This window comes from Dioscorea cayenensis, chromosome 19, assembly GCF_009730915.1.
Source record: "Dioscorea cayenensis subsp. rotundata cultivar TDr96_F1 chromosome 19, TDr96_F1_v2_PseudoChromosome.rev07_lg8_w22 25.fasta, whole genome shotgun sequence".
Classification (NCBI taxonomy): domain Eukaryota; kingdom Viridiplantae; phylum Streptophyta; class Magnoliopsida; order Dioscoreales; family Dioscoreaceae; genus Dioscorea; species Dioscorea cayenensis.
In genome coordinates, this window is record NC_052489.1 from 49,333 (window position 1) to 110,280 (window position 60,948).

General features: G+C 35.3%; 12 protein-coding genes and 1 non-coding gene across 18 annotated transcripts; 5 read left to right on the top strand and 8 right to left on the bottom strand.

The window, feature by feature from the left end:
* Nucleotides 1–4,169: 4,169 nt before the first annotated feature.
* Nucleotides 4,170–6,802, top strand: LOC120283479 (pentatricopeptide repeat-containing protein At3g46790, chloroplastic-like). The gene is made up of 2 exons (XM_039290173.1): nt 4,170–5,298; nt 5,377–6,802. The coding sequence occupies exons 1-2, from the start codon at nt 4,764–4,766 to the stop codon at nt 6,702–6,704; spliced, it is 1,863 nt and encodes a 620-aa protein (XP_039146107.1). The 5' UTR covers nt 4,170–4,763; the 3' UTR covers nt 6,705–6,802.
* A 949-nt stretch (nt 6,803–7,751) lies between these two features.
* LOC120283672 lies at nt 7,752–9,668 on the bottom strand. The gene is made up of 2 exons (XM_039290385.1): nt 9,381–9,668; nt 7,752–8,091 (listed from the first exon to the last, which is right to left on the bottom strand). Exons 1-2 carry the CDS (start codon nt 9,571–9,573, stop codon nt 7,937–7,939), a joined length of 348 nt encoding a protein of 115 aa, XP_039146319.1. The 5' UTR covers nt 9,574–9,668; the 3' UTR covers nt 7,752–7,936.
* A 4,952-nt stretch (nt 9,669–14,620) lies between these two features.
* LOC120283487 (50S ribosomal protein 5 alpha, chloroplastic) lies at nt 14,621–15,855 on the bottom strand. Its single transcript, XM_039290180.1, has 2 exons — nt 15,653–15,855; nt 14,621–15,130 (listed from the first exon to the last, which is right to left on the bottom strand). Exons 1-2 carry the CDS (start codon nt 15,753–15,755, stop codon nt 14,778–14,780), a joined length of 456 nt encoding a protein of 151 aa, XP_039146114.1. The 5' UTR covers nt 15,756–15,855; the 3' UTR covers nt 14,621–14,777.
* A 653-nt stretch (nt 15,856–16,508) lies between these two features.
* LOC120283488 lies at nt 16,509–19,395 on the bottom strand. Its single transcript, XM_039290181.1, has 3 exons — nt 19,118–19,395; nt 17,560–17,781; nt 16,509–16,863 (listed from the first exon to the last, which is right to left on the bottom strand). Exons 2-3 carry the CDS (start codon nt 17,776–17,778, stop codon nt 16,750–16,752), a joined length of 333 nt encoding a protein of 110 aa, XP_039146115.1. The 5' UTR covers nt 17,779–17,781; nt 19,118–19,395; the 3' UTR covers nt 16,509–16,749.
* A 1,004-nt stretch (nt 19,396–20,399) lies between these two features.
* On the bottom strand, nt 20,400–23,139 carry LOC120283485 (calmodulin-7-like). The gene is made up of 2 exons (XM_039290179.1): nt 22,987–23,139; nt 20,400–20,957 (listed from the first exon to the last, which is right to left on the bottom strand). The coding sequence occupies exons 1-2, from the start codon at nt 23,060–23,062 to the stop codon at nt 20,584–20,586; spliced, it is 450 nt and encodes a 149-aa protein (XP_039146113.1). The 5' UTR covers nt 23,063–23,139; the 3' UTR covers nt 20,400–20,583.
* Nucleotides 23,140–23,512: 373 nt separating this feature from the next.
* On the bottom strand, nt 23,513–28,015 carry LOC120250219 (myb family transcription factor PHL7-like). Of its 4 annotated transcripts, none has more exons than XM_039259013.1 (8): nt 27,875–28,015; nt 27,431–27,488; nt 26,251–26,472; nt 24,955–25,031; nt 24,829–24,871; nt 24,693–24,750; nt 24,310–24,379; nt 23,513–24,078 (listed from the first exon to the last, which is right to left on the bottom strand). In XM_039259013.1, the coding sequence occupies exons 2-8, from the start codon at nt 27,480–27,482 to the stop codon at nt 23,650–23,652; spliced, it is 951 nt and encodes a 316-aa protein (XP_039114947.1). In that variant the 5' UTR covers nt 27,483–27,488; nt 27,875–28,015; the 3' UTR covers nt 23,513–23,649. The 4 variants fall into 4 exon arrangements, with proteins under 4 accessions (XP_039114947.1, XP_039114946.1, XP_039114949.1 ...); XM_039259012.1 differs by having other exon boundaries at nt 27,819–28,015; XM_039259015.1 differs by lacking the exon at nt 27,431–27,488.
* A 1,412-nt stretch (nt 28,016–29,427) lies between these two features.
* TRNAA-CGC lies at nt 29,428–29,500 on the bottom strand. Its single transcript has one exon. It is a non-coding gene; the product is annotated as a tRNA-Ala (tRNA).
* A 645-nt stretch (nt 29,501–30,145) lies between these two features.
* LOC120249537 (metacaspase-9) lies at nt 30,146–31,535 on the top strand. The gene is made up of 2 exons (XM_039258087.1): nt 30,146–30,585; nt 30,758–31,535. The coding sequence occupies exons 1-2, from the start codon at nt 30,228–30,230 to the stop codon at nt 31,411–31,413; spliced, it is 1,014 nt and encodes a 337-aa protein (XP_039114021.1). The 5' UTR covers nt 30,146–30,227; the 3' UTR covers nt 31,414–31,535.
* A 6-nt stretch (nt 31,536–31,541) lies between these two features.
* On the bottom strand, nt 31,542–35,701 carry LOC120249539 (L-aminoadipate-semialdehyde dehydrogenase-phosphopantetheinyl transferase-like). The gene is made up of 5 exons (XM_039258091.1): nt 35,569–35,701; nt 34,511–34,643; nt 32,808–33,046; nt 32,264–32,435; nt 31,542–31,994 (listed from the first exon to the last, which is right to left on the bottom strand). The coding sequence occupies exons 1-5, from the start codon at nt 35,682–35,684 to the stop codon at nt 31,806–31,808; spliced, it is 849 nt and encodes a 282-aa protein (XP_039114025.1). The 5' UTR covers nt 35,685–35,701; the 3' UTR covers nt 31,542–31,805.
* Nucleotides 35,702–35,880: 179 nt separating this feature from the next.
* On the top strand, nt 35,881–40,374 carry LOC120249538 (L-2-hydroxyglutarate dehydrogenase, mitochondrial). 3 transcript variants are annotated; one of them, XM_039258088.1, is made up of 5 exons: nt 35,881–36,185; nt 36,622–36,903; nt 38,049–38,482; nt 39,337–39,496; nt 40,073–40,374. In XM_039258088.1, exons 1-5 carry the CDS (start codon nt 35,913–35,915, stop codon nt 40,184–40,186), a joined length of 1,263 nt encoding a protein of 420 aa, XP_039114022.1. In that variant the 5' UTR covers nt 35,881–35,912; the 3' UTR covers nt 40,187–40,374. The 3 variants fall into 3 exon arrangements, with proteins under 3 accessions (XP_039114022.1, XP_039114023.1, XP_039114024.1); XM_039258089.1 differs by having other exon boundaries at nt 38,193–38,482; XM_039258090.1 differs by lacking the exon at nt 39,337–39,496.
* Nucleotides 40,375–42,778: 2,404 nt separating this feature from the next.
* On the top strand, nt 42,779–51,599 carry LOC120283914 (protein ZINC INDUCED FACILITATOR-LIKE 1-like). The gene is made up of 17 exons (XM_039290716.1): nt 42,779–43,376; nt 43,472–43,512; nt 44,741–44,801; nt 44,914–45,016; nt 45,138–45,240; nt 45,345–45,398; nt 45,528–45,590; nt 45,711–45,760; nt 45,848–45,923; nt 46,715–46,927; nt 47,455–47,542; nt 48,053–48,138; nt 48,218–48,325; nt 49,129–49,173; nt 49,314–49,402; nt 50,414–50,457; nt 51,167–51,599. Exons 1-17 carry the CDS (start codon nt 43,229–43,231, stop codon nt 51,274–51,276), a joined length of 1,482 nt encoding a protein of 493 aa, XP_039146650.1. The 5' UTR covers nt 42,779–43,228; the 3' UTR covers nt 51,277–51,599.
* Nucleotides 51,600–52,091: 492 nt separating this feature from the next.
* On the bottom strand, nt 52,092–56,346 carry LOC120249418 (ribonuclease III domain-containing protein RNC1, chloroplastic). The gene is made up of 5 exons (XM_039257915.1): nt 55,454–56,346; nt 54,398–54,602; nt 53,994–54,194; nt 52,773–52,859; nt 52,092–52,672 (listed from the first exon to the last, which is right to left on the bottom strand). Exons 1-5 carry the CDS (start codon nt 56,260–56,262, stop codon nt 52,355–52,357), a joined length of 1,620 nt encoding a protein of 539 aa, XP_039113849.1. The 5' UTR covers nt 56,263–56,346; the 3' UTR covers nt 52,092–52,354.
* A 61-nt stretch (nt 56,347–56,407) lies between these two features.
* Nucleotides 56,408–60,448, top strand: LOC120249419 (SNF1-related protein kinase regulatory subunit beta-1-like). Its single transcript, XM_039257916.1, has 4 exons — nt 56,408–56,948; nt 59,055–59,236; nt 59,330–59,492; nt 59,841–60,448. Exons 1-4 carry the CDS (start codon nt 56,778–56,780, stop codon nt 60,138–60,140), a joined length of 816 nt encoding a protein of 271 aa, XP_039113850.1. The 5' UTR covers nt 56,408–56,777; the 3' UTR covers nt 60,141–60,448.
* The last annotated feature ends 500 nt before the right edge of the window (nt 60,449–60,948 follow it).

Here is a 60,948-nt window from a genome sequence, read left to right on the forward strand (position 1 = left end):
AAAGGTCGTTGGCAAACTAGGCATGTATTGCTCTAATACCAATAGTGAAAGCTTCTGAATTCCCCTAAGGTTTTAGGCCAATCTCCAAATTATTTAAAGATTTTGGCCTAAAGACTCAGAAAGATACTGGACCCCTTAATTGATATTTTCTCAATCAGGATTTATAAAGCGTTGTTGCATCTCAAACAACATAGATACTGGGCTCCTTAATTGATATCTTCTCTGGATTCATAATGGGTTGTTGCATCTCAAATGACATTGTTACTACTAATGAGCTAATTTACAGCTCTCAGAAAACAAAGGATCCTTGTAAACATGATCAAAGTAAACTTCACTAAAACCTTTGATATAGCGAATTGGGACTTCCGATTGGAGTAGTTGTCAGCGCAAGGCTTCGTACCCAGCTAGATAGATTAGATTAAATTGATTCTTTATAGCTTTAAGGCCTCTGTTCTTATAAATGGCTCCTCATGTGGCTACATTAGATATCGGCTCATTCTTAAACAAGGCGATTATCTCTCACCCCTCTTGTTTGTGCTTGTCATGTATATGCTAATTTCATGTCCACACATGACATTTCCTCTAGGATCCTATACGGTGTTCCATTGGTGGCGAAATGATAAAATTTGTCATCATTAGTATGTGGATGACCTATCATTTTGTTTGTCGGAGGTGGAGAATATATTAGAATAATAATGCTCATAATGTATCTATTCAAGGGTATTTTGGGGTTGACAATTAACTGTCACAAACATGTTTGTATTTCTTTAGATGTGAGCGTATGTCGGAACCATCTCTTACTAAGACGTTTAATTGCACCAATCAGTACGTTGGCTCTTACCTACATCAATGCCTTCATCTTTAGGAGACAACCCAATCTGCGAGACTTGGAAAAACTTATTTTAGCATCAAATCTAGGCTCTCTTCTTGGAAATCTAAACTTCTTGAGCTTGCCCTTGTGAATGTAGTGCTCACATCTATTCTGATATATTGGATGTTTATTTTTAAACTCCCTTATGGGTAGCAAAGTTATTCTATTTAAGTTACACCTGATGTTGATAGGACCGGGTGTTAGCTAGCCAGTTACAGAAGCCTTTGCAAACCCAAGAACTAGGGAGAGTTAGGAATTCTAAACATTTACAAATTGAACTTCACCTTCCTAGGAAAGTGATGGTAGAAGACCATAATTGGGGTGAGCTAATGTGGCTGTAATGTCGTCTAGTTTACTAGTTTGGAATTGGCAAATTTGGAATTATTTCAGTCAATTATATATATATATATATATATATATATTTGCTGCAAATGTTTTTTAAACAATCTTCCCCTTTTAAGGACTGCATCATCACTTCTGAAGCGAAAAGAATCAAATTGAAGTTGGTTAGCATAGTAAAGCATGGTTTGGGGTTTTTGAGATCCTAAGATATAGAGGCAGGAGATCTTGAAAAGACCATTGTTTGCAAGTGCCACTAGGGATTTATTTTATTTTATTATTATTATTATTATTATTATTATTATTATTATTATTATTATTATATATAAGGAATGTGGATTAACCATTACACTGGGAAAAGATTGTCATATCTTTGTGGCCATTTTGTGGTGTTTTTTTTTTTGTAGTAGAGTCGTAGCTTTCCTCTCCTGTGTATTTACTTTTTGTGTTGTTTTAAATTTTGCGTGAAAATCTTATACTATTAATCTAGTGAACCATTGAGATTTCAATTGCCATTCGTCTGAAAATATGAACAAGGGGAGAATCAATATTTGAAATGAAACATCTGAAAGGCTGTGTTTCTGTCCAGTGATGTCATCATCTAGCTGTTAGTATCCTATAATTTTTCACATAATTTGATTCTTTAGTAGATGGGTTGTATGTTAATAACAAGTGAAATTGGCATATATCTCTCTATGAAATTATATTATTCGTACACCTCATCAAATATCTATATACGTGTATATATGTCAAATGAAATTATTTTAAGTACGTAGACAAAGTAATATTGTTTGGATGCAGCCCCTACAATGAACATTTGAACTGAGGCAGGGCCCTAGTTTCTGAGTTTTTTATGATATTTTCACTGAATTTTTATAGCCTTTGATTTAAGGGTGTTAGTAAATACTAAATAGACATCCGAAGGAAATATAGGTTTTTAATATGGATAAATTACAGTTTTATTGAAAAACAAAGGACACAAGGAGTTTTCTCACTAGAAATGAGGTACACAAAACAAAAGAAGATAAAAGCAGGAAAATAAACAACAACTAGACTAGTGAAGAATTGGCAACACAGGCCGGCCCAACATATCTGATGGAGTATCCTACTTTTGCACTAAGTTATGGTTTGAATCGCCCGTTTGGTTTGAGATTCTTCCGTTTAAAAAATTGAGGGAGCGCTAAACCGGTTTGGTTTTGTTTGTTAATAATAGAGATTTGTTTAATTGTTTAGTAATAACAAAAAAAATTGAGTAAATACTACTATATGAATTAGCTGTATTATATCCTCATGAATATACAAAGGCTTCGATAAATATCAATGATATGAGACAAAAGGACTGACAGGACTAAAATACATGTTTATTCTCTGCTATAGTGAGTCTCGCTTATGCTTATTTTGAAGGTATCTAGTACGTAAATAATTTGTTCATATATGATATATATTATTGAAATAGTTAGGATATAATTTGATTACCAATCTCTAAGGTATTGTTAATTTTTGTATGGTATTTTTAGTCTTTTTTAAAATAGCATTGATTTTATTGTCAGGTAGTCAGGTTATTAAGGATAATGCAAATATTAATATTTCATGGATGATCGTAACATTTAATTCAATTCGAAACCAAGGAACAAGAAGAGGATCAAGAGGAATGAACCCATGAGCTTCACCCCTAACAACTAAGCTACAATTTATTTTTAATAAATTAATATATATATATATATATTATAATTGTTGGACATCGGTTTCTTAAACACTAACTTTCGATTCAATGAGAATATCAACATAAATAGAAAGCTCAACTTTCTTAAATGGTGGCAGAGTAATAAATTCTCATGCACGTTATTTGTGTGAGTTGCAAAAAATAAGGTTTGATTTCATTCATGGTCACATGTATTTTTCATTAATTTTAGCTGTGGTCACAAAAAAAAAAATTTAACATGAAAATCACTTAATTTTTTTTTATTGCGTATATGTCTAGGCAGACATGTGATACAACAAGTTCCTAATTCTAGCCACAAAGCTGTAACGCAAGTTTGCATAGATGATTGATAATGATTTTTCATGGTTGGATGGATGATATTTACTTATTTATCTTTCATTTTTTTGGAGTGGTTATTTTTATTATATACATATTGATGTTTAGAGTTTTGAATGGCTCAATTATATTGGATGTTCATGTTTTGACATACTAATATGGTTTCTTTGTAGCATGTGTTACAATTTTTTTATATTAAACATGTATTTTTGTGGCGTACTCATTGATATATGGAAAAAAAACTACTGTATAAACAACCACCTTATTAGAAAACGTTCCATTTTATTTGTTATATTTTTATTTGAATTCTTCAACCAAACTATGCATAATATACGTAAATATTACTTATTGTAATTAGATTAAATTAACTATATTAATAATACAATAAGCACAACAACAACCATCCCTGGAAGTAGAGGTGGGCAAAATTGGATCTGGTTTTTTGGATCGAAAAAAACTCGATCTGTATTTGACCCAATTTAAATGAATATTTGGTTTAAACTGAATCGGATATCCAATTTCCATATCCAAATTTAAGTTTATCGACCATATGAATTTTTTAATATATAATATCACATTAAAAATTAATATAACAAATTTATAATTTACAAAAAAAACTAAAATTTTATATTATATTCTCTACACAAAAATAATAAAAAGTTTTATCAACCCTAAGCAATACAAAAGAAAATCAAATATTTCTAGAAATATTAAATATCTTATTAATAATAAGGCTAGAGAAAAGATGGGCGGATGAGGACTAGAAGAGAGAAATTAAGAGAAAAATAAATATATTTTAAAGGGACTGATTAATGTATAGGATGTTTTTTTTAATTTATTCATATATATTCATATATATTATGAATTTGGTTTTAAGTTTTTAACCCATATAAAATTTATATACTGAAAACCAAATCGGATTCCAATACTAGTTTTCATCTAAAAACTTTGGATCGAGTTTCCAATTCTTTTTTAGTTTAGATACCCGCAGATCTAAGAATCGGATAGTGGATCAAATCATGAGATCAAGGTTTTTATTTTTGCTCACCCATATCTGGGAGTTTGAAACTGAAGCCAAGACTATTGCAGACCTCAATGGTGACATGGTAACGAATAGATAAGTGAGTAATTACAACAATCCAAAATAAGAGAATTGTATGAATTTTAATTTCTGTTATACTAAAAAAAGTTACGTGGACAACCTTATGATTCAATAGGTAAATGAATTAATGTAACATTCATTTGTTTAATGTTATCTAAAATTATTTTATGTCATCTCGAAATCTTTTGATTTTGTAGTAATTGTTTTAATTTTTTTTTTAATTAAATTTTTAAAAAGTATTTAGTGATTTTTCTTTTTATTTATTTATTAAAAGAACACATTATTGGAGAGTGGTTGGTACCCATGACACAAAACCATTTTTATTTTAATCAATTCAACCATGAATTAATCCACCAATAATCAGATTATTACAGGTAGCTCAAAGAAACATAACGAAATTCAGGTACGTGAGAATGGTATTCTTGAAACAACCGACAAAAGAACAAGAGCTCTCTTCCCTCCTGCAAACCCTCCATGAGCATCATCCGCTCCATCCTCGCCACTACGCCCCCATCTTTCAGCTCCTCACCCGCTTCCGTGGCTCCCTCTCCCAGGCCAAGCAGCTCCACGCACACCTCACGCTCCGCGGCCTCCGCCCCGATGCCTTCCTCGCTGCAAAGATGGTTGCTTTGTACTCCAGCTCCCGCGACCGACGAACCGCTACTCTTCTATCTCGCCAAGTTCCATGTCCCTCTACCCTTCTCTTCAACGCCCTCATTCGCGGCCACTCCCTCTTTGCCTCCCCCTTAGAGACCCTGGACGTCTTCCGTCAAATGCAATCACACGGGCTTCCGCCCGACCACTTCAGCTTCCCCTTCGCCCTCAAGTGCTGCGCTGAGCTGCAGTTTCTTCCCCTTGGACAGTCCCTCCACTCCCAGTGCCTGCGCTTCGGCCTCGAGAAAGATGTCTACGTCGGGAGCTCTTTGGTTAACATGTACGCTAAATGCGGTGAGCTTCTCTTTGCCCATCATCTGTTTGACGCTATGCTTGTGAGAGATATTTCGTCTTGGAACGCTCTGATCACAGGATACATGAAGTTTGGTGCCGTAGAGATGGCGAAGGAGTTGTTTGATGATATGCCTAAAAGAAATATTGTTACTTGGACCGCTATGATCTCGGGTTACTCTCAAAACGGGATGGCTGACAGTGCATTGAGCTTGTTTGAAGATATGAAAAGGGAAGGCTCTCAGGTGCAGCCCAATTGGGTCACAATTGTCAGTGTGCTGCCTGCATGCGCACATTCAGCTGCTCTGGAGCAAGGACAACGGATACATGATTATGCCACTGCCATGGGAATGGATGCACATCCAACAGTTCGGATTGCACTTGTGACCATGTATGCCAAGTGTGGCAACCTTGTGGCTGCTCGCAGATGTTTCACTAGCATACTTGGGGAGGACGACAACAACAGCAAGAATGATTTGGTTCCCTGGAACGCTATGATTGCCGCATACGCATCCCATGGGCTTGGAGCTGAAGCTGCCACACTATTTGAAGACATGATAAAGACTGGTGTTAGGCCCGATTCAGTCACGTTCACGAGTTTGCTATCAGGATGCAGCCATTCAGGTTTGGTAGAAGATGGATTGAAGTATTTTGATTCCATGAGGACAGTGTACTCTGTGGAGCCTCAAGCTGAGCATTATGCTTGTGTCGTGGACCTCCTGGGCAGGGCGGGTCGCTTGGATGAAGCTGTTGGGATTATTGAAAGGATGAATGTTGTTGAAGTGGGTCCAAGTGTTTGGGGTTCACTCCTCTCAGCTTGCCGGACTTTCCGGAACTTGGAGTATGGGGAGATGGCAGCCAATAGGTTGTTTGTTTTAGAACCCGAGAATAGCGGCAATTATGTTCTGCTTTGTAATATATATGCTGATTTTGGAAAGTGGGAGGAAGTCAAGAAATTAAGATCTCTTCTCAAGGAGAGGGGGATACGAAAGAGCCCTGGTTGCAGCTGGACAGAGATCAATGGAAAAATCCACGCATTCTTTGAGGGGGACAAGTCTCATCCACAATCAAGACAGATACAAATATTATTGGAAGATTTGGACAAGAAAATGAAGGCTGCCGGATACGTGCCGGATACTAGATATGTGTTGCATGATATCAGTGAGGAGGAGAAGGAATGTAGTCTGAAGACCCACAGTGAGAAACTGGCGATTGCCTTCGGCCTTCTCAATGCTTCACCTGGGACAGTTAGAGTCTTGAGAGTGACCAAAAACCTTCGCATATGTGGAGATTGCCATATGTTTGCTAAATTCATCTCTAACATCTATTCGCAAGAAATCATAATTAGAGATGTTAACCGCTTCCATCATTTCAAAACTGGTACGTGCTCATGTGGAGACCATTGGTGACCACAATAAAGGGCAGTTGTCACAGCACTAGTTTTTAATCTGGAAGAATACTTGTGTAATTATTTGTTATTCCAAAACATCAAAGTACATTTTGCATATGAACACAAATTATCGACAACATGACAACTCATCAATGCCCCTCTACTCGATTTTTTTTTTTAGAATTTAGGATTAGAATTTAAGAGAGTTTAGAGTTAGGATTTAAGATTTACATAGTGTTTGGATTTAGAAGTTGAAGGGAAAGTAGGGGGGAGAGAAAGTGAGGGAAAGTAAAAGATGGGTTCAACCCTCGTTTGGATAACAAATTTTATGGAGAGAAAAGAAATGAGATTTCTCTAATAAACCTTGTTTGGTTTGGGAAGAAAAAAAAAATGAAAGGATATATAATAATATGATTTATTAATTATACCCTTATTATTAAATAAAAAATTACACATTTCTCTTTAAACACATAGATTATGAATATCTCAAATAAATTCACATATTTTTAAAAAAATTTTAAAAAATAGAATTATATTAAGATAAATTATTCTAAAGATGAATTGAGAATTAAAAAAACATAACATAAACAAACAAACAAAAAAAAAATAAACAAAAAAAAAAACACATAAAAAACAAAAATTTGTTATGAGAGTCATGTGAATACGGATTAAAATAAAATTAAATTAAAAAAATGAAAAAAAAAAACTTATAAAGTGGTGTTATGTAATTAATTTTAAAAAATAAAAGTAATAAGGTCTTTTACTAAGCTCTCCCCCAGCACCCCAAATCGAGGGGCCAGGAAAAGAGAGATCTCAGAGGGTCAAAATTAACCCTTCCCTTCGTTAAATTAAAAATATCAATCCAAACAAAAGAAAGACCGACTCTAACCCTCCAAAACCCCCTCAATCCAAACATAGCATAAGGACTGATATAACTAAATTAAAAAAATATAAAAAAATAAAAAAATCATAATTTAAAATAAAAAATTATAAAAATAAATTTAGAAAAATAGATGAACATTTAAGGGAATTATGCCTTTATTTTATGTTTCTTGTAGAAAACTGCTAAAGCATAAGTCTGATAATTACTACCATTAGAAAATTTGATGTTTCAACCAACACAAATCAAACCAAAATTCAAAATTTCAAGGTCAAGAGGTAATACAAATATGGCGTGCATGCACCATTGAATGGATAAAAAACCAAAACTACTCAGAACTCCAAATAAAACTCATTCCTAATTTCTTTTGCTCATTTCCTCCTGAGATTGATTTTACTTTTGCCTCGCCGCTTGCCTTTCTTCAGCTTTAATTTCCTTTTTGACTTTTTCCCAATCCCACCTGCAGGCTTCAAGAATGACTTAGTATCGTCACTGTGTGAACCTCCTCCAGCGGCCATTTCCACATCTGTTCAAGGACAAGATAGTCTGGTTTAATCAGCTAAAATGTAACAATTACATTTGAGGATAATATCACATGTCTGATGGGGGAAAAAATCAAACATAGCTCAACAAGGAGAAGGATTTTCTGCAGATTACTTTGTTGCAAAAACCAGTCCAATGAAGTCTTTATATGAAACTGTAGGAAAAGGCCAGCGCAACCTTAATTTAATTTACAGTTAGACTGCAATCAATGAAATCTGATGTTGGCACATAAAAGTTAGTAGCTATAGCTTGAAAAAATTGGTCTTCGATTGTCTGATTTGTTTACAAATAAATAAATAAAGATAATGAGAAAAAAGATTAGTTTCATTCAAGAATATAGCACAAAACACAGCTTTAAAAAGGGAAAGAAGTCTTGGGTCCAATCATGCATGAGCTAGAAACATTGAAACGATGTATAAGAGTGCAGTCAGGTTCAACATTACCGAATAAAATGAAGTGAAAAAAAAGGGATAAATTCTAAGTCTGATCACAGACATATAAAACATAAGGCAGATCATGTTTAATGTTACAAACTTTTGTCATGTAAAATACAATTAAGAGTCAGAGGCATGCTTTTGTGAATGGGAGAACTTCCAAAACCACCAATTGCATTTGCACCAACACCAAACTTTAAGGAACCTTAGGGAAAAATATCAGCATTGATCATCCAAAATCAATCATTCTGGTGTTCTAAAGGCTAAAGTTGTTTCAGCTTTTTTAATCTATAACAAGCAGCCAAGTCCTAGCGCTAGTGATAAAAATTTCATTTATGATCCAAGAATAGTTTTCCAGCATACACATACAAATCATCCAATAATTTTAATCAAGTTATCTATTTGAAAGAAGCAGTTGCTATATCTATGGGATCCACAAGAACAATGACTTTGATAAGAATCTAGAGCTTTTATGAAATCCGAGGTCTAAACATCCCCCAAATAGAGACACCAAAAGAGTGAAATTGTCCTCTGCTAATATAAAAAGCCATAGCAGTCACAATTGAAGCTCAGACAAACGTATGGTTCAAGAGCATAATGAAGAACATCAAATAAACTAAATATAATAATTTCATTGTGTTTAAAATTAGTCATCTTAGTCCAAGTAATGAAATAAGATTTATCACAACAAAGGAATCACTAGCTATGATCCATCCAAATTCCAATATAGAGCAAATAAAACTAAATAACACCGACAAACTAAGATGAAGCATTTATCAATATAAATTTTTGAAAGCTGATAACGAGGGTAAGAAAGGTAGCTAGAAAGAAAGCTCACCCATGGATATGGGAGTAGAGGCCACGGAAGGGGTTTCATCTTTGCGGGTGCGGACTTGAAGCTTGGGAGCGGCGAGGGCGGCCTCCTGCGCAGCAAGCTTGGCAGCATCCTTGTTCTCGTAGAAAGGTTCAGCTATCTCCCTCCTCAGAGTCCTCAGCCTCTTCTTCTTTTTCGATCTTAGAGACTTTGCCATCCCTGATCCCCTCTCGCTCTGTCTGCGGCGCTAGGGTTTTCTACGAGGCCAAGCGAGGTGCGAGTGTGAGAACAAGCTAACCCACAATCCTCATAACTCATAAGTCAATACATACCCTACGAAAATTGTGAAAATTATGAATAAACACCATTATTTTACGGACCCAAAAAAAAAAATTTATATATATATATAATTTTATAAACATAAATAAATCACTCTTTATTGAATTATTTATTATTTATTTATTTTGCATATAACCCACCCATTAATTAATTTTTTTAAGCTAATAAAACTCATGAACAATTAACCTTAGCGGCCAGACTGAGATCTCTGTTGTCTTTTGATGGACCTCTTCACCTCATATGTTGGTCGTCCATTATGTTTTTGTTTTTTGTGTTAAGGGTGCCTCACCCCTGTGATGCCCCACTTAATTTTATGTTTTGCTTATATTTGCTATCATCTTCTGTCTGTTGATCTTTTTTTTGTTTCTATGTTGTTGTGTTTGTTTATTCGTTTTTGTTTTTTCCTCCGTCTTTGTTTGTTCAATTTACTTTTTCTAATAAATCTATGGTTTTTCACTTTTTTTAAAAAAACTAACCTTGGTGGCTTGGCTTGTGGACCCTAAAGGAAGAGCAGATCACCAATTATCTTATATTATTGAAAACATTGATCATCGAGTAAACTTACAAATAAATGTATATATATATAAGAGCATCCAGCTATTGCCCATAGGCTCATAGCATTTCCTTTTTTTTAAGCACATTATATAGGGCTGCAAACAAATCGAGCCCAGCCAAACTAGGCCATGCTTAAGCTTAGCTCATCACTATTTTTTACTGAATCCAAGCCAAACTTGAGCCTACTTTAATCAAGTCCGAGTTGAACTCGAGCTTACTTCAACCAAGTTCAAATCAACGCCGAGCTTCATGAAATTCTGGGACTTTGGCTCATTAACTCAATTATTTTTTCATAAATAATATATTATTATTATTATTAAAAATATATTATTTTGAAAATATATTAAATTTTTTAAAATAACAATTATAAATTAATCTTTTCTTTTACTTAAATGTACACTAAAACGACGTGTAATATTTTTGTCACAGATTATTATTAATGATCCCATAGAAAACTGTTTAATATTACTACAAAGAGTTCTATAAATGCTCTATATAAATGTGATTATTGATGATACTATAAACAATTTTTGTAATAATTCTTACAAATCAGCTTGTTAATAATAATATAAATGACCCTCTTAACTATTCTTATAAATGATCTTTTAATAATATTATAATTATGTTGTTTATGAGCTTTAAAAAATCAAGTTTGGTGGTATTCAAGCTCTCCACATTTACCTTATGAGCTTAGAAATTGCACTCAGGAATCATTCATTTAAAATAAACAAACTGAGGCAAGCCCTTAATGCGTCAAGCCTTCGAGCTTTCAACGAATTAGTTTATAGCCATACTTATATATATATATATATATTTAGTAGGCTCGTTTAGCGGGCTTGCAAGTAGACTCATTATCAAACTTGTTTAGCATACTCATTAAAAGGCTTGCAAGCAAGCTCATTAAGCAAGTTCATTTAACAAGCTTGTTTTTAGACTCACAAACTAATAAATGAGTAGGATCGCTAGCCTTAATAAGCCAAGCAGTATATGGCTCAAGCTCGGCTCGATTAATTATTTGAGCTTCAAAATCAAGCTTGAGCTCGGCTTGTTTACTTAGGTAGTGTTTGTTTGGAGGGTTTTTGAGTTACATGTAACTTGAGTTACTGAGTTTTATGAAATCCTGTGTTTGGTTCACAGGATTTCAAAAACCAATGTAACTCATATTACATCCAATGAGGGATTTGGTTTTACGTTGGGCGTAAAACCAAATCCCTTATCTTTGAATTTCTTCAAATGCATAACTTGTGACCTATATGTGACCAATTAAAGAAAAACAAATATAATTAAACATTTATGGATATTTTTGTGGAGTGAAAAATTATAAAATTTAATAATAAATTTAATAATTACTTTGATAATTAATTTAATAATAAAATTAAGAGTTAAAATGATCAATGCGATAATTAAAATCATTAATAACATGCTAAAAATATATGAAAAGTTCAAAATACTTTTTTTATTGGGTTAAAAATTAAATTTAAAAATTATAAATATAATAAAATAAATAAATAAATATACTAATAAATTTAATAACTAATTTAATAATAAAATTAATAGTTAAATTAATTAATACAATACTTAAAATCATTAAAATATTTATAATGTAAAAAAAAAAATTCTAATTTCAAATTTATAAATATCTCTTATCAAATACAAAATCCTATAATACAGCATTTACAGTACATCTAACCAAACACTAGATTTGACTGTACTGTATTATAAAATCCATGGATTTTCAGTTACATTGTAACTAGAAAGCCACTGTATTTACAGTTACACTGAACCAAACACCCCCTTAATGAATGAACCTTTTTTGAATCAAGCTTTGAGTAGCTCGTGAGCGGCTTGATTTATGTGCAGTCCTATGTGTGAATCTAATTGTTGTGAGATTAGAAAGATTTTCATAAATTCATAGCTGCATGAGATTGGATGGAGAGTTTTTTTTTACTATTATGAAAAAAATAGGGTGCAACTGGAAGAAAATATCACAGTTTAAACATTTTGGTCAAGACGAAATGGAGAGATTTTGTGCTTGTATAAAATAGGTGCTTACGACAACGAGTAGGAATGGAAGTGGGACGGGGCGGGGAATGGGATCCCCGTCCCCATCCCCGCTCTCCACAGTGCAGGGATTCCCCGGTTTAAAATTCCCCGTAGGTGAAAAATCCCCCCACCCCCGTGGGGATCCCCGCCCCGGCCAAAACATTGATATAAAAATTTTCTGTAAATAACTATAATATTTCTAATGCATTTATGTTACACATATGCTAAAGATGCTATATACAATTGAAAATAAAAAATATAATGTATGATGAAATAAAATAAAAATTCGCAACCAAAGTTTTTTTTACAACATACACATCATATATAAAATAAAAATACACACAAAATATTTCTCCTAACAAGTCATAATATAATGTTTGATGAAACAACATTAACGTACAAATTAAGTAATACAAATAACATAAATTTTAAAATTAAATTAAAATTACAAATCCATTAAATAAAATTCATATATTGAGAATCCAATTCCACCACTAAATAAATAATATATAACGTTATTTCAAATTTATTGTTACAATTATATTTAAACTTAATTATTTTAAATTAAGTTTCTATTAAATATGAAAGTATATATATATATAATATTATATTAATGGTGAAATAATCTTTAATAAATATAATAATAATATATAATATATTTTTTCGGGAATCTCCGAGAGGCACGGGAAAACCCCCGTGCCCCGAGGAAATTCCCTACGGGGTTCCCCGCAGGGAGCGGGGTGGGAATTCCCGTGGGCCGGGGAGACCATTCCCCGCCCCCGCCCCCGCCCCGCTAGGCGGGGAGGAATTTTTCCCCGCTCCCCGCCCCACGCGGGGAGTTCGGGGAATCCCCGCTCCGTCGGGGCGGGGCCCCGCAGGGAACGGGGATTCCCCGCCCCACTTACATCCCTAACAACGAGTCACTTATCAATGAAAGCATTTAATGCAAGGTGATGACATGTAATTAATAAAATAAGCATTTAACTGCACGTTTACATGGATACAGCCCAGCAGTCTGCATAGATGGGATTCAATTGGCCTCTGCTAAAGTCCTGGAAAGAAGTCCTTCTCAGTTGGTGTTTGATAATTTGTAATCTAATTTCCCAAGTCTCTAGTGGATAAATGGCTGGGTGATGAGTACACTCACATTCAGATACAGTAGCCGAGAGATGCATATTCAATGTTGATTATAGTGTCTGCATGTGGGACTACACCTTCATTCAGATGTATCAGTCAGCAGCGCATGTGCATTGAAGATAATTTTAAGGTTTTCGGTTTATCCATTCACTGGAATTTTATCATTCAAGTCAGATAGATAATGCAAGAAACTATCTGAAATTTTAAGAATTTGCGTTTCATGCCCATCTGATTAGCTACACACATGCAACACCCAGTGTATTGCATGCTTCTTGTGCAATCTAAATGTACTTCTTCAAAACCCAAACATGCACAGTAACAGCCCCGCGGCAAGAACAGAATAAAGAAATTAAAATTTCTAAAGCCCTGTAAATAATAAAGGAAACAGGTTTTCTGACCTCAAATTTGGCCAAATCATCCATTCCACGTTTTATTCTTAAACACACAACCCAGTTACAGCTGAGAGACCTGTCAACTGTAGAACGACAACAAGAACACAGTTGGCTCTTCTCACAGGCTAAATACATGAAGAATTGGGTATAAGACAAGAAACCATGAACACCAACCCCAAAATATGGAACAATAACCTAAACTTGGGTAACTCATTGTTAATGGTGTTGACATATAAGTTGCAAAATAAATTGGGGAAAAAAAAATCCTCAAGAGAATGATTTTGGACTTGCTACACGTTACCTTGAACCATGAGAACATACCAATACCCTTTTAGAATATACTTATCACTTATGAATAGATGAAATTTCATTAGTCGAATGATATTTAGCTTTGAAAACGCTCCAACTTCTTAAGATGTAATGAAGAAATTTCACTGCTGATCATACTTTGAATAAAATGAAAGCACAAAGCATAAATGACTAACATATAATAGGCAAGAATTATATGCAATACAGAATGTATTTTGGTCAATAATGAAGGAAATATATGAAGTTTGAAGAAACATTGACTTCGTTTGAGAAACTAAACAGATCTAGCACCATAAAAATACCTGTTAGGTGATCAAGTATTTTTCGCAAATACAACTAGGTCTATCTAACCTAACAGGAAAGTGAAAACGATAAATCATAAACACAGGTAAGTGGAGACCATAAACCATAAACCATAAATACAACTAGGTCTATCTAACCTAACAGGAAAGTGAAAACCATAAACCATAAACCATATCAACTGAGACCTTTTTCCAAACTAACTTGATTTCAAAACAAATATGGTTTTCACAAACTCAACTCTTAAGCAGGTAAACAAATTCAATGTCACAAGTGTCAGAGGAAGCAGCTATCAAAATATAGCAATTACAATGAGGAGAAGGCAGAGATAGACCTGCAAAATATATTACACATTCTTGTTCTTCTTCATCTTGGAAGGTGGCCATCTGCCCTTCTTCCTCATCCGACGCTTCCTCAAAAGGCGTTTCCTCCGAAGCCGTATTTTTTTGGCCAGCTTCATCCTCAACCTCTGCTCGAGAATCATCTGCTGCTTGGATTCTAGAGGAAGGTTCTCAACTGCCACAGCTTCTTCTGGCCTTTGAGATGGAATACTATCAGGTCCACCATCATCGGCCCCATCAACTTGGGAAGAAGCCTGGACCATGATAGACCTATTGTGAAATCCAAGGGTCTTGCCTACCCTCACTCCTCTAAGAGTTCCACGCTGTAACACTAGGTCTTGCTGCCACAACCTTGCAACTAAAGGAACATGTGCAAACAAGTAATCCAAGTAAAGATCATTGACAATGAGATCAAATTGAAGGAATATGAACATTATAAGAAACTAAGAGTATGATCAGAATCAAAGCATGGCAAGTATTACATAAAAAAGATGAAGAATATTTAGATCAACAACAAAGTCAATTCACAGATTCCACACGAAATGTGAAGTAAATATGAATGTGGATGTGAACACTATCCAAAGAACTAGATTTAGCACCAAATGAATGGTTCTGGCATAGAAAGCGCAAATATCAAAATTTACTTGAGGGTCTGATCCCGCGGCTTATCCACATTTATCAGGACAGAAAGAAAAAAAAGAAATAAACATGGGCAAAAGAATGCGCATGATGTTTGCAGTAATGCCACAGTAAGCAAACAAAAACCAAAACAACCATCCAAGTTTTCCCGTGTTGGCAAGTAAATCAATCTAAAGAGAAAAGAATTAACACAAAGAAATTTCAATAGCAAAAAACAATAGAAGAAACAGAAAATACTCACAGGGGCGAGAGGCAATTGGGATGGAGGTGGGGTGAAGGGACGAAGAGGAAGGAGGAATGAGGCTAGAGGACAGTAAGGAGAGATGAGGGAGAAGGAGAGCCATATCTCTCGTCCCCTCTCAGGCACTGAAAGCTAAACTTTTGCGGGGGACTTTATCCGGAATCCGGATAAGCATAAACAGGCAAGTCCCTCAAGTGGAAGAGCCGGCTAACCCGGTTTCAACTTTCAAGCATTGGTTGTTTTTTTTCTTTTTTTTTTACCTTCAAGTCCTTATTATTTTCTTCCCTTTTCTTATTTTAAATAAATATAAAAAAATTACGTATCTATTTTATATTTTAAATAAATATAAATAAATCACATACTAAATACATGCACATATGTGAATTTTCTAAATACTCCACTTCCTGATCTTATCACAGCCGAGAAAGTCATATATTCCTAAATATTTCAAAATGACTTTGTTGTTGGTAAAACAACCTTTTATCCTCATAGCTTTGAAATCACTTGCTAAAATATAAAATCTGAATAACATACACCTATATTCTTTTTTATTTTTTTTATTTTTTTATTTTTTTATTTTTTATTTGAGAAAAATAAATACACAACCATAAAAATTTAAATGCTTAATCAACCCAACCCATATCAAAGACTTGCTTTGCTGCGCTTCCTATTTAACCACCTGTGTTAGGGATACAAAAGGCCCAACCCCGCAAAAGGCCCCTCGTTGCTCATCACTGTGAAAAGCGCACAGAAGGCCAGCTGCATTGATCAGCTTCCACGTTGCAATAAAACGGCAATTATAAGACACTGATCGGCAGCAATGTCATTGCAAATTCTTCACTATTTGTCACTAATGACACAAAATTTGCGATTCTTAAATAAAAACTGACAAGATCTGTTAAACAATACATGCCGGATTTCAAACAATACAGCAACGATGCCAACGAAACGTGTTATTATGAGTCTATGACATAGAAAGACCAGTACAAGAGCAGCTGGGCCAATGGAAAAAAGTAAACAAGTTATAGATATATGTCCACCCTTCCGTCCAAACTGCAACTGTATTGATTTAGAAGCAATATGGGCAGAACCAATTGTCAAGGCTGATAAACATCAGGAAGCCGAAGGCCAACACTAGCAGCTGATTTATTCAGAACCTTCTTCATTTCATCTGATCGATCAACAGCAATATTATACGAGAACAGCAGTTCCTGCATACCACCAATTGATTCATAAAGTCAGAATACAAGGTGAAAGCATACAAAAGAGCAGTTCTTTTTGAGTAAAGATTCTGAATAACAGTTTGGCAGAACAATAATAGCATTCCTGAACTTCAGGTCTGCTAAAACGTGAAAAGTTGGAACAGACCATGATGAGCTTTTAAATATATTATTAAGTATATCAACCCAAATTACCAACATTGTTCTTAACTGAATGCCAGAAACAAATATACCCAGCAACTATTATACATAGATCATCTATATAAGACACGTAACAACTGTAAAAGTTTATCCACTCCAGCTGACAGGAGATTAAGAGAGGCCTTGGAACAAACTAGTGAAATATTTCTTCAATTTTCTACTCTTTCTACTGAAATAATTGATACAGGAATAAGTAATTTTGCTAAAGCTTGTGTTTGAGTGTTTCTATGCCTAAACAGAAGTAAACATGGATGCATTTTTCTCAGGGATCAGTCTATGGTTAAAATAAATAAATAAATAAATAAAGAAATAAATAAATAAAGGATAAAACCATAGCCACTGGAAGATAATAGTTTGAAGAAAATTATTAAAAGCAAGACTTGGAACCAACAGCCTCATTCAATGTAAACCATACAATGAGCTATATTCTATAGATAAGAAGAAAGAAATAAACAGATTACTTAATTTTGAGGTATCCATACGAACCTTATGATGATGCACACTATTAAGAAGAAAGGTGTAATCATGAGCAAGCTTCAACTTGGACTGAATAGCAGTTTGATCAGAAAGGTTAATGTTCTTCCGAAATTCTTCAGTTACAAAATCTCTGAAATGTCTTCTGCATCCATCATGACCAATGTGCTTCTTAACAGCCTTGAGAAGTCTGTGATAAATTTTTGCAGCACCCAATGTCCCAGAACTCATTTCCTATTGATATATGATACCGAGATTGGTTAAATATTAAATAAATAAATAAATATACTGCATTCTACTCAGAGAGGCAATCCTATTAATTCTACTCATCAATGAAAGAAAAAAAAAGCCAAGTAAGGTGAGGGGAGTAATTAAGTAGTAAGAGGTAGCATGGTTGCACTTAATAATAATTAACCCAAAACCACAAAAATGGAAAATATAACTAAAATGAGTTATACTTCTACCCCTGAATCAATAGAAATTGTTTAACCAACCCTGCATTCAACATCTACATTACTCTAAACACCTAGCTAAATTTTATTGTTTCATTTTGCTCTCTATTTGCTATTTTATACCTTTCAGGACTTTAATTTCAGGCAATGCCCCAAAATATCTCAATAATAAATTCTTGCACTCACTCATCCAACCTTTTTGGTTCATTGGTGCAATTTTTTTAAGAAAGAAAGCATTGTCACTCGTTCAATGTCCTATAAAACAATTTCAATTTTCAATCAGATATTCATTCTGCTCAATTCAGTTAATCATATCTTGTCATATGACAACTGATATTTGTGCATTCTCGTGTTAATTTTTTTCCCCTTCTCTGCCTCCAAATGAAATACCAAATATACCAATATCTGAGGTTAAAGTTTATTATCATTCTTAATTGATGAACATTGGTTCCCAGAAACATGAATGGACAAAAGTTATCTAAGAAAACAATAACATGATTGAATAGTCAACTAAAGAAGTACAGTCTATTCAGTTAAAACAAAAAAAACAAAATGCTCCACAGGCATTCTGCCTAAAGAAAATGTTAACATGAATGAAATAGTTGTGCATCATATAAAGAAATTTTCAACTTAATATCAGAACTCATCTAGTAATGAACTCAAAGAAAAAAATAGAATAAGCAAGTATCAACTACAAAACTAATGAAGACCGTGCAAATACTATCAAGGAAGATGGTGAAAAACTAATATTTATCAGGCGCAGAAGCAAAAATAATGCGGAAGTGTTTCTTACATATGTAACAGAGAATTATTCCATCAATGACATATTAAAGCTTGACCATGATAATCTTGTGCTTATTTAATGAAGAAAAATAGCACTTATTCGAAGTTTTAAAAGTAGAGGTCTGGTTTGGGAATTTCTTCGAACAGTTTGTGGGAGTCATGGATAGATTTTAATTAAAGGGAAAAAAAGAAAACAAAAAAATAAAATTTGGGTATAGCTTGTCATGATCTACAACTTGGAGGACACATTAGCTAAGTATAATCAATCAACCAAAAAAAGTAAAAAGGAGCAGAAGAAAATAAGGAGAATAAATGAATAGTTTACAAAAATCTACCTGAAATGCAAGATTGAATGAAGATGGATTTTTAAAAAAAGTCAGATCGGGCTAATCTTCTCCTTTTTGCTAGTAATACCGTATTCGTCTCCCAAACCTAAATCGTAATGTCCTGATTGCCTCTGTGTGTGTGTCTGTCTGTCTGTGAGAGAGAGAGAGAGAGAGAGAGAGAGAGAAGAGAGAGAGAGAGAGAGAGAGAGAGAGACACGTCGTAGGGCTTCGAAAGGGAGCCGCGAGAACGGCAGAGGGAGACGAATGATAACGAAGAAAATTGCATAAATATATATATGTATATATATATATATATACCCCTGCAATTAACCAACATAGTTTCCCTTATAAAATAAACAATAATAATGTGGACAAGAAAACCCAGCTATGTTCTTTTCATTTATGATTTATCTATCCTTTTTATTTTTTTATTTTCTTGTTGTTAATCTCTTTTAGCTTTTAATTCTTTTCTTCAGAGGGTTTTTTTTATTCTTATTTTTCTTCTCTTTTAGCTTTTAATTCTCTTCTCCATCTTAATCCAGAACCTCTCAACCCTATCATTACAGACGGACTTGTGATAAGATAGAGTAATACCACACTTATATCAAGATCAAGTGCAAGTACAAGTTCTCAGGCTATGATGTACAAAAAATTAAAAAAATAATAATAATAAAGACTCTCTGATTCACAAGGATAGTGTCTACCAAAACCATGAGAAATTATAAAAACAAGTAGGTTAATATAAACAGTTAGGTCAATCACTATTGCAATAGCCAAACACTTGAAGCATTTAACTCTCAAGCAATTAAGTCTTATGTTAAACAAACAAACAATTAGTTCACAAATAAAACCATAATTTCAGATTTTTTTTTCTCAAGATATTTAAGATTGTATGACCTGAAATGTTTCTTAGATGATGATGTAATTCTGTGTCATGTGGATGCTATTTGTTGAGATGCATACCAATAATTTTGATCCCTTTTTATTACCATATAACATATGTCTACTGTCTATCAATTTGCTGCAATACATATAAATGTACGCAATAATTACTTATTTACTTGGCCATTCACACCAAAGACAATACTGGCATATTTATTATTGTTGATTAATTTACTTTAAAACGTTGGTCTTTAGGTTTACTACTTTTTCCCCAATAATCTGGGGGAAAAAATGAATTTGTTTTAATTTGTTAACAACAACACAAGGTGGGCTTTCAAAACAACAGTATATTATTATACATGAGTAACTGATAGAGAATAGTTTCGTATAGTCAGACAAAAGAAAACCATGACAGAAACAGATCCTAGATAAAATTCCATATCATAAATCTTGAAAATGAAAAGACCCCAAAAAAAGGGAATTAACATGTAGCACAAACAACCAAACCCTTTTTAGTTTTTTCCACAACTAAAATAAACCTTTGGATTGAGGCACCAGCATAAGATGATGAAAAGAGGATTGATATTTTCCCCTTATTTAGCCATCATGACTTTGACAAACTCCTCGTAATTGATCTGGCCATCACCATCAACATCAGCCTCCCGGATCATCTCATTAACCTCCTCATCAGTGAGCTTCTCACCTAGGTTGGTCATGACGTGACGAAGCTCGGCACCTGAGATGAAGCCATTCTGATCCTTGTCAAACACTCTGAAGGCCTCCCTCAACTCCTCTTCAGAGTCTGTATCCTTCATCTTACGCGCCATAAGGTTAAGAAACTCTGGGAAATCTATTGTTCCATTGCCATCTGCATCCACCTCATTTATCATGTCCTGGAGCTCAGCTTCTGTGGGGTTCTGCCCCAGTGATCGCATCACAGTTCCCAGCTCCTTGGTAGTGATACAACCTGTTTTTAACAACCAATGATCACAACTAAGCACATATCTTTGCCTTTGCTATTCCTTTTTACTTTTTTACTTGAGACTGTACCTCTTGTCAATTAAAGGCAAGAACCAAGAATAGCCAAACTGCCATGATTTGACTTGCAGGAAATAAAAAAATAAAAAAAAGGCGCACCATATACCACTGCACAGTATGAACTAACAACTTACATGAAACCTAGTGACCAGTACACAAGCTGCTTGAAAGAAAAAAGGGGTTCGGAATGGGAATCATCAATATGATAGAAGCAAATGTAGTATGTAGCTACTTTCGAACAAAATCAAATTGCATGGAAGCAATAAATACAAAGCAGTAGGTACTTGTGAATTTCTAAACATATGGTTGCTGTTCTTGGAGAGTCAACATTAAGGTTGTTCTAGAAACAGGAAAAAACTAAAACAGACAAAAGACAAAAAACACTATCAGAGGTACAGGACAAGCACATGAGATTCATCTTTTTTTGTTCATCAGTTGTGAGAATCAAAATTAATTGAATCCCAGACAGTGCTCCTTGCTTACCTTCAATACAGAGTGTGAAATTGTATATGTAGCAAAATAGTCAAACGGGTATGAGCACTACAATTCACCAGGCATTTTATTCTCAAACTTAATACACACTTCCCCGCAAATGGATTTCATTCTAAGCAACAACCAAAAGTTGGTAAATATAAGAATCATGCATTGAATTTGTAAATATCTGTTTCTTTGCAAACTACATAGCCCAGTTAATATAACATTGCAGAAGATATCCTTTTACAATTTTTGTTTATGAGCATACGATACATAATTTGTCAAAATGCAATTTAACATGCCTGCAAAGAACAAAAGAACATAGGAATTCATGAAGCGAGTGTAAATTAAACAAAATATTACATATTAAGGTCATGACCTATTCATGTTGGATTTTTTTAGAAAAAAAGGGACCCAGCAAAATGTGGCTGGCATTGACAGATATTGATTAAGGCCACAACCTACTCTCATAGAAAGGAAAGGGTCCGCTAAACTGGGGTTAGAATGCAAGATTTGGTCACCGAAAAAAAAACGGAGGAGAAGAAGAAGAAGAAGCAGAGGAAGAAAGTAAAGCGAAGAAGAAAGTAAAGCAAAGCAATGATATGGCATACAAGTCAGACAATATCCCTTGTCGTTCATTTTGTGTGTTGTTCACTCTCAGTAACCTATTAGCCATTATCAATGATTCTCAAGGACCTGCTTAATTTAGGAGTAAGGCACGGGGATGGAAATTGAACACAGCCACCTTTGATTAACCATATCACAAAAACTATAATTTTGGTTAGCAAACCATTGTAAAATCACAAACAACAAATATTTTATAGTTTTACAAGGTGACAGACTTGCAAATCAGATAGCTTGAACATAACATGAAAGATGTTACCTAAAGCAGTAGCCAGGATACAAAAATATAATTATAATCTCTTGCATGAAAAAAAAAAGCTCAAAATCAAAATTTCATTTCCAAAACTTTGCCTTTAAAATGCGTGATCCATAACTATAATTTTTAACATTGAGTCAATGTCCAATATCATAGAGGATTCATCCACGATTTTTATCTAAAGAAAAAGCAATTAACAAGATATAGGGATCACCAGGACTATCTACCTCAGGCAGCACTAATCAGAGAAGGTTCACCAACATGAAAGAAGAGAACACCTAGATCTACTAAAGGGAAGTCTTACATGCATCTATAAGTGATAATTATACAGAACGCGAACAAAAAATAACGCAAATAAAAGATAGAACAGCAAAGATTGCAGTCCTAAAATCGCAAGAAAAACATGAAAACCTGGCAATTGAAAATCTTATTCGACATGAGATTATATACACAAGCACATCCACACCACACAATCAAAGCAGCCACTAAAACAGCAGATCAATGCAAAACGGTGTAAAAAACAACACACACACATACACAGACACAGAACCCAGAGATATCCGAAAAGAAAGGTGAAAAAAAAAAGAGATGGAAGAGATCAGACCATCGCCGTCCTTGTCAAAAAGGCTGAAGGCCTCCTTGAATTCAGAGATCTGATCGTCGCTGAGCAGGTCCGCCATGGAATACCCTTCGTTAGCGAGAGAGAGAGAGAGAGAGAGAGAGAGAGAGAGAGTCGTCGCTCCTGGTGAAATAGAAGGCTTTGTTTTATATTTCATACGCAGGACCTGGCTTAATGGCCTTTTGACCGACTTATTCCTGATCCAGCCGACTTAAGTTAGCCCCCAAAGGCCCAAACTATCTTCCGAGGTTTTGTTTTGTTTTATTTTTTTATAAAGTGAATTAAATTATAAATATATTAAAAAAAAAAAATTAGACTTTGATTTTCGTGTTTAATGTTTTAAAAAAAACTAGACTTTGATTTTCGTGTTTTTGCATGAGGGTGGCTTATATTATAATGAGTACAAAATTCACAAGCATTTGTCAATAACCGCAACACAAGTAAGATTATTTGTGTTGCCATAATGTAAATCTAGGCCGGAACCAACCATTACCGGCATTTGTACAATTAGTTAAACATAACAACTCGATCATATTAAAATGACGCATCATTGTATTTACAACAACTTGACAGTATCAATAATACAACACTGACATTGAGTGCTACTAGCATCACATGGCCCAAAGACACGAATGAACAAAGCAGCAGTTATCTTGAAGATGAACTGAGACTGATATTTTGGCTCTCATTCTCCGCAAAACCATGCTCTTGCCGGTCAGAATTATGACAACCTTTGCTGCTGTCCATCTCCGTATCAAGTCTGAAATTGAGGGTGCTCGTACCATTTAAGTCTCGGTTCCACTGGCCAACGAAATCATCAGACTCGGGCTCTTCAGTTAGGGGCAGTAATACCTGCTCTGTATCTTTCGATTGGTCACCCAACCTTTGTTTCTTGCCCGATGTCAATTCACTGAGGCTATCCTGCAACTTGGATGGTGGCTCACTGACTTTCCGCTTTTCATTAGCTGCCGAGGAATCACAGGCCATCAATGTGCCACCAAGCTTTTGTTGTTCCTCTATGATCTTCTGGAGATATCTGCTCTGGGCTTCAATTCTTAGCTGCAACTGCCTTTGCACCTAAAATAATTATGCATCAACAACCAAGTTTGCATGGTAAGTTCATGATTCATTTACTGCAATATCAGATTATATATATATATATATATATACATATATATATATATATCTATAAGAATCAGACATTCATTTGCAGAAAAGTTGAGCTATGGCCCATCAAATATCAGCTAAGACACTTGAATGGCTATTAAACCAAAATTTTGATCAAAAAGTATTTGAATTCGCCCAAACCTCAAGCTGTTCACGAAGCCGCTTCTGCACCTCCATTTGCATTTTTAAAGCTTCATCAATTTCCACGCCTCTGCAACATGAAGAAAGATGAACATACTGCGACAACTGATCAAGGAACTTGTTCCATGCATTAATTGATCCAACCTAAAAAATAACTGCATAAAATTTAGTGGGAACAACTCCATGTGTGAACGGGGAACATTTTGCATCTTTAACCACAGGGGCAGGGGGATGAAGGTTTACATTTCTTCCAAAACAATGAACAATTACCTGCAATCTCTCAAAATAGGCTAGATGAACTTGAAAATTCAGGATAACCCATAGAAACCTAAGACATAAGCGAAACATGCCAACTATTTGCAGAAATAAATAAGGTTACTTACGGTGCAGAGTCCATATTGCAGAGTGCATCTCCAGAATCCTTCTTATCCTCTTTTGAACCTTCAACAATAAGAGCAATATTTCAACTCAATAATAACGGCACGGAATATATCAATATTTAGAGAGTGATATATTTACCATCAGCAGGAGATTCAGGGAGGTACTTTGCAAGACGATACTTCTGCAAGTAGCACTTAGAATAAGGAATCTAGTGTATTATTTATGCAATGCAAAAACCAAAAATTATAAAACAATACACTATACCTGCAAATGGCTTTTCACATGATATATTGTAATTCCAGGAACACCCATTACTCTTAGAACTCCTTTAGGTGTTGCCCCTGATTGATGTAGGAGAAAATATGTAATTAAACTGGTGCAAGTCCTTAGACTTTGACTCATTAAGTCAAGCAACCAAAAAGAAATTAAGCTTGATATGTATTCAGAAATTGCAGCAACCAAAACAAAAATGTCAGGAAATTAATGGTCAACACTTTCCAGTCACATAAGTGAAAATTCGAAGGTAATCCTAAATTGAGATGAGTATGATTAAAAAGCCAATGAAGAGAGAATGGGACAGGTAATGACTAATAGTCTTGGCAAACACCATAAAGGTCTATTAGAGAAAAGTAGTTTGATTAATGTCAATTACATAAACAAATAACCTAAACTCTCTTCACTTGTTCACTGTTAGTTACAGGTAACAGTATTTCATAATTGGCTATCCTTCTCAGGAGGGGTATTTAACATAATTTGCCATTTCCAGCAACTAAAAAGTTGTTTGCAATGGAACACCATGACAATATACAGGCTATTCAGTCATAGTAGATTGACAACACAATATATAAAACAAAATTTACTAATTCTCTTGCCAGCTTCAAAACCATGGTGATGTAGGAGGCAAATCATATCTAAATTTCCTAAACTTTGTCACAATAGTTGCCTTTAAGTAGAAACGAACAGATAATAATAAAATATATATATTTGTCTCTTTTGTTCAGGAATGAAGAGAAAAGTACACCAACAAAATGTTTAGCTGAAACTTTGTGTAATGATATGGTAGAGCTTGGTTTATCTAGTTATTTGGCCCTAGATATAACAACATGAAGGGGAAGTATTCAAGCTAACCCCAAATAGTTGGGACTAATAACTTGTTGTTCTTGTTGTATATATGTATGCACATATATACAAGTTCAAAACCCATTAAGCTGTCCCCATAGTCATATTTGAAGGATGTTGAACCTAAGTTGATTTCAAAAGCAGCCAGGTGGACTGAGAAAAAAGCATTGAAACTACAAGGGCACCTTTTGAAGTGTTCATAAATGGCATGACAAGAAATCACTGAAAGTGGAAAATCTGTGTACTAACAGGTTCTTGAAGAAATATTTGATGTATCCTATGAGCTACCTATGATCCATTCCACTTTATTTATTTGTATCCATTATTGGAACGTGGATGTTTCTTTGATTTAGAATACAAGTAAAAGTAAAACAAATTTGATTTCATCATTTAGAGTAAGAACTACGAAGAATATATTGCTGCTGAATCAAAAATACTCACTATCTGGTCCACCAAGCTGTGTTATTGCATCAACAAAGCGGTCATGGAGATCTGATGTCCACCGCAGCCGTTGCTTCCCACCTACAGAAGCACTGGGGTTTTTAGCAGGAGATCCACAAGAACCAACATTTGCCAGTTCTTCAGAGCTTGGGACCTTATGGTGAACCATGGGCAGAGATGAAAACTTCTTGGCATGATACATGATGGAAAACAGTTTGGTGACTGCAGATAGGAAAAAGGGTGAATATCGCAACTCATGAAGTACTTATAAATCCGAAAATTATAACATACGCATCAATAAAGTTTATGTTACTAAAATTGAAAAACAAGCAGTATGTCTTGAAAGTAAGTTTTTATTACATTCATGTGCATCGTATACATAAAACCAGACGGCAACGAAAATTGATATAAACAAGAAAGGCTACATGTCAATGACATTTTCTCGTAAAGCTTGAACAACTAGTTAATTATTTCCAAGAAAAATTGGAACACTCAAATTATAAACCTATATGCTAGATGAAGAGGCTACAAAATGACCAAAGTTTGATTTGTAAGAAGAGGCCCACAAGTAACAGTTTCACCCTTGGATATACTTGCATCTGATCCGATGCATTTAAAACAGAAAAATAAAATCGATCCATAAGGAAGAACAGAACCTGCCAAAAAATTGATGGAGGAGTAAATGAATGGTAACAAGCAAAACCAAACAAGCCAAGGAAAACGCCAACTAAGAACATAGAAACCAAAGCTTCCACTTGACATTGATAAGGCTACAAAATAATATGCCAGTTTTGAATAAGGTAAGAGTGAAGAAACTTTCCAATGATCTTAGCCATATATTGAAAAAGTTACATTTTTCTCGGAATATGATTCGTAATTAGCAATGAAACCCAAATCTCAAAGATAACCATTTTTTTTTTTTTTAGTTACCAGGAACAAGGACATTAAAAAAACCAATAACAGAAAACCATGACAATAACAAATAGCAAATGAGCATCATAATTAGAACAGACACTTCAATTAGCCAAAGGAATCTAATGTATATGATAAGTATTTTTTTTTTTTTCTCAAATCATAGGTAAGTGACAACAAAAACAACAACGGCAACAACATATAGTAGATCACAGAAAGAGAAAAAGCAAATGTACATAGACATAAAACAAATCAATTGATAACATATCTGCCACCCGCTTAGCCGATGAGTAGCATACAACCGAAGCATTAAAATGCATGGATATCTGCAAATAATGAATTTAGAAAAAGCATAATCCAAGCACCCTAAAGAAGAGTATGCTAAAAAACAGCTAAGAAAAGCACATAGTATGCTAAAAAACCAACACAAAGAAACATCATTTCATATATGCACAGTAGCCTCTCGGAGAAAGAAAAGCAAGTACTTTTCAGCAAATAAACAGCTAAGAAAAAGGTATATAAGTAAAGAAAAAAAAGAAAGTAGAAAGAGAGCCTCAAACTTGCAAACAATGGTGCCAAATTTCTTTTTTCCTCAGAAACAAAAAGAAAAAGCGAAAAAAAAAATAGCAAAAATCAGATTTTCCACAAAAACCAACCTCGCAAAAGAGCAATTCAGAGGGCGCCCCAATCAGCAAACCGAAAAGCCACTAACCTTCGGACCAAACCAAACATCCCTGAACCAGAAGCCTCAGCAAACTTGCTTCACTCCAGAGAGCAACGAAATATCCTTCAAATCCAAAGCTGAGAAGCACGTCAGAAGCTCAAAACTAACGACAGATCACACTCTCATCGGCGAGAAGCAGGCAGGTGGAAGGAAGTCTGATCAAAACGGTGCTTGAGTAGGGTTTAGGTAGGTGGAATCGAAGGGGCAAAAGGAAGCGAGCTTGCTAGGGTTTTGTAGAGCATCCCCGGGTCTTCGGTGGGCCGTGGCGAAGGAGAAGCAGGCAGAGTCAGGTTGTTGCGTGTTATATATACACATATTAGTATTAGCATAATATTGAAAAATTGGATAAGCCCCACTGCTTATTGAATAGTGAATACTGTTTTCTTATACCATTCTTAATTTTTTATAATAATAATAATAACAATATATACATACATGCAATGATGCAAAGCAAAGAGGGCATTATTTAATATTTATGTGAAAGGATATTGATTCAAGCTCCTCGTTCATGCCTTGGCCTGTTTCTTAATTTTTGGACTTAAAAAAGTGCTTATTCTTGTATTGTCGAGCATTGTATGCATGTGCGCATACAACTTGTAGTTACGGTAGTATTATTACTGTTATATTGCGCTCTCTCTCTCTCTCTCTATGTCTCTCTCTTCAGAAAAAATATATACATATATATATATATATATATTCCATATGTGTGTTCATTTGGGATGAGAACATAATAGGCAATGAATGAGACCACACACATGGGAACACTGAAGTTAAATGAAAAGCCTGACTATGATGTGCACACTCTCTGGGTTCTGGACTGTAAAAGAACCACAACTAGTAATGCGCCTTTAATCTCTTATCAACTACCATTCGGGAATCAATCCACAGACTATAAAATTTAACATATGCTGAGACAAGGAACACCTTGGTAAAGAATAAAGATATAAAGATGGCTAGTGGAGGTGTCAATTTAAATGACAATCCTGTGAACCCAACAACAGTACTGCTGACAAAAAACTTGCTCAAACCTGTGCAACGTCCCAAGGGAAAAGTCCTGTGGCTGTCTGTCTGTGTCATCGGGTGGCTCAAGCGCGGTTGTTTCAGAACAGCCAAAAACAAAAAAGTAGCCCACGCCTAAAGATTGTGTAGAACTTTTATAATAAATTAGAAAAAAGTTCACTAACATTAATTACATACAGCGTTCTGTTCTGCCCAGTGCCACTGCCACTGCCACTGCCACTGCCACACCAGGCCATCATGCTGCGGAAATGAAATGAGATGCGAGCATCTCTGAGTCTGGACAAGTCAGGTTTTCTTTTTATTCTATCTATCTCCTTCAATCATTGAATTTCCAAAACTTTTTGAGACATCCAATTTTCATAGTAATTAATGTGTGTGCCATACAATATAAAATGTATGTAAAATTGTATATTAAAGCGTAACAGGCGACTGACATGTTGTTGTTTCCCAATAAGCGCAGATAATTAATCAACATTAGAAAACAAGCAAAATCAACATTTATACAAGTAGTTAATTAAAAATGGAGGTGCGGGGAATCGAACCCCGTGCCTCTCGCATGCGAAGCGAGCGCTCTACCATATGAGCTACACCCCCGTACGATTGTTGTTGGAAGATAATAATTTATTTATATAAAATTTATGGATAGTTTGAAGCATTGTTTTTGTGAATAACATGAACTTATTGTACATGCTTCTAAAATTGTTCTAGGCTTTCCTTGTGGGTGGGTTGCAGCACTGTCCAAACAAGGCTAATATATAGGTAGGTGGACTGCTGGATTGCATAACAGTAATAAACAATTTTACTATATATATACACTTGTCAGAATGAGAAATCAGGCTTACAGCATAGTCCAAAACCATTCGAATTTTGTCTATATATAATTAATACCATCGATCAGCACTTGCCTCAAGGATGGGGATTAGCGGGAAGACAAGTCTTAGAAGCGAAGAAGAAGAGCCAAACGCTGGTTGGCTTTGCTTTAGACCTCCTTGCCAGAACCTTACTGAAAGATTTATTATATGTATATGGTGTTTGGTTGCTTAGACGACAACACATTTCTTGAACGTAGAAGCGATTAAATGATCCACAGCAGAAACTTGAAAGACAGAACCTTAATTTCCCATTACTTGAACGCAATCCAAAACCATGGATGGATGGATGGATGGATGGATGGATGATTAGTAATCTATCTATATATATATATATTAGACACGCACACTAGCCAGTGAACTACTAAATTGCATACAAGAAAAAGAGATCTCTTTAATTATTTGGTTATTTGAGAGCAAATACGGCAACTTGATTGTTGAAATTCCGATCAATGGAGGAAGGAAAGAAGAGGGTGGCAACTTTGGTTGGGTGCAACTACGCCAACACAAAGAACGAGCTTCATGGATGCATCAATGACGTGATGACCATGCGTGACTTGCTGGTGTCTCGCTTTGGGTTCAAACAGGAGGATATTGAGGTCCTCACAGACGCCCCCGACTCCCCGATTTTGCCCACCGGTGCCAACATCCGGCGCTCACTGGGGCGCATGGTTGCCAACGCCAAGCCAGGCGATGTGCTCTTCTTCCACTACAGCGGCCATGGCACTCTCATACCATCTGCTTGGCCGTTTCACCATGGATTCAAAGCTGATGAAGCTATTGTTCCCTGTGATTTCAACCTCATCACAGGTAGTTTTTCTAACACACACACACACACAAATTAAATAATATATAATAACATCACATGCAAATCAAGGGCCCCAATTTGGTTTGTCAGTAATAAATAATAAAACAATTATTCTAATGGTGTTCATTAGCAAACTAATTAATCATTAATTAATTAACGCGCGCTCGCACGCAGATTTGGACTTCCGGCAGTTGGTGGACCAGCTGGCGTGGGGAGTGAGCTTCACGATCATCTCGGACTCATGCCACAGTGGTGGCCTCATTGATAAAGAGAAGGAACAGATTGGCCCTTCAAGTTCAACCATCATCAGTGAACTAGCATCTGATCCCGTGCGCGATCAAAACCACAAGCCGAAGCTCATTCCATTTGACTCGGTGCTGCAACACCTCTCCTCCCTCTCTGGGATTGTTTCTTCTCACATTGGTGACCACCTCTGGCACCTCTTCGGGCCCGAGATGAGTGCCAGTTTAATAAACAGAAAATTGCCCGTAAAACCATCATCATCATCATCATCCTTAAAAAGACCCGCTGATAAAGATGACGGAATATTACTTAGTGGATGCCAGGCCAACGAGACATCAGCCGACATGAGCCCTGAAGGGAATAATGAAACAAGGAAGGCTTATGGAGCATTTAGTAATTCCATTCAGATGGTTCTGAGAGAGCATGATGGGGTGCTCAGCAACAGGGAACTGGTAATTCGGGCGAGGCGTCTGCTGCTAGAACAGGGCTTCGCTCAGCAGCATCCATGCCTCTACTGCAGTGATGACAACGCAGAAGCCCCTTTCCTGTGGCAGACTGGGAACGTGAAGATCAACTCAACTCTCTGAGATACGTGCATGCAGCATGATCATGCATGCCATTGTTCTATCTGATACGATATTGGTAATTCATTTCATTTCATTTCAAACACAATAAGACCCAACAGAGAGTGTTCATTCAAATTGAAAAAGCAAGTGAAATGTTTCTCTACAATATTTAACTAGAAATTACTCTTGCTCAAGTCCCAACTTCACCTGCTTTTCTCAGATATAAGAAACACAAGACTCAGGACATCCAAAACCTGAGTCAAAATGAGCACAATACTTGAATCCTATGTAACCGTAAAGGGGAAAAAAACTTGATGCATAAATAAAGAAAACAATAATGGTCACAATGGTTCATTCCATCCAGTGGGCAAAAGCACAGCTCTGGAAAGAAAATAATTTAAAAGACTTCTTTCTTACAACAAATTGAACTCATCAGCCAAACCTTTCTCTCTGAGAAAAACTGAAATGAGATCCTCTACAGTACGGAAGATGAACTGATCTTCATGAGGGTGTATGGTGTTCAACTCTTCCTTGTTAGCTACTTGCATCAAAGTACTTTGATTACTCTCAGCAGCTCCTGGAGGCCCCTTTGCCACAGTTGCCTGTAATTCGACAATCTTGTTACTAATCTCAAACCATAGTGAATCAGGTTTCTAATTGAAAACACAGGGGACAATATTATACAAAAACTTTGCTGTTAAAAACTAAAAAATCATCGACCAAACATGTAAATGTAGCACCATAGGGTCTTTTCAGTGAAAGCGTTAGTCCAGTCATTGCACTTAACAACCATGAAGTGGATGTTGTTCACACAAAGAACCAAGAGAGCATTGAGAAGTAATGAAAACAAGTTCGGACATAATAAACTCACAAAATGCAAGTTGTCAATTTTGAAATGCCAGAATCTCCATTCTGTTGATTTCACTCCATCAATGTCAACTGATATATGTGTCCAGTTATTGTGATGAAATTCCAACCTGTGCAGTCCATACCCCAGCCCTGCTCCTAATGCTTTGACAAATGCTTCCTTCAAAGACCAGCATCTGCAAAAAAAAGTTTAAGCAAGATCCAGTGAACAGTACACAAGAATGCAGCCTATACAAAACATGCAATGTGAGGGGATGAGAAAATCGGTCTAAGATGCAAGGGAGTGTGCAGCAATGAATAAGTTGAACAGTGTCATGCTTGATTAATGAATTTGTGCTAAAAGAAAACAAAATAAACAAACTTGAGGCTGAAATATAACCATAGTGTTCACAATTCATGTTCAACTATCTTTAGATTTAGTCAATCCAAAGTTATTGCAAGACTGGTTTGCTATGGCCATCGAGGCAATTCTCTATTGGCAACTCAATTAAGAAAACTGGCATTGCTAAATTTCAAACAAATAACTACATGTTAAATTGAGAGCATACCTGAGAAAATCAGAAAAGATATCATCTGAACTGCCAGCATTCATGATTTTCCCCCATTCTGAATTTGTAAAATAAGATGAGAAGTTCTTGACCAACTCAAGAGCTGTTTCATGCAGAGGGATGTGAATGGAGACAATGTCTAATCCTACAGGGCACACCGGCTCAGACGCTATTCCAACATAGTTCCCATGATGCGATACGTTGAAATTGAAATTCATGAGCATATCTTGTCCATTTTTCTACATTAAATATCGAAATAGATTAAATACCAGAAAAGGAAGAAAAAATTTAAAGTGCAACAGGGCAATCTATCAGCAACAAAAACAATCAGGAGTAAGCTATCTTCTGTCATAAAGCATTTTATTGCTGAAAAACTCCAACATAAACCAAGCAGAAAATTAACAGAGTAGATGGTATAGCATGCATTACAAGAATTTTAAAAGCGGTTAATTTTTGGTTCATATTTATAAAGAATAGACCTACAGCTGACATCATTTTTGGAATGAATAACATGTTCAGAGGTTTCATTGATAACGAAAAGTTATGTAGAAGACAACAAAGCAGCTGCTTTTATCTAATCTTTGCTTTGGTAAATATCAGAAAATAGTACCTCAGATTTAATTTTATCTAAGGTAAGTATAAATTATTTGACAAAAACAATCAGGAGTAAGCTATCTTCTGTCATAAAGCATTTTATTGCTGAAAAACTCCAACATAAACCAAGCAGAAAATTAACAGAGTAGATGGTATAGCATGCATTACAAGAATTTTAAAAGCGGTTAATTTTTGGTTCATATTTATAAAGAATAGACCTACAGCTGACATCATTTTTGGAATGAATAACATGTTCAGAGGTTTCATTGATAACGAAAAGTTATGTAGAAGACAACAAAGCAGCTGCTTTTATCTAATCTTTGCTTTGGTAAATATCAGAAAATAGTACCTCAGATTTAATTTTATCTAAGGTAAGTATAAATTATTTGAGAAAACATAGCCATGAATAACAACTTATATTTTGGGTTGATGAAATGCGGACTCTTTTTTCACCACCAGATTCCATCTAATAAAAAGTATAACATTTTGTTTGCTAATATTTTTCACACTTCATATATCCATCCATCCATCTGTATCTCATCTCTATTATGCTCATTCTATTGGCAATTTTCATTCTATAGCTAAAATCATATATAATGAGACATAGCGTGCCTAATATAGAATATGCTGAATGGGTTCAAGGAGTCAACAATAATCAAATGGTAGGTTAATAAATATAACTAGAAAAATTTGCTATACTCATTAATAGATTCTTTGTGTATTTACAGGACTGTTTATTGGCAATCCATTTGGGCAGTAATTTTGACTAGTGATGACAGTTACAAAATAGCCTATATAAGTAAAATGTTTGCTATAGGTAGACTAGTAGCAAAGGCTTAATCTTTTCTGTTAAACTTAAAGATATGCTGAAATGAATATCCTTGCAATAATGAACATTAAGATATCTCACTAAGAAGATCTGGGCAACATAAAATAAAATTATAAAAGTCAAGTAATTGTCTGACAAAGATTAAATGGCCTCGCATTTCAAAATCTTTTGGAGCAGAAAAATGCTCCAAAAAAAAATTTGCGCATCTAAAAAGTTGATTCAATAAGTGATTAAAAACTAAATAAATAAATGCAAGAAAATAAAGCCGATTTCAACCTACCAAATATGGTTTCCCTTCAATTGTTCGATTAATGATGATCTTGTCAAAATGGATTCCTAGAACTTCATGCACAAGTGAATATTGAAGTAACCGACTTATGTATGCACGCTTTCTATCCTCAAACTTTATAAACCTAGTGATGTGTAAGCTCAAGGTAAGAAGATAGATCTTATGATGTGTAGGCAAGATATCAGAAAATAAAACCAATGATATAATTTGAAAATTTACACTAACAAAATGGAAGACATTTGCATGATGAATTCTAGCTTAATCCCTGCAGGTCACAAGGTCACAGGTCACTTACACCAAACAAATAGAAGATATTCCTTCAGTGAGCCGTGATCCTAAACATCAGGAATACTTAATATTAACAATTCTAAGCAATTATTTATCTATTTGAAGCAGCTATAAGTGCCCATGTACATCAATACATACAGATTTACTATTTTCCATGATTCTAATTTCTGCAATTTGATTCGAAGATCGAATTTGGCATGGGAAGAGCAGGAACTTGGAATATGCGTAAGATTGAATTTGACTCTTGAAAACATACTATAATCATGAAGTCTTATTTCTAAAGACCAACTCCTAAATAGATTTATAAGAAAAGTTAAAAAAAAAAAAAATGCCTGCAATGATCACTGACCTGTTACTTCAGCATGGTCTGTCCGATGTTATTTGGGGGAAGCATTAAAAAATGGGTCATTTAAATCCTTCTGAAAAACGTGAGTCTTTTAAAAAAATTAACTGTTGCATTCCAACATGTAGACGCATCCATTCCAACATGTAGTTTTCATTGATTGCATTCTAAAGAGCTGAAATTTAGTGTGCTAAACCTTGTGAAAACTAAAATTGAATCATCTTTCATTACTTGACAGCAACTTTTCCAAATAAATTGTGGTATAAGTATAATCCACAAGTACTTGTTTATGACTCCATTTGCATTGAAAATAGCATAATAACAAAGAATAGAGAAAAGACCTCGAAAGATTTCAAAATAAAGGGAAACAAAGCAGCAGGCAGAGAAGAAGAAGAAGAAGAAACTAAGAAGGATAGACCTGGAGATGGCGGAGTGCTCATGCTGTGGAAGTAGAGAAACTAAGGAGGAGAACTCATCCTCTGAAGGATTCCATCCAGAGATGTCTACGAGCCATCTTCGCACCGGCTGTTCCATCCTTTCCAACCTCCCAACCGCCCAGTTCCAGGTTATGTATATATAATAATAATAATAATAATAATAATAATAATAATAATAATAATAATGCGGAATACGTTTGAGTTCGAGTACCCGCGGAGTACCACAACCGCGGGGAATAGGGCTAGCTAGGCTAGGGAGGGCCTCGAATGAATGAATGAATGAATGATATTAGTTACGAGTACATTGAGAGAAGTGGCAAGTCTGATGGTGGGAAGGGCAATTGGAAGCTTCGGAAAGGCCCTTGGGGATAGGAGATGGAAGGCTTTTGGTGCGGGATTGGAGGGAATCTCCAAGGAGAAGGTGGATGTGGTTGTCATTGGCGCTGGAGTTGTAGGGCTGGCTGTGGCGAGGGAAATGGCTCTCAAGGGCCGTGATGTTTTAGTTGTGGAATCGGCTTCCACCTTTGGGACTGGGACTAGTTCTCGCAACAGTGAGGTGATTCATGCTGGAATTTACTACCCTCCCAATTCATTAAAGGTACCGTGGTAATTGAAATTAATTGCTTTAATCTATTATGCATGGAGAATTTCCTACTTTTGTTTCAATGTTCTATCTGTTCAGATTGTCAATCCACATTGGTGCAAAAAACAGTTTGAATATGCAAGAATAAAAATGTGATATATATATATATATATAGAAAGGTTGAATCCTACTGACTTTGGCCCTGAGGGAAATTTTGAGGAAAGAATGTTTTGTTGAAAACTTGTATTTTAATAATACTTAAGAGATTCGGAACAAGTGTAAGGAAAAACGGGGTATCAATATATACTGGGTTAAAATTACTCACACTTGTTTTCCATTCTTTTAATCCAAAAGCTTCTGTAGAGAAGAGAACCAGAGAATTTTACTTCAGTATGGCCTGCCCTCTTTGCATATTTTTTATCTTTGCGCACATTAAAATTTTTCTCTTTAGGCAAGGTTTTGTGTAAAAGGTAGAGAATTGCTTTACCGATACTGTGCTGATCGACAAATTCCGCATCAACAAATTGGTAAACTTATAGTTGCTACAAGGGTTTCAGAAGTTCCAAAATTGAGTATTCTGCTAAGATGCGGGACAGATAATGGAGTCAAGGGACTGAGAATGATGGAGGGATCTGAAGCTATGCGAATGGAACCTAAACTTCATTGTGTGAAAGCCTTGTTGTCTCCTTGTTCTGGGATAGTTGATTCTCACTCATTCATGCTTTCTTTGGCGGTACTGACTAACTCTCCTTAAGTTCAAACTTTTGTTCTGCAACTTATATAATTATCCATACTTGTGATTCTCGCCATCTGGTAGTAGATACTTTGACCTTACTGCCATTTTTTTGCAGATTGCCTTTTGTTGATTTATAGTTATTGATGTCATGGCATTAGGTTTTTCTTACTAACAAATAAATTTAGCTGCTGATATCTTTAATATTTTTTTTTAAAAAAAATGTTGTTATGCCTTTTTCCATATGGTTGCAAATATGTCAATCTTTGTACCCAAACTTCTAGATAAAAGCTGAATGATTTTTCTAGATAAGTCTCATTCTTTGTAAATTGCTGCAATTTCAATTTTGAACTTATACACCAAACATGGTTTTAAACCTCTGTTTCAATTTTTACTTATTTATTTATTCATTTTGCTTCAAAAAACAACTATTTCACCTGTCCTGACTCCATTTTGCCTGTACCAAACATTGTTTTGGATTCAGTATGCAAAAATTTTGAAGTTATTTTAGTTGTTGATATTTTACTTCAAAAAAACTTCTTTTAAGATTTATCCTGTTTCAACATTCTAGATTATATAGAAGGAGCATGTGACCCATTTTCATGTGAGATATATGGAGACCCCCATTAAATCATGTTCCTTGTAACACCACATTGCTTCTCTTGACTTATCATAGCTGCCCTTCTCCAGCCACTTCTATCAATCATACTCCTGCCATCTTCCCTGTCATCACATTCACCATTTTGGGTGTGATTCTGCAAAATCAGACCTTCATTTTAGTTTGACTAATCTTAAAATGTCTATCTAAAGTCTGAATCTGTTTTGCATAAAGGGGACTCTTATTTATTTTTGTTGGGTTTATTGAGTTAAACTTATTTATGAATTATGAAATCTATAAGCCAAAGTTGACAGCTTATATTTCTATCAAAAGAAATGGAGGCAGAATTACTAATCCACGATGGCCCTTCGTGGTTTCTGTGATCTTCTGGACTCTGTTGCTCTCTTCTTATTGTGTATTAATATGTATTGTTTACCCTATAATCTATCATTTGAGAAAATCATTACATAGGGCTGTTCTTTTCTCTCATTTTGATGGCCCCTTAGTGCTTTACTGTTATCTGATTTGCACCTCAATTTGGACACAGGGGGAGGCTGAGAATGCTCGAGCTATTTTTTCTTATAATAGTACTGTTTTAGGGGGTCATGTTGAAGATAATCATTTGCATCTCCACATTTCAGAAAGTAAGGACCTTGAAAATCATGATGATGCATCTCCTTTGTTGCCTCAGCTTGTTCTGATCCCCAAGCTCGTGATTAATTCAGCTGGATTAAGTGCTCTTCCTCTTGCAAAAAGATTTTGTGGTCTGGACCATAATGTTATTCCTGCTGCTTATTATGCACGCGGGTGCTACTTCACTCTATCTAAAACCAAAAATCCTCCTTTCAGTCATCTGATTTATCCAATCCCTGAAGATGGTGGTCTTGGTGTGCATGTTACCTTGGACTTGAATGGTCTGATCAAGTTTGGGCCTGATGTCGAATGGATTGATGGTGTAGATGATATAAGTTTCTTTAATAGGTATTTTTAACCTTACCTTCTTTCTTTCGAGTTTTAACAGTAAAAAGTAAACAAGAGAGTACCAAGTTGATGTGAGTGCTTCGATGTTCGTCTGGATTGGATCATGTTGCATTACAAAAAACTTGAGTGTGCTCAATGATGCATGGATAGTAACATTCCCTGTATTGATATTGCTCTCTAGTCTGCATAACGTCAATGCATTTTCTCTTCACTCTATGATTAAACTGAACCCTGCCTGCATTGCTTGTAACTGTTAGAAAGTGAGAGGAAGAGAGAAATGCTTGAACCATTGATCTCAATGGACAAGCTCATGTATAAATAGATGATGAAGTGTACAGGTACGTATAGTGTACATGGTCTATACTCAGGATATACATACACATATATACATGTATCTAACAGTAACCAGATGTTTCCCTTGATCCGGGTTCTTGTCTTTGTCAGTAAGACCTCATAGAACCTTCAGCTTTGTCTCTTTGCTGTGTGAAGCTGACATCATACCAGTGAAAATACAAAGTCAGGCATCAGCTAGCATTGACAGGAATGGAATTGAATGTCTATTAACTTTGACTTCCATGATTGTTTTGGGGGGAAAAGCAATTTCTTCCATTAATTTGGTTGATCAATTTTGACTACTTTTGAATTAAAAAATGGCTCTTTGCAGGGAAAGGTTTTCTTATGTTTGTACTTCGTACAACTGCTGAATCAAATAAAATTTGTTGCTTTTACCACAGCTCAGTGCTCAATCTTATCTTCTGCTCTAACAAATTTTTAATTTGGACGTGCAATCGTGATAAAAGTTTTTATCCTGTCTTGGAAGTACTAATTTTTCCCTGCTTATACATGTCACTCAGGTTTGATTACTCTGTCAACCCTGATCGTGTGAATAGGTTCTATCCAGAGATAAGAAAGTACTTCCCTGATCTGAAGGATGGGTCTCTAGACCCAGGATATTCAGGGATTCGACCAAAACTTTCTGGACCCAAACAACCACAGATGGACTTTGTTATACAGGTGCCTTGCATTCCATAAAACTTTTCAAATTTTAACAGCAGGGATTTAGAACAAACCAGCCTGTTTTCATTATTGCTGCATTTCCTGGTGTGTCGTCCATGACAAATCCAGTATTCAGCATGCTTTTGTGTTGGAAATCTTGACATAATCTTGGAAATTAGGCCTTGCTTTTTTCTGTATAATATTTTTTTCTTTAAACTCTTATTAGTGTTACCTTTTTTATTTATTCAGGTAGATGTGTGCTAATTATGGTGTTACCTGACCCGGATAGTTAAATTCAAAAAGTTATGGAATAATTCAGTGAACTTGTCTAGATTGTTATTATTATGTTTTCAGATGAAAATGCTTGACAAGTGCCTAATTGTTTTAGTAATGCATGTGATTTATTCATCTTTTCAAAAAAAGAAAAAGAAAAAAAGCCTAATTCTATGATGATATCGTCAAATGATGCATTATTATAAGTTGAAAATTCCAGCTATTGATTTTTGGATTTTTTTGGATTCTTGGTTGATTGATTGCTTTTTATGTTTATTTTTTATTTTATTTTATTTTATTTTTATGTCTATGTCCATGCAGGATGAAAGAAATCATGGCATTCCTGGACTTGTTAATTTGTTTGGCATAGAATCTCCAGGCCTAACTTCAAGCTTGGCAATTGGGGAGTACATTACAGCCAAGTTCCCTGGATGACATTTTCTTTTTGAAGAACAATATTCCTGCTTGACAAGGAAATATGTTGCTCTTTTGGTTTCAGAATACACGGGTCTGGTTCTACATGAAATGAAGTTGAATCTCTTTGTATGAACCATATGTTTGAGTGTTAGAATGATAAATAAGCATCATGTGATCAAATAAATCAGCTTGTCCTGTTTTGATGATTTGTGATGTCACAGGCTGCTCAACAGAAAAGGAAGAGAGAAAAAGAAAAAAATATACATACATATATATATATATATTTAATTATGATTAAATTTATCAGCTAGTCGCCTAGTCCTGTCAGTGTTTGGCGATTTGTGAAGTCTGCATGCAACCGAACTGGAAGAAGAAAGGTAAAGGAAATTCTGTCTTTTATTTTATTTATTTATTTATTTATTTGCCCCATGTGTTGTAGTAGGAAATGTGGCTGAATAATAGTAACAGCTTCATATTATTCGTGCTTCTCTGACCTCTCTAAGCCCAACATCACTCTAAAGTTGGAAAGACAAAAGTAACTACAGCCTGCGAAATCAAATTAGTTTTGGTGGTGGGGTATAAATGCCCCCACAAAAAATAATAATAATAAAAAAATAAGAGTCAAATATATATCATCAATATGCAGCGTGGTCAAAGCGAAAGTATATTGTGATAATCGACAAATAGAAAAAGCCGGCTAAATTGCTGACGAGTATGAGTTTTCACTTTCCAGCCTTCACTGAGCAAAACATATTAAGTGACGAATGCGATGACGCTCCAACAAGAGAGTCCCACTGGTACACCTTCTAAGGGCATATATGTAATTGACTGTGGTAAGTCCATTTAATTTCCAAGACCAACAAGATCACATGCTCTTCATGTATGATGCTTCGCCCGAAAACTTATTCAATACTAGGTAAATCTCAAGAGTACTCAAGTTTTTCACGTAGCACAAATTTAATTATTGTCTGAGTTTTAAGTAGCTGTTTTATTGATGTTGACACATATTAATGTATTACGTAAGTGCATACGTAAAATAAGACAACCTAAAATAACGAGGATTACAGTGTAACTAGAAACTTATTAAATTCTGTAAATGATTTCTATGAATATTTAATGAATAAAAAAAAATCATTTTTATTTCTATTAGATTAAAAAAAAATTTAATAAAAAGACAACAAGTATTTTTTATTTAAAAAAATCAGAAATGTGCGTAGATATAGAGTTAATATCTCAATACACCCACGCTCTTATTTTATATAAATTTTAGTATTCAATTAAATTTTTTTTTTCAAAATAAATATTTTATGGGAAAAAAAATATTTTTGCCAATATGTGAAAAGAGTGTTCACATATGTAAATAATTTGCAATAACAATTACAGGCTCTTCCCCTATTTTGATTTGTTGTGGTATCCTAATAATCTTATGCGTGTTCTTGTGTATTGCTTCACAAGACGCATATATAACTGGTCACAGGAACATCTCTAACTTTAATTCTAATCCTTAAAAGGACAAGAAAAAAGTGCTTTACTTTCATCTAATATTCTTCAACCACAACTAATCAATTAAACATTGCTTTTTCGTAGTATAAGGCTCAATTTGAGTGGGTCTCCCTTGCTTTGTAGAAGTTTATCATAATCTTATTGAAATAAAAAATATGCACGTTCTTTCAAAAAAAATAAAATAAAATAAAATAAAAAATAAAAGACCCGGTTGGACTTTTGTTCGGTTGCACTTTTCTCTTGGCTATTAAAAATTGTGTAGTTTTATTGCGATTTAAAAGGGCTTGAGGAGAGCCAAATTTCTATGGTGGCACCCGTCCCTACATGTGACACATATTGATTAATTGCATGTCTAATAATTAAGGCTGGGTGTATATTTATTAATTGGATATCTAACATGTTGCTTTTGTGTGTGAAAAAACGTTTTATAGTAAACAAATTAATTGCAATAATATATATATATATATATTTTGTTTTATTAGTATTGAGTTTTTTATCTCGAAAAAAACTTAAAATCGAACTCAAAAATCATACAAGATTTCGCTAAAGTTGTAGGTTCAGGTTGTTCTATATTTGTGCACAATGTTTGTTGCATTTTATAAAAAACATTTTTAAAAATAATTTTTAATTAAATTTATGTAAAATATTAATAAAATTCTAAAATTTATAATTAAATTATATAAAAATCAATTTCAAATAAAAAATAAAATAAACCAAACACGCAGACTATAATCAACATAAAATATGTCCAATATGCAGCGGTCAGGAAGACATGCACAATTAATCCTCTCCAATTGTTACGGTATGCAATGGTAATTATCTCTCAATATAAATTAGTAATATTTTTTTTTTAAAAAAAAATTATTTAATTAACTGAATTTAATAAGTAATAAGTAATAAGTAATAATAATAATAACAATAAAAAAAAAACCTGGCAGGAAATACTTGAAACTTCTATAAAAATGGGCCACCTAAATGAAAAGAAGATGAACACGTGACAGCCAGGAGGCGAGTAGTTACCCTCCAATTAGGACCATGAGCTATAATAGTAAATAGTCTATAGAAGTGGTGCTGTTGATTGTTGTGGCGCTTTGTCCACGATGAATTGACATAAAAGACAGGTGAGCTTTCATCGCAACTCAAATCGAGATGTACGCGTGATTATGATGTGCATTTCTCTGCAAAGCCTGCAGCAGAGCTCGGGGTTAAATCGTAACCTCATGCTCCTCATCACCAACTTGTAAATATTATTATCTATCTCTCTCTCTATATATATACATACATCATACATGGGAAGAACTCAAGCCTGGTACGCTTCTCTTCCTCTATTCAACTCTCTCTGAGTCTTCTTCCAATCCTTTCAGCCTCCACGGCGGCTGGGAAAAGCATCATCACCGATTCACCATCACATTCCTATATATATATATATATATATATGTATTAAATCTCATTATTCATAATCATCATCATCGACAATATCTTGGTGGTGTGGTGTGGTGTGGTAGAGGTTCTTTGTTGTTGTTGTTGGTGGTGGTGTTGTTGTTCTCTGATCCTAGAATGGCAGAGAACAAGGTGCCTTTGTTGCCAAAGAGAAAAGTCTACTTCGATGACTGTCCGGGTTGCCGCCTCGCGCAGCGCATAGAATCAAAGCCTGGAATTCCTTATATTGAGTTCCTTTATGTCTGGCTCGTCACCCTTTGCACCGGTATCATCATCATCATCATCGCCGTCCTAGGCCTTTTTTTTTTTTGTGTTTGGTTTGTTAATTTTAATATTTTAATGTTTACTTTTTGGGTTCAGCTCTGCCGATATCGTCGCTGTTTCCCTTCTTGTATTTCATGGTACGTGAATCTCTCTCATCTCTTGTGTTTTATCTTCGTTCTTGTCTAAATTTTTTTTTTTAATGTAATTTAATGCCCGCCTACCTTTTGATTTGATGCCTGGCATTGAATGAGATTGAGATTGGAGAATTTACTTACAGGATCACTGACATCACTGTTTTTTTTTTTTTCTGGCTGCCTTTGTGATTCTTAATTTGATGTGTAATTAAGAATTGGGAAAGCCCTGTTTTTTTGGTACTTGCCTTTGTTTAAGACTTTTTCTGTCTCCATCTGTTGTCGAAGCTTTCCTCCTCTGATATATGGTCCACTTCAAATCAACTCCGACTTTCTCTTGATTGGGCCATTTGATCTAACACGCTCTCTGCCTTCCATCTCTTATTTGTTTCTTCGTCCGTCTCCACTCATTTTATTTTATTTATTTATTTATTTTGATCTTAGTAACCAGCAAAACTTGTATATTTTCGTAGTTTCTTCCTTCTTTCATTGAAAATAGTAATAATAACAATAATAAAATAAACAAATGATTCTCTCAAGTTCCGGTGTTGTACTCCAAATTCTCCGGTTGTAGCTCCTGGGGCCTTATCTTCCATCCTGGTTTGGACTTTTCCACCCCAGATTTGGGGAATTTTTGTGTATTGGCCCCTGAAAGATGTTAAAATAACTTATCATTCCTCTGCCTTTTAAACTTCATTCATTGTTCCCTCTGTTAATTTTTATTTACTTTTGATCTTTTGTTATGGTTGCAATCATACTCCTGGTTCAGATTTTACTTTTAAAATTTGTAGGTTTTTACACTGTTCTGTTTTTATGATAAGGTGTGAGAGATTCAACATCTTCCAATATCATATAAATAACTCCATTTTTGCACTTAAAAATCATGGCAATGGTGGAAAATAGATAAAAGTTCATAGGAGTGGCAATAAGTCATATAACAATTTCTTTCTTCTCATTTCTGGCCTATTTGTGATAAACCTTTGTCCTGTCATCTTTAGACTCATGCAAACATAACATCACCGGGCACCACATGTTCAGTATGTTTCCTATATAGCTGTCCTCTCCATGACATCATCATTGCGGACATTTTTATTTTTTATTTTTTATTTTTGGGGTCTTTGCATGATGCATGCCCTGCATTATTTAATCATTGACCTTATTATTATGTTTATGTGATTGAAGTTTTTTTTAGCTGATTTTACATTGTTCTCACCTTCCCTTTTAATTAATGAAGATAAGAGACCTCCACATTGCAAAAAGAGAGGAAGATATTGGATTTTATGCAGGTTTTGTAGGTGAGTTGGATTTGAGTTACATTTACATGTCTCTTGTTACAGGTAAGATAATCTCTTAATATTATATCAGCATTACTTACGCCATGTTTTCTTTTTTTCTGTTTGATATAAGGTGCTTCATTTATGCTTGGGAGATCTTTAACTTCTGTCCTTTGGGGGTTAGTGGCTGATCGATATGGAAGAAAACCTGTAATAGTGTTTGGCATTATTTCCGTGTCAGTATTTCAAGTCTTTTATCTCTATATTTATTTTTTTCTCCCTACTGTTTGGTGAATGCTTCTGCTTATCGTATTATGCTGCATTCGTTATTTTGATTGAATCTATCATCGGTTTCAGGATCATATTTAATACTCTTTTTGGCTTGAGTACAAGTTACTGGATGGCAATCCTTACAAGATTCCTTTTGGGAGCATTGAATGGTTTACTTGGTCCAATAAAGGCACGCAGTCTGCATGAGAATTAATATTCATTTCTAACTGGTGCAATTTTATTTATTTTGTGTTATCTCCTCTTTCCATGATTTGCTCCACTTGATGTTTATAGGCCTATGCTGCCGAAGTTTGTCGACCAGAATATCAAGCTATTGGAGTATCTCTTGTAGTCACCTTTCCACCTCTGCTATTTTCCCTTGTGTTATTTTCTCCTTGTCCATCATTTGTTTTTCTTTTCTTCTGCAGTTATCATTGAAAACTAATGATGATGTGGACAATGTTTGTCATGTTTCAGGTCAGCACAGCTTGGGGTATAGGTTTGGTAGTTGGCCCTGCTATTGGAGGTTTTTTTGCACAGGTAAAAGCGGCTCTGTTTTCAGTTTTGGACTCTTTATTTTTCTGAAATTTGCCCTGTCAATTACTGTTTATTTTGTTTCACTGATCTGTTTTGCTATATTTTACACTAATTGTGAATCAGCCTGCCGAAAATTTTCCTAGTATATTTGCAGAAGATTCTTTATTTGGGAGGTACGTGTTTTTGTTTTATCCTGATTCTTAGCTGAATCTTAAAACATTCACTTATTTATTTATTTATATTTTTTCACTACCATGCAGGTTTCCCTACTTATTGCCTTGCCTTATTATTTCAATCTTTGCTGCTTGTGTGACAATAACCTGCATTTGGCTACCGGTTAGTTTCAATGTTTTTTTTTACTTCTTTATATACTTTCTTCTTCTACCACATTTATCATATCCCCTATCACTAGAATGTAAATAAACTGACATAATTCGAATACGACAGGACTTTTATGTTTAAATTACACTGGGTAGATTGTACTATGACCATAAATAAATGTATACATTGCATCTGTATGTCCTTATCTGCATGCATACATGTATGTATACACTATACAGAGATAATATATTATGGCATTGCCTTATTTCATGTGAAGTCGATCTGATGGTTTTGATGTGGAAAGTGTTTTGCTTTGGGATGTGTGTTATTTTGTAGAGAATTCTTCACTGTAGTGTTTTTGAAGCTCAGATTAGGAAAATGCTGGATAAGTAGCTGCCACACTTGTGACATGTGAGTTTGTAGAGACCAACTTTATTCCTTAAAGGTCTCATGCATTTGTTTTGGGTCAAGCCGTTTGAGCTTGGAAATTACCATATATTAAATTAGTTGTGAAATCTGGAGCTCTATGTTTGAGCGCATATGGACCCATGATAGTGATGATTTTAGTATAATCTGTTGGCAGATAAGTTAATTTCATTTAATTCTATTCATGACATGTATTTTGGTGAGGATTTTCTTCCATATCATGCTAGTTCATGGAGATTAGATCTATATCTGAGGTATATTGTCGGTTATGACATTTTACATTTATTTACCTGCAAGTACTGTTTATGTGGCATATATGAAGATAAGCACTGAAGATTAGGCTGAAACTTGGTCTCTCCATGTTTCAAATATATCTGCAGGAGACATTACATATGCATAAGGAAAGCCAAAATGGATATGGAACAGTTGAAGCTTTGGAAGCTTGTTCAAATGGATCTGACTCAAAAGAAAGCAATGAAAATCCTGAAGGAAGACAACAAGCCAGAGAGGAGAGTCTATTAAAGAATTGGCCATTGATGTCTTCAATCATTGTATATTGTGTTTTCAGCCTGTATGACATGGCCTTCACAGAGGTAATAGTTGTTTATTTGATATTATTATGGTAGTATGTATGATTAACTATTTCCGACTCTTTATATTTACCTATATAGCCATATACTAGCCATAGAAGGTTTTTATTTTCTGTTACTAACATTAAGCTTATCTTTTATTGACTTAAAGATACTTAAAAATCTGGTTGGATTTTTTTTATGCAATTAGGCTTGTGGTTTACGTGTTTGATTGTATGCATTCCCACTTCCTGTGCACCATTTGTTTTATAAGAACATAAAATCACATTAAATTTTAATTAATATGAAACCTGCATAGGATATATGGAGTTCAAAGATTTGGCATGTCTTCATGTGTAAGCAGTATTGACTTATTTTATTGTTTATGAAAAATGCCAAGTATTTTGTTGGCATTAAATTATATCATATATGAATTAATTGATGTGTAATTAGTTTGATGCAAGACAATGAATGATAACTAATCTTGTCTTCACTGATAAATCTTCGGAAATATTATAATGTTTCTTTTATGTTACGAATTCGTATGGCAGATTTTGCCCCTTTGGGCTGAGAGTGATAGGAAGTTTGGGGGCTTGAACTATTCATCCCAAGATGTTGGTGTAATCCTTGCAGTATCAGGTACATATGTAACAATACTTATCCTTGAGTAGTTGATTTAGGAAACATCATGATTGCTGTGCATATCTCCTATTGGAGGAATTTGAGAATTGTTGATGGTGAATGCAATTTTAGCTTTATAGTTTCTATTCCAAAGAAACTTCATTTCATGCCTAATTTAAATTTTGTGCCACTAGGTAGTTGATTTCTTGTTTAAACTTTAGACTGTCAACTAAGATATGTACTTCTTTCTCCTTCTAATATCTTTTATTTGTTTGGTCTCAATTCTTTTCACCTTGAGAATGTACTATATTCAAGGTCACGTATAGAAAGTTAGCATTTCTCAATTGTAATAAGGCACAGATTTCTAGTAAGTGTATGAATGGCCAATTGGTCTGGTACTATGGTGATTTATTTACTTGGAAGACTAATCATTGTGGCTTTTTCTTTTTCCATCGTTTATTTAGTCCTTATTGTAAATCCCTTCATCTATTTTGTATCATATAACATTAATTACTTCTCAAATGTTAGGTTTTGGTCTTCTGGTATATCAACTGTCTATTTATCCTTTGCTTGAGAAAACGTTCGGACCAATTGTTTTATCCCGTATTGGAGCGGTATGTCCAACCTCCTCACATTCCAATGATATGCCCAATTGTATATCCCATCTGTGATTCAATTTTCAATGATATGCAGGCCTTGACAATTCCGTTGATAGCCAGTTTCCCCTTTTTAGCTATGCTATCAGGAGCTGTCCTCTTTGTGTTAATTAATTGTGGATCCTTGTTGAAAAATATATTTTCGGTAAGTACAAAAGCAAATCATTACTTTGGTTGGCAGTGGCATGTTTCTGTCATGTGTTTTTGCTATATTAAGTTTTGGCAGTGCTTCACCTTAACTTTAGGCTTGTTAATCTTTCTGTACTATCTGGTTTATTATCTTGACTGTATAATGAGGTTTGAGTTAGAGAATGATATGTCATTGTCATGATGTGGACTCATTATATCTTGGTAAGATTACTTGACATATGAGAAACATGATAGTTTTGATAATCTTATGCCCAATTATCTTATGTGGAGGATTCCACACATTTATTCTTGACGTATATTTTGCTTGTCCGTCTTGCTTCCATGATGTTGTTATGGAGACAGATTTGTATACTCGCTAAAATTAACAAGAACTATAAGTGGTTATTCAAAGATCCTGTTTTTGTATTCCTTTATCCATAGAACTCATTTGACAGTTAAGTTCACGTTCTAATGTAAACAACAAACAAATGCCTTACACAATCCCCTTTATTACACCATCTTTAACTATCAATTGCATCTCTTTTGAGCCTTGGGAAATTCTGGCCTCAGGCAAGTACCCATGTTTACCTGAAAGCCTATTTAAGCAATAAAATAATTCCAATTTCCCTTCAACATATATAGCCAGTACCACACACATGCAATGGATCACTGCTCTTTTCATCATGTAATACTTTTTCAGACTTTATTGTGCGAACCTAGTATTTATGTTACTGAAACCTCTTTACAAAGGTCAGTTGCCTATTAAATCTCATAATTTGGACCAGCGTTTCTCAAATGTGTTTTTTTGAATGGCAACAGGTTAGTATCATCACTGGACTGTTCATTTTACAGAACAAAGCTGTGGTAAGCTTCATTGCCTAGATATAGTTATATCTGGTATATGTTTCATGTATTTTCCTATTAGTATTTTAACCTAGTCTAGAATGCTACTGAACCTCAAATGTGTTCTGAATCTTTTGTCTTTAATTTCAACCGAATTGCAGCCTCAACACCAAAGAGGGGCTGCAAGTGGCATTGCTGTGGCCTCACAATCTCTTTTCAAAGCAGTAGCTCCAGCTGGTGCGGGTGCTGTGTAAGTATCAGTATTATTTTTGTTTTTACTATTATTATTCTGTGAGGCTTTGCTGTTTGCAAGTCATATTATGCAAGGAGGCATTACTTTTGGTAATTTCAATTAGGGTGATATCAAACTGGTCCATCTTTCCCATCATATAGACAGAAGTTTCTATTGAGGTTGTTATCAATGTCATCACTATCCTTAATGTTGGATAATTGTTATAATTGATCAGATAATCTTCAGGAAGTGACTTGTAAAATGTACACAACTAGCAAAAGGGTGCATATTCCAATGTCCTCATGCAACTCTCTAAGTTTGATCAAAATATGAGTGGAAAACTGCCAGTGTTTTTATTATTGTCCTATAGCACATGCAAAATGTTACTGTTTATTCTGGGGTCTATTCCTATTTTAAAAAAATAATTTTCTTAATCATTTTGTTTTAATTTTTCTCTAATTTGAACTAGTGAACCATTGAACTGGACTTATGCCAGCCTTGCATGAACCATATATGCCTCAAAAATTTCTTTGACCTAAATTCCATAATAATGAGAAAAGTTGTATTATGAACACCTTAGGTAAGTGATCACCACATTGACCACAGGTTATTGGCAATAATTAGAAATGCAGCTTCTGCACTTAAATCTAGAACAGGTGCTTAGTTACTGTTACTTCCAAAATAACCATGCTACCTCTGACAGAAATGCAATATCTACTCAACTTACATTTATACATCTTGTAGAATCAATACCCTAATAAAGCACTGCACTCAAGTGACAGTGGTTTCTGAATAAGCACATGGGGTTTTTGAAGGCTTGCTTATTATAGCTTGCTAGACCAATAGAACAATGCACAGTTTAAGTTTTTACAAGATACATATTCTTATCACTACCCTTCCCTTCCATAGGAATTAGCTCTTACATTATGATTGGATCAGTAGCATCCAGAGGTTGGATTTGATTTGGATATCTATTTAGTATCATGTTGTTTTTTTAGAATTGTCTGAATAAACTATCTCCATGTGCAGATTTTCCTGGGCACAAAAGCGACAACAGGCTTCCTTCTTACCAGGTTTGACTTTGTTGTGCCTGATTTATGAAATGGATACACATCATAAACTGGAAACAAGTACATATTGCATTTTAATAAAATAATGGTATCACATATAATATTGGAATAAGACTAGATTACTAAAATCTTGAACACTATCTAATAGAGATATAATGATCTGTGAAAATGATAGATAAGTCTTTAATTTTTGCTCTTCTTTCAGAAAATTTTTTAAATCGAAGCAATGCTGAAAATTTAGTAGGTTTGACATAGGAACCAGAAACACAGTTCTTCTTGCTATAAATACCAGTTTGTTTGATCTTATTTCCTGATACAAATACCGAAATAGATAACAACAATGGCAACCATGGCTATTGCTGAATCTCCTCCATGGGCAATATGATAGAGGTTGGGAAATATAACAGAGGTTGGGAATAATAACTGATGGAATGACATATCTGGGTATAGTTAAATCTGCTAATCTGCTCCATGAGCAATAGGGTTGCCCTTTTTTAGATTGAAATTCAGTAAAATATGGAGGAGCTCTCACCAAGTTTCATGTGCCTCCAGCTCTAAGTCGTTATGATAGTGTAAATCTAAAATTTGTGCTATTAAAGAAACACATTGAAATTATTGAAACTCAATTATGTACAGATTAGATGCATATGTTGAACTTTGGAATGTATTTGTTCTTTCATTCTTGATATTTTGTATTTCTCTTGGTGAGCAGGTGATCACATGGTCTTCTTCTTTGCTAATGTGATTGTCTTCATTGGATTCCTCATGACCTTCAGACCCTTCCTAGTTCCACCCAATGTAGATTACACCATAATTTCCTAATGCAAAAGCTTGCAACTGAGAGCATGAATCTGGAGTTTATTCAACTACTAAGCCAGCATGCAGTAGCAATTCTGTATGATTATTGTCATTACATGAACAGAACAGCTCTGAACGAATGGTGCGAAGCTGGTGGTCATCAGTCAGATTTATGTTTGATAATTTGTTTGATAGTATCATATAATATTAAGTTTTGTTTGATAAGTTGTTTCTTTTCAAATAATTCTTTTGAAAGCTATTCTTGTGGGTCATGGTGCGTGGTTCTTGGAACATTTATCACTGAACATAATCAGTAGAAATTATTGGCGGTATAAATATATCACTAATGAGCGAATGTGATTCAGGTTAGATGAAAGAGAAACGAGTTTAGATGCCATATTTTTTATTTTTTATTTTTTTTGAAATAAATGTGGATAAACCAGCTTTATTGAAAATAACATAAGAGAATAGATGTCATATTTTTTAATTTATATATTTTTTTAATTTTAATTTTAATTTTTTTACACATACAACAGATACATATTAATAAGGTTGTTTGTTCAATGCAAAGTAAATTGTGAAATTTTTAAATCAATATTTTTTATAATAAAATCAATATTATTGAATCTAATCCAACACGTTGATAATTTATATTTATTGTATTTCCATAAAAAAAAAATTTGTCCTTCTATTTTTGGCTTATTATTTTTTTGGTTTTATTTTATTTTATTTTTGTTCATTTGCAACAAAAACGTCGGCATGCTCGACGGCTGAAGACGCATTTTACCGCCTTCAAAAGTTCAGTTTAAAAATACAATGGAGAAAGAGGTCGATGTCAGTTTATAATAATAATAATAACAATAATATAATATCCAAAACAGTAGAGAGAATTACATAAATTTCCGTCGTAAGTTTACGCACTTTACAGCTTCCAGAAACACCTACAAGGTTATTATGTTGAAGCTTTTGAACAATCCAAGGCCAAGCCAAATTTTGGTCTCAATTAAAGAGAGAGGAAGAGCCTCAGAAGCATTTTTAACCACATAGAGTTAAAACAAGCCAAAAAGTAGTGCCCAATAATCGGAAAACTGAACCCAGAACTTCACACAGCTTTTGGCTGGACTTGCTCAAAATCAAAAACCTCAAACATTAACCGTCTGACATCTGGCTTACCATATACAGTATATGATAGGCCATGTATGGCCTGCTGCACAGCAGATGTGATAGGATTCTTGAGCCTCCTGTTGTGCTCGTATTTTTCCTGAACAGATTCACTGTATATGATAAAGCGATGAAGATGCTTGTCCCGTAAGTACCGTCCACAATACTTGTTCATCAAGAGTCGGCGGTGCTTCTCTTGCACCCATTTCCCCGGAGCATCAAGATGCTTCATAAGCACTCTCTCAGCCATCACCAGATCCTGAGTATCGGAAGACAACATTTCCATCTGTAAGTTTCACAGTAATAACTAGAGGAGAATCCAGAACATCAATTCTAATAGTAGGAGCAAAAAGGATCACCTGAATCTTTTGCCCAACATACTCCAACCTTTCCAGGCAAAACCGAGGATGTTCAAACTTGTACTTTGAAGGATGCAAGAAGCACAACTGGCAACAGACAATTAAGGTAATTATTGAGGGTGGGCGGTGCTGATAACGCATCAGAAAGTAAATTGCAGTTTACAAAGAAATGGACCTAAAAACCATACTGCGATTTTGAGAATGATATGATATGGATTGAAACTGATAACTTCATCCTCGGTCCGTAATGGGTTTAAACTACTAAAAAGATGAAGCTCTACCACTAGAGTTTGGACCTTAGCTCTAAACAAACACTAATCATTTAATAAAGTAGTACATGAGGGAGGGCAGCCCACCAACATCCGATGAATGTTGGAAATTAGAGAGACAAAGTATGCTTTCCATTGGAAACAATTATTGTCTAGATCTCTCATAACAAGTCATGAAATTGAAAAGAGATGGATATCAGCAATGATCAGAGATTTGCAAGGTTCAAGTTAAATTTTCAAAGAAATCAAAATCACAATTTAAAATCACTTCACAGTCGTAACTGAGATTACTCATGCTTAGTTTTCACGTGAGTTTTTCCTTCCTCACCTCTCCTTGTAGACCTTAATGAATCCCCAGGCATAAGACCAAATTCTTATTCATTAAATCAAACCTTTAACCTATAGGTCATCCTAAAAGAAAATTTGTATTTTTGAAAATCATTTTTGACTCAGAAAACACAAATTAAACTATCTTGAGCTCAGGTGATGCTCAACATCCCCATTAGAGTTGAGTTCATTTCAAATTTCAAGCAACTTGAACCCAAGCTAAAGATGAAACAAAAGTAAATTAGCTCGTAATATTAAATCTATTCTTGCAAATCTAAGCAAGATAGAAAACAAGATGGAGAAAATAAAATGGAACTATAGCATGCCCTGCTTTGTCCTCTATAATTGTGGCAAATCAATTAATATGCAAGCAGATATTCTCAGAAAGCCTATAACTTCAGAAACAGAAAGTGTAAGAAGGTATTATACTTATTGAAAAAACACACTACACTTATAGGTTTGACTCTATGCCAAAAGAATTTCCTCCATGTTTTAGGTGATTATCACTTCATTTCTTCTATACAAAGCAATATGGAGAGCATATAAGAATAGATAATCTGCTTAATTGTAGTGCTAGATTATTGCTGTTTTATCCTGCTTTACAGGAAAAGGTACATAACAATACCTGAAGCCCAAGACCAAGCTCAATGTTCCTTGCCTCTGTGATCTCTGGAATTCTGTCATTCATTTGCAAAGGATATCCTAACACTTGCATGACCTGGGGTCTGCTGTCATAGTCCCAGATATTGCCTCGGAACCGGTGCATTCCAGGCGGAACACATGCTCTGAAAAGCCTAGGATGTGCAAAAAGGGCATCTTGTGGAGGCTGCAATAAATGATTGTAGAAAACAAACGTTAGTCATCCTGTATTTAATACTACATACCAGATAAAATTTATCAATCACACTTATTTCTCAATGGACCATATATTTTGCTTTTCCATCTTGCCTTTTTCATGCAAACCTACTTGAAAGAAACTTAGGCATGAACACCAAGAAAATACAATATAAATGATGCAAAAATTCTTACCTTGTAAGCAGCAACATCCTGCCACGTTAGTTGTCTTTGTTCAAATTCAACCGATACATGATCAACATCTTCCAGCTGTCGTCTCAATTTTGGTTGGCAACTTTCATCTTCTGGATCCATTCCAAATACCTCAAACAGTACACGATAAACTTCAGGCATGCCAAAGCAAAGATATATAGCTCCAAACAATGCCCAGAATACACATCTGACAACATTTTACAGAAAGTTAAATTAAAAAAAAAATCATCTTTCTTGAGTGGCTAGTAATAACAGCACATGCATGCTTGAAAACGTTATAAGACACTCCAAACTGTACTCCAACCAGAAAGTTTTAACTTTCTCTTGTTCAGAAATGAGAGGAATGGTCATAAACAAAACAAACACACAAAGTTAGTACAAAATATACATCTATTAAACGAATACTTTAGAAGATGTCACCTGAGATTTCAAATACTCACCAAAGAGATATGATCAATAAATATCACATACTCCAGAACTAGTTTATGATGGTGACTCAGCATAATTTCACATAATCAATGCCACTGGAATTTTGGAATATTAACTGTAATCAGCACAAAGCAAGTTCAATAGCCATCTATCATGCAAGGTATATCACAAGATAGCAAAGTTTCTAGTGCCAAACAAAATGATTTCAAACTCTGTCATATTTTTTCCATCAGGCCATGTTTGAATTATACCCAGACCCCGTTCTTGCTTCTTAAGTTGTATCACTGCCAATCCTAGCGTCAAGCAACATACTACAATTAGTTGGATCACAATCAAAATTTCATTCTTTGAAAAACCCATACCCCAGCACAGTAGACCATCTTTGGTCACAAGAAAAGTCACTAATTTGATCTAAAAATTACAGAATACAGAACCTCTTTATTTTAAAGCAAAACTCTACCAAGAGCCAAAAAGCAAAACCATTCCAGTTGAACAAGAAAGTCAACTTGGTGGATATGATCCTAAGAGATTTCATCAAAAACATTGGTGGATATAATCTCAAACAAATGCGAGAAATCTAAAAGCAAACGACATGTAACGTATACTCACTTAACAGGCGGCTCCCTGTCCTTCCGAATCATCTTGTCCATATCATCGTAAGGAAACACCAAGTTGTGCAAGCTCGCGGCTTTAATCCACTTTGGCAGGAACCTCTTCCCAATCAATGCATACACCCTCTCCCGCATTGGCCCCGGGGACTCCCTCGGATATCTCTGCAAGAAAAATTCCGCCAGCGCCATCTCCAGCACGTACTGACCCAAAAACCAGAGCCTCGAGTGCCCATTTCTCACATGCCTAGTCTTGGTCCTCTCGCATCCTTCCTGCGGGTGTTGGAACGCCAAGTATAGCAATGTATCGAACTGCTTCGCGGGGTTATCGTCGTCGTAGCTATCCGACGGCTCGAGAGGGTAGCCCAAGGCTTGCTTGGCTTCGAGGAGGTACTCGTCGATCCAGGTACGGTCGGCATTGCTCAGTTTGGAGGAAGGCAGACAGGAGCTCAATAGAGGGAAGGATTTGAGGGAGAGCTGGGGGCTTCTGAGAAAGCGCTCGGTGAGCCTGGCGTCGTCAAGTGGGGGTTTGAGGATGAAGCGCTTGGGAGGGATCTTTTTCCTAGGGAAAGCGGTCTTCTTTCGCTCGGCGAGCTCCTTGAGGAGGCGCTGGGGGCTATTGGCAGGGGATTCCTGGGGTGGATTGACGGCAACAGCGAGGACAGTGAAGAGGGATGGAGAGGATGGGATCTGGGAATCGGGCGGTTTGGAGTTGGAGGGGTGGAAGTGGATGGGGTGGGGAGAGAGGGATGAGGAAAAAGAGAGGTCTTTAATGGCGGAAGGATGGAGGAATTGGATTTGGAGTGCCATGGATGCTGTGATTTTGCTGTAGTTTTTGCCTTTTCGGGACGCGGGAGTTGGGACTTGAGGTAGAAGGAAGGGGGATAAGGAAAAGTTTTTCCACTTGCACATCGACCTCCCTCTAAAATGGCCGAATTATTGATATATATTCATCAATATGATATGATATGAACTTTATAAAACTAAAAATATCTGTAAAATATATAATAATAAAGAAATATTGGAATTTATGAATTACTCCATAATATTTTGATTGTCATGGATTATCTATCTCACATCATCACGCTTATATAAAATTATTATTTAAAAAAAAAAAGCCGAATCGGATTATCTAGAGGGGCAAACAAACCAGGTCTATGTCACAAAGGTTAGACACGTGCCAGATCACACGGGCACGGCGGAGTCCACGGAGGATACCCCCTTGCTCGCCCCTCCCTCGGTCTCACCTCCAGCTACATGCCTCCCTCCTCATCCTCGTCCATGTCTCCAATTCGTTCGTTGCTTTAGCTCTTAGAGAGTAGGAGATGGGAAACTCCCCCGGTAAGGACGGGAGAGACCTCAGCGAAGCTGATGCCAATTACAACCCTTTGGCGAGATCGGATCACGTTGTCAGCATCCAGTCTGCAGATCCGATGGCTCCCCCTATGCCGGAGATTCCTCCGCTTCATCGAGCTCCTCTCATGTTTGCTCCCCAGGTGCTTTCTCTCAATTCATTTTATTTTATTTTCTTCATGTCACTGATTGCTTGTTTGTATTTCATCTCTAGCAAAATGCATGCTTTCTAGTTGCTTTCAATCGCTTTGTCGTTATTAGTTGTGCTTTTTGATAAAGCATTTCGGCTCTTTCCTGCTTCGTCAATCCGTAGACTGGATCCTAGGCTGCGCCACGAATTTTCATGGTTGCCTGTTTTACCAGTGTAAATTGATCTTTCTTTATAAATAAATAATATATATATATATTAATAATTATTAGGTGATTATCACAGTTTCATTTGTTGTGCTATTGTGATTTTTTCATGTGGTATGTATCATAGGTATAGCAGGGTATTATATGTGAAGATTTACCAAACATTTTAAAACTATCAGAATTAGACCCAATCTGATTATAATTAACTTAGGATGGAGAGATGTATATGATAGATTCTGGTAGAGCTAGTCTGACTAATAGTCTAATAGCTTGTTTTGTATTGGATATAGGATGTTTAAATAGAGATTATTAGCAGTGTTTAACAGGATTAAGATTAAAATGACTTTGATTTGGGACTGGGTAGTTTTTTATGGAATCAATCAAATTATTGTCAGGCAAAATATGGTATGCATTTACTCATAATTAGCAAATGATAAGCAAAGTAGTGTAAGCTTCAGATCGTTCTCTCTGCTCTTGGACGAGCTCTAGCTACTGCTTCCATTGTGGCTGAGGATCAGATCGGATCATCCCCTAAACTTTTGTTTTTCATTCATTTCCAAGGATGGGTGAAGCCAATTGAGAGGTTTGGGCAATAAGTATTGTTTTCATTGAGGATTGCCAGCAATATGCTTTGAACTCTGAATTTTGAGACATTCGGCCCAACTAGATTCCCATGCCCTCAAAAGAGATGGGGCTAGAGAAACTTTTTTAATACTAGGATTCCAATAAAAGCAGGGATACTGATAAGATTTTGCCAGACAAATAATATATGAATTTATGCCTTTATGTTCACTATCTACTCTTGAGAACTAGTTCTCCAAGAAGTAGATCCAAGAACTTGAAATCCCAAGTATAGAATGGATAAGAGGAAAGGCACTGTTCTTATGAAACCCAATTGCGAGGGAAGAATTATTTCCTACCTTTCAATCTTATAGCACATACTCACATACGCAAATCTATATGTTTGCCAAGGAGTCTATTTATGATATCATACCTCTAGGCAGAAGACAATCTTGAAGTGTCTTGTCATGGCATTGGGCATCTCGACCTGGGGTGTAAGACTTAAATCCTTCACCTATGTTGGCAAAACTATTTCATGTATATTAGTGTAACTTTTTCCTGGAATAAGGTAAGTGGATGTTCGTAATCTTGACCCACTCTTATTCCATATCAATGCACAAATACACAGGACCAATACCACTATCACTCTATAATTCAAATAGTGTTGGGGCCCTCATATACAAAGTCAAATAGGTATTCTATTAGAATATGAAACAATCAACTCCACTACACTGTCTACTTTTAATCAGTGTTGGGCCCTCATATATGAAAGCCAAATGGGTATACCATCATTTCCATGTTGATATCCCACTGACGAACTTAAATGAAGTTTAAACAAAAATTAAAGGCTCCATGGAGGGGCCAAGGTCCTACAGAAATTTCTTGGCTTTGATAGTAAGAAGATGGCACAACATCCCTTATGAATTAATTTTATTCCAATATTCGTGGATCTCAATCCTTATCCTAGTTTTTCTTCATATATCTTACTATCTCATTGTAAGCTACCCCTTTAATTTTTAGGTTCAAAACATTCATTAAAGGTGTGTAGCTTTTATTATTTGTACATTGAACATCCTATTAGATAATCAAGAAAGATGCCTTTCATTGTTTCAAGAAATATATTTTCTTCTCCCATTTTGGGATCATGATACCTGGTTGGATACTTGTTCTTGTCCATTTGTGCCGAGATAATTTTTATGAATATTCTTTTTTATGCAGACCTTTGGAATTTGAATGTTACCTATCTAATAATGGATGAGTTTCTTAAGTTCATAGCATCTGACAATCTGAATGCTTATCATATCTAAGGCTAAAACCTTATAACCTTGCTTCAGGCTCCTTTAGCTCCATTGCAGAATTCTGCGGAGGTTCCCCAAGTTATTAATCAGTTATGGATGAATAATCCCAGTGGACCTCTTGATATCTCTATTGCAAAGGGAATTCCCACTGTGATTTCATGGAACCAGGGAGGAAGCAATGTCGCAATCGAAGGTTCTTGGGACAACTGGGCTTCAAGGTGCTTCTTCCATATTGAATTTGTGTGGGATTAATTTTCTTAATTTTCTTTTGTAGAAAAAAGGGAACTGAGCCATTATTTATTAATTTTCAGGAAGACACTGCAAAGATCTGGCAAGGATCACGCAATCATGTTAGTCCTTCCATCTGGGGTTTACCACTACAAGTTCATTGTAGACGGAAAATGGAGATACATCTCTGATCTTCCTTGTATAGCTGATGAATTGGGGCACATAACAAACATCATTGATGTCCATGTCAGTTTTCTTCCATATTTCGGTTCTTACAATTTCTTGTTTCAACTTCCGACCTTTATTCATAATAATAATGATGATGATGATGATGATGATGATGATGATGATGAAAAATCATATATAGAATAAAAGCTTTATATGTGTGTGGTTCCCTTGACATAGCCATTATTGCACCTTTAATTATATATATTTACTTCATAATACAATAATAGCTACCTTGAGATAATTTATCTGAACTTTTACCATACAAAATAACTTAGCTATTTATTTCTGTTCTGTGCTTTATATTTTTCACTGACCATTTTTCAGTATTGCTGCTAATGTTTGATTCTTTTGTGCTTTCAAATCCAGGATTTTGTTCCTGAAAATGTAGAGAGTGTCTCCAAATTCGATCCTCCACCTTCGCCAGACTCGAGCTATAGCCAAGTGAATCCTTTTGATGAAGACTTCTCAAAGGAGCCACCTAACACGCCTCCCCAACTTGGAATGATAAACCATGAAGAAGTGTGTTTAAAGCCTCAGCATCATGTTCTCAACCATCTTTTCCTTGAGAGAGGCAGGGCTGCTCACTCCCTGTTTGCTCTTAGCCTCACCCACAGGTTTCAGGCCAAATTTGTGACTGTAGTTCTCTACACACCGGTGAGAAAGTAAAGAGAAGAGCTCCCCTCACTCCATTTTGTACAAAATAAATAATATCATTCTTGGTCTCGCTGAGTTCCACTCATAAAACCAGTTCTCTACCCAAGTGGTAGCACGAATTCCTCAGCAAAATTGTAGAATTTCCATTTTGTTCTCCGGAAGCATTGCTATTGGTGGTGCTGCAGTTACTCCATACCAACTTACAAATTTGTTAATTTCAGAGAGTAGAAACAGAGTGGCCGGAGCGTATGTATCAGTATTATGTCAGTGTATTTTTGTTGCCAGAACAACATCAAGGGTAATGCATTTCTTTTCTTTCAGAAGAGCTTGAGGTTTTTGTAATTTTTAAATGAATAAACCACTTCAATTAAAATAAAGAAATATAACAACAAAAACCCTACACAACTTAGACGAAGGGAACACTACAATAACAAAAAAATGATCAAATTGTCCACAAGAAATAAACAACAGACGAAAGAGAACCAGACAGCAGAAAGAAACTAGCTCGTGATTTGGTCAATCGTCTCCTCAGCCATCATAGAGAACTACTAATCTCCTCCAAGCGCTGACCTAAAAAATTCAAGCTGCGCCTAATGGTGGAGATATAATCTTTGAACTTCGCCCGGGGACCCTCTGCCATAGCTAACAACCAAGATAAAATCATGTTGTCACATTTCAGAATAATAGCAAAAGCATGCACAAAGTTGCATTAAAAATACGGTCATTTCTAGCAAATCAAATATTCCAGACAATAGCTTTCACAATCAAGTCCCCCAAATCCCAAATAGTAAACCTCAGACGCAAACGTCACGACCCCCAA

Excerpts from the sequence above, each read along its gene's own strand:
- LOC120249539 (XM_039258091.1), bottom strand. The coding sequence starts at position 35,684 with ATGGAACAGCCGGTGCGAAGATGGCTCGTAGACATCTCTGGATGGAAT. Across the intron at positions 34,644-35,568 it reads GAGCACTCCGCCATCTCCAG|GTTTATAAAGTTTGAGGATA; the intron begins GTCTATCCTTCT and ends ACACATCACTAG. Across the intron at positions 31,995-32,263 it reads AAATTGACAACTTGCATTTT|GCAACTGTGGCAAAGGGGCC; the intron begins GTGAGTTTATTA and ends GTCGAATTACAG.
- LOC120283479 (XM_039290173.1), top strand. The coding sequence starts at position 4,764 with ATGGTATTCTTGAAACAACCGACAAAAGAACAAGAGCTCTCTTCCCTC. Across the intron at positions 5,299-5,376 it reads TAACATGTACGCTAAATGCG|GATACATGAAGTTTGGTGCC; the intron begins GTGAGCTTCTCT and ends CTCTGATCACAG.
- LOC120283485 (XM_039290179.1), bottom strand. The coding sequence starts at position 23,062 with ATGGCGGACCTGCTCAGCGACGATCAGATCTCTGAATTCAAGGAGGCC. Across the intron at positions 20,958-22,986 it reads TTTTGACAAGGACGGCGATG|GTTGTATCACTACCAAGGAG; the intron begins GTCTGATCTCTT and ends TGTTAAAAACAG.
- LOC120249537 (XM_039258087.1), top strand. The coding sequence starts at position 30,228 with ATGGAGGAAGGAAAGAAGAGGGTGGCAACTTTGGTTGGGTGCAACTAC. Across the intron at positions 30,586-30,757 it reads TGATTTCAACCTCATCACAG|ATTTGGACTTCCGGCAGTTG; the intron begins GTAGTTTTTCTA and ends GCTCGCACGCAG.
- LOC120249419 (XM_039257916.1), top strand. The coding sequence starts at position 56,778 with ATGGGAAACTCCCCCGGTAAGGACGGGAGAGACCTCAGCGAAGCTGAT. Across the intron at positions 59,237-59,329 it reads TGGGACAACTGGGCTTCAAG|GAAGACACTGCAAAGATCTG; the intron begins GTGCTTCTTCCA and ends ATTAATTTTCAG. Across the intron at positions 59,493-59,840 it reads CAAACATCATTGATGTCCAT|GATTTTGTTCCTGAAAATGT; the intron begins GTCAGTTTTCTT and ends TTTCAAATCCAG.
- LOC120250219 (XM_039259013.1), bottom strand. The coding sequence starts at position 27,482 with ATGCATTTTAATGCTTCGGTTGTATGCTACTCATCGGCTAAGCGGGTG. Across the intron at positions 24,872-24,954 it reads ATGTGAAAAGCCATTTGCAG|AAGTATCGTCTTGCAAAGTA; the intron begins GTATAGTGTATT and ends TGCTACTTGCAG. Across the intron at positions 24,380-24,692 it reads TGCAATATGGACTCTGCACC|AGGCGTGGAAATTGATGAAG; the intron begins GTAAGTAACCTT and ends TTCATGTTGCAG.
- LOC120249538 (XM_039258088.1), top strand. The coding sequence starts at position 35,913 with ATGGTGGGAAGGGCAATTGGAAGCTTCGGAAAGGCCCTTGGGGATAGG. Across the intron at positions 38,483-39,336 it reads GATATAAGTTTCTTTAATAG|GTTTGATTACTCTGTCAACC; the intron begins GTATTTTTAACC and ends CATGTCACTCAG. Across the intron at positions 39,497-40,072 it reads AGATGGACTTTGTTATACAG|GATGAAAGAAATCATGGCAT; the intron begins GTGCCTTGCATT and ends ATGTCCATGCAG.
- LOC120283487 (XM_039290180.1), bottom strand. The coding sequence starts at position 15,755 with ATGGCTCTCCTTCTCCCTCATCTCTCCTTACTGTCCTCTAGCCTCATT. Across the intron at positions 15,131-15,652 it reads CCCAATTGCCTCTCGCCCCT|TTGCAAGGTTGTGGCAGCAA; the intron begins GTGAGTATTTTC and ends ATGTTCCTTTAG.
- LOC120283488 (XM_039290181.1), bottom strand. The coding sequence starts at position 17,778 with ATGAGTTCTGGGACATTGGGTGCTGCAAAAATTTATCACAGACTTCTC. Across the intron at positions 16,864-17,559 it reads ATAGTGTGCATCATCATAAG|GAACTGCTGTTCTCGTATAA; the intron begins GTTCGTATGGAT and ends GGTGGTATGCAG.
- LOC120249418 (XM_039257915.1), bottom strand. The coding sequence starts at position 56,262 with ATGGCACTCCAAATCCAATTCCTCCATCCTTCCGCCATTAAAGACCTC. Across the intron at positions 52,860-53,993 it reads AGCTTGGTCTTGGGCTTCAG|TTGTGCTTCTTGCATCCTTC; the intron begins GTATTGTTATGT and ends GTCTGTTGCCAG. Across the intron at positions 52,673-52,772 it reads ATGTTGGGCAAAAGATTCAG|GATCTGGTGATGGCTGAGAG; the intron begins GTGATCCTTTTT and ends TCCGATACTCAG.
- LOC120283914 (XM_039290716.1), top strand. The coding sequence starts at position 43,229 with ATGGCAGAGAACAAGGTGCCTTTGTTGCCAAAGAGAAAAGTCTACTTC. Across the intron at positions 45,399-45,527 it reads AAGCTATTGGAGTATCTCTT|GTCAGCACAGCTTGGGGTAT; the intron begins GTAGTCACCTTT and ends GTCATGTTTCAG. Across the intron at positions 47,543-48,052 it reads TGTAATCCTTGCAGTATCAG|GTTTTGGTCTTCTGGTATAT; the intron begins GTACATATGTAA and ends CTCAAATGTTAG.
- LOC120283672 (XM_039290385.1), bottom strand. The coding sequence starts at position 9,573 with ATGGCAAAGTCTCTAAGATCGAAAAAGAAGAAGAGGCTGAGGACTCTG. Across the intron at positions 8,092-9,380 it reads CTCTACTCCCATATCCATGG|ATGTGGAAATGGCCGCTGGA; the intron begins GTGAGCTTTCTT and ends GTCCTTGAACAG.